The sequence below is a fragment of the Maylandia zebra genome, linkage group LG1, assembly GCF_041146795.1.
Source record: "Maylandia zebra isolate NMK-2024a linkage group LG1, Mzebra_GT3a, whole genome shotgun sequence".
NCBI lineage: Eukaryota > Metazoa > Chordata > Actinopteri > Cichliformes > Cichlidae > Maylandia > Maylandia zebra.
In genome coordinates this window covers 40135781-40205500 of record NC_135167.1, presented here as the reverse complement: position 1 = coordinate 40205500, position 69720 = coordinate 40135781, and the positions used below count along the sequence as shown (strand labels likewise).

The following is a 69720-nucleotide window of genomic DNA, read 5'->3' as shown; positions in this document are numbered from 1 at the left end:
AGCCAAATGTGACAGTCGAGGGATTTAAAACCGAGACTCACAGAGACAAGAGACTAATGAGGTAGACTTTCCATTTAAATGGATCAGTGAAAATATTGCAGTATTGCTTAAGTATTGATGCAGTGCTGCTATGTTCAAACTGTTTGGGTATACTTGTCTTAACCCAACTACTCCTGGTTACAAAAGAGGAACAAGAAGATTACGAGGTGACAGCTCACAGCAACACTCCTCCCAGAGAGGCAAATAAAGACGCTGCGGCAGAGAAACAAACAGTTCAGGAAGTGAAGCAGAGGAGCGTGAGGGAGCAGCGCTCAGTGTACGGGACGTCCTCCAGCAACCTGAACCTGCAGCATAATAATTAAAAGATGACTCAGGGTCACAGTCAAAAGAAGGAAAGTTTAAAGGCCAAACAGCACGCGGTTCCACAGGAGAGCTGATAGCTCAGCCCAACTCTCTCATTCTGAACCTCAAAGAGCCACAAATAAGTCTGCCGTCTGAGAGCGAAGTGCTCTGATAGGACAACACGAAGTCACGAAGATGTGTTGAGGCCTGTATATTCAGGAAAAACATTTAGGTGAGCATAAGTTTACTGGGAACCATTAAAGAGAGATCTGAGAAACACAGGAAAAATCCAAAAATCAAACGGTTTAAAACGGATCGTCCAATCAAAACCTCTGTTGCTCATGAAGGTTTCCTCCTGTGTGAAGTGACCCCGAAGCAGCTGCATGGCGGTCATGATGAGAGCTTAGGAAAGGAGCTTGGATGCTTCCTTTATTCCCTCCTTTAGCAGCGAGAGTAAATAATGCTGTCGCACAGCTGATTACAGCAGCTCTCATAAAGTTCTCCCATTTGTGAATGTTGATCTAAATAAACTCAATCAGACAGTTTTGTGTTTGTAAATAAAGCGAGAAACATGGGTAAATATTCTAATCACAGTACAGCACATCTACATGGATCCTGGTATCTGACACAGCAGACAAACAGCGTGCCAAGAATATTTGTGCTCGTGCTTCTTTATGTTCGCATCATATACAGTCGCAGCATTTTGTGTCTACAGGTATGTGCGACAGTAATGCTTTGACCTAAGGTGATTGTTGAAGTATATGAACTGGGGATGTGATCATGCACTGCTCATCACTGTTTGACTTGACTGGTAACTGAAGTATTGCACTGGAAATAAACTGGTTTATTTTTCCTTATCAAAGGTGTCAAACAGTGTGGCAGCAGCCTGCATATATTTGAGCCCAAGGGCCTGCAAACACAGAATAGAGACAACGTCTCTGTCATGGTCACACATGTGAAACATGACTCGTCCATAGGAATGGGTATCGTTTAGGTTTTATCCGATACCGGTGCCAAACCGGTACTTTTGAAACGGTGCCGGTGCTTAAACGGTGCTCGAACCGGTGCTTAAAGAATGGAGAACACAAACTTTGTCCAAAAACCTCTCATGTTCAGCTGTTTTTTTTTGTAAAAAGATAACAATGTTAGCCTTTTCTGCAGCTATGGGGCATATATGGCATCACTCTTGGCTGGGAGCTTAAACAATGGAAAAATCACAAACTTTGTCCAAAAACCTCTCATGTTTAACTGTTTTCCACTTTTTCTTTGGTCATTTTAGCCTTTTTGTCCAGGGTGAAGGGAGCATCTGCCATCAACCAAGAAGACAGCCGCATGTAGCTACGATGATGTTTGCTAGTTCACCTTACATGCATTAATGTAATAACGTGGTTAGCCTACTCAACGTAAATTACACACGAACAACATTAAGCTACTCACGCAGAGAAGAACGGCTGCTGCATCATCATCCTCATCATTTCTGCTACACTGGCAGGGCTAGGGGCCAGGACTCTCCTCTTCGGGTTTTTGGGGGATGTTGCTAACTCCGGGTCCGATAACAGGCAACCCACCCACAGTAGACGTGCTCGGTGTGAGGTCTCGCAGCAAGCTATCAAATATGACGCATTTCTCGACTTTTTTAAAAACCGCTATGCGTCGCCAGGTGTTTCATCGGATTCTTGGTGTTACCTCCTTTGACAGTATCACAGTATCAGCTTAAAGCTCTTGTTGCTGCTGAGTTTGCATCTTTTGCTGTGAAGTACAGCCAGACTTTTGACCGCTTCGCTTTGGGCATTTTTAATCTGTAGCTCTGCTCTAAAAGAACGTACGTACCTGGACCCGCCTACTATCCTCGGAAACATAAAATGATTGGCTAGAATCTAAAGTGTATCACAGCTCAGGAAAATAAAGCACCGAAATGTGCGCTGCTTTTCGGTCTGGTTACTACCGTTTATGACAGATCATGGCACCGGATACTGGTACCCATCCCTACTCGTCTGTTTGAGTTTATCTGAACACTGAGACCAATATGGAGCCTTTCATTCAGCCCGACACAGGAGAGCACATGACCTTTGGGTCGTTCACTGATCACACCAGACAGGTTCTACTTAGACCATCAGGAAGCACGCTGCACAGTGCCGTGGAGGTCGAGTGAGTGGAGCTACTTGAGGGGCACAGTCAGGGCTCTGACCCACTGTGTGTGTGTTAGTCTCCCATAGGGATATGACTCCTCTGCATTGAGCCCATTCACCCAGTGAAGCAGTGGGCAGCCACCAATGCAGCGCCCGGGGAGCAGCGTGTAGGGACGGCACCTTGCTCAGGGGTACCTCAGGGTAGCCGTTCAGTGGAGTCGAACCCCGACCTTCCGATCATGAGGTAACCACTCCACCTACTGACCTGCGCTATCCCCACTCTGATGAGCGATAAGTTTATCTTCCAGTCACCAGAAAGATGAAACAGTTTACCCAAACATGCGTCACACTCAGTTTGTCTGTCCGCCACGCTAATCTCTGCGGTCGGCTCGACTGTCACCACAAATCAAGGTTTCTGCTACAACCTTACTGACAGTCGTCAAAACAGGCGTAAACTTTATACTCTGTTTTCCTGAAATACTGGGGTTACTGCGCCCTGTCGTGACTTCTCTCCAAACCAGATGTGAACACACGGAGACAGCATCGCCCCAGGCCGTAACTATTTCACCTCTTCCAAAAATTAAGGAGATCCTATGGATGCAGTCTGTGAGATGAACAATAGTCTCGTCTCTCATCTCAAAGTAGAAGCTGCAGGATTATAAGTCACGGTCATGTCAGACTCCAGAACCAATATAGATGTAATAAACTAAGCTTCTTTCAGCTGCATCAGTGCATCAAAAACAAATTGTTAGCATTGTTAGTAGTTTTTTTCCCTCCTTTATGAGACAAAGCTGCTGAGAAGAGGCTGTGAGAGCGTTTCACTCATCCGTCACGCAGCAATTTTACAGCCTCAGAAGAGCAACGCTTCTCCTGTTTGATCAATTTATTGATTGTAATGTGTCTCTTTTCTTTCCTTTTTCTTGTAGGGAAGCTTTTTGTCCACAACATGCCAGCATGCTGCCTGATCATTTAAGGACCGCTATCACGGCGCTGCGAACACAAACGTGATGCTGGAGCATCCCAAACTTTAACAAAACACATGATTAAAAAACAATCAGAAGAAAAATGTTATTCCCATAAAATGTTTATATTTGGTCTCCAGGCCTTTAAATGAGAAACCGGAGAGATGGAAGTCTGTTTTTGTTTTTCTGTGTTTACATGTTTAGTCTGAAGTCTTTTGACTCTTTCGTGCATTTATCATTTTACTTTGATGTCACACAAAGTCAGTCACAGCACTGAAGTGGACACAAATCAATCCATGACACACACACACACACACACACACACACACACACACACACACACACACAGTAGTGTATTACATGGAGTGTTGGATCAATCCATCAGACCTGAGGACGGGCGACGTGTCATCAGACATCGGGAAACTTTTATTTGTATTTATTGATTTATTTTGGACGTAACGTGTTGCAGGTATCAAATTCAACATGAGCAAATATTTCTGATGTCACTTCTTCTTCTTTTTCATTCAGTAAAATGTCAGGTTGATTTCATCGTTGGAGTGAAACTTTGCTTTTTACACAGAAAACCATGTTTGCATAAAACGCATGCAAAGCAAATGATGAATGAAAATTTTATATCTGCAGTTTTCGAATACAACACGAGGAGATGCAGCAACACTAAAATGTTGGAAAACAAATGACTGCTCCAACATCAATGAATGAAGTGAGTGAGCCATTAGGATGTTTTTATGACTAGGAAATGTCTCAGGTTGTGTCTCCATCCTGCTCATCACAGATTTGTTTAGATGATGCGTAAAGCCTTCAAGGGAATTATCTTAATTACAACATTACTCAAATAACCCTGAAGTTATCAGCCAGAAAGTCTCTAACATCTATGCAAACACAAAAGGCAAACACACAAAATGCTGCTTCCAATTCAAATGAAGACACCAATGTTTCAAGCGTGTCCGTCTTTAAAGACAAACAATGCAGAAGAAACACGGAAAATGTGACGTTTGGATAAAGGTTTGGTAAAGGGACGAGTCTGAGACTTAAAACTGAAGGAAAACTGAGGGAAACTGAGGGAAACTGAGGGAAAACTGAAGGAAAACTGAGGGAAAACAGGGAAACTGAGGGAAAACTGAGGGAAACTGAGGGAAACTGAGGGAAACTGAGGGAAACCCCTCGACATCCTGCTTGTTGTGCACGAGCTCCGTCTTTGTTTCACGGATGGACACTTATGACCTCATTTAGCTGTAATTAACAACCCGTTTGCAGCTGCAGCAAGTTTGAATATGTCATCTTCTAAACAAATGGACTCTAATGAACGATTACTCACACTTCATCTGGTTTTACATACTTCATGTTGATGTGGGAGGAGGCAGAAACATCAGATTTATATCAGATGGAGAATTTTGAGCGGTCAGTCCATCAGCCCGCCTGCAGCTCCTCGTCTCAGGTACGTCATTGCTCTCATGAACAAACCTCAACAGAAGCTCACTGGACAGAGATGATACCTTTACATGTTTATTATTGTTTTATCATGTAGCTAATCTGGCAGAGCGTCATTGACTTTTCTGTTGTGTATTATTATGATTATTTTTGTTTAACTGGTTATTTCTGACTTCACTCTTACTACGTCTCTCAGCTTACTTATGACCAGTTCTCTGTTATTAGGCTCCGCTTGTGATTTTGTCCTTTGTGTCCCTCTCTGTGTGTCTCTGTTTATGTGTGTGTCCTTGTGTCTTCTTCCCCACTTTGTCATGTCCCCTGTGTTTAAGTCTCCCTTTGTGTGTCTCAGTGCTGTCTTTGTCTCCCTCTGGGTCTCGTCTCATCTTGGCTACACGTCTCCCGTCGTGTCCTTCTGTCTGTCATGTGTGTCTCCCTGCTGTCATGTTCTCTGTATTTGTTTCTTAGGCTACGTTCACATTGCAGGCGAAAGCGCATCAAATCCGATTTTTCTGACCCTCTGCGACCCATATCGGATCATGGTATGACAGTGTGAACGGCACAAATCCGATCTGGGTCACTTTCGTATGTGGTCCTGAATCCGATACATATCCGATGTTTTAGAAAGCGGGGCACGTTAACGGCGTCCAGTGGACGGTTGGTGTACTCAAACCTACCTCTGGCGCCGGTGCCCACCTCTCAATTTTAAATCCATGTAGACATTGAGGGTTCTCGGGAGGGGCCGTGCTAACACCTGCTGCTCTCTGGCAGCAGCACCATGCTCTCCCTTGTTTTAAATGCACTTGAGAACAACACGCAGCAACACTACACATGAGTGGGAGGAGGGAGGTGTGTGGTCTTCACACACCCCCGTTCTCTGCTAGCCATCGGGGCAGGGGGGCTGGGAGGAGATGTTGGCTGTCCGATTGGCCTCCCTGCTGCTGCGGAGCCTGGGACGGTCTGCTTGCCTCCACCCCGGGGGGAAGGGTAACATCTCTTGGGTCTGGGTTCTGTTTCCCCCTCTGGGGGCGAGGGTACCTGGACCTGGGGTATAGAGTATGTTTGGGGAGTGTGATTGTGTGTACATGTCCATTTATGTCAATCCTTACGTTGGGTGAGTGCTGAGTGTTTGTATATGTGTGCATGAGGGTGGGAACGCATGTTTGTGTCTGTGTCTATATGTCAGGTCGGGTCTTAGACTCCACCTCTCTGGGAACTCCCAGGCCCTCCAAGGCCTGTCTCCCCTCACCACACTCCCTGCCGGTGACTGATGCCCTCAGGGGTCGGTGCATTGGTGGTTCTTGGTGTCCGGGGCTGGGCACTCAGGTATGTACCGGCTCACTCCCGGTGGCTACCTGGCGGGGCCTGGCGCCTGTTGCTCGGTCAGGCCTCCTCCGGGGTGCGGGGGGCCCTCGGGCCTCCGGCCTCTGGGCCTGCGGCTCAATTCACTCTGGCACGCTGGTGCAGCCCCCTCTAGCTTCTGCTCGGTGGCTACTGGGTGACGCCTCGTCTGAGGAACCTCAGCCCTTCCCATGAGGGTGGCACGGATGCCCTTCCGGTGGTCCTCCTTGGGCTCTCGCACTCTGAGGCCTCTGGATGTCTGGAACCTGGATCTCCTCCATGCCTGCTTCATGCCCTGGGGGACGGGGCTATGGCTCGCTACATCCTCTTGCAGACCATTACATGTGGAAACCATTTGAATACAAGCGCGCTGATCCACACAGGTGTGCACACGGGTGTTCACTGCTCGTAGACTTAAATTACACATTTCTTGGCTGCTACTTCAAAGCACATTGTGCGCTGTCTGTCCTGCGTGCTGCACAACAACATTGAATATTTAGTATTTACTGCTGTTTACACTTAGCTAGATTAATGCGATGGTGTTGTGTTTAGTATGTTGCTTTGGTTTTGTTTTGTTTTTGCTTGTTTTCTATTCTTCTTCTCTCAACAGGTGATCCAGGAGATTTTTTTTTCTCCCCCCCTTTCTTGCTGTCCCTCTCCCCTTCTGTTTTTCTTTTCCTTCCTCTTTCTCTCTCCCTTTCCTATCCCTCACTCATGTCTGTCCCGTCTGTAACATCTGAAAATAAAATATAATAAATAATAAAAACAAAGGTCGATCAAATGGACCAATACGGCAATGCCACGATGATCCATTTGGCAAAGTAAATCCATTGGGTCTCCTTGTTGGTCTTCAGACAACAATTCTGACGGCTAAAGAATCAAATGGGACAGGCAAAAAAAAAGAAAGAAAGAAAGAAAGAAAGAAAGCGACTGCTGTTTGATGGTCATGTCGCATTAAATCTGTCTTTTATGTCACCGACACAAGACAGACGCCAATTATCAGCTCCAGAGAAGACATCGCGAACGCTTCCTGTCCATCCAGTGAAGACAACGTTGGAGAAACGTGAACATTTTCTTTGTACTGTATAAGCTATCCTTTGAAGCAGCGCTCCTCTAAAACAGCAATAAGGATCATTATTAGGTTATTTACATTATTATGTAAATAACAAAATAACTTAAAGCAAAAATTGGGAAACGTGAAGTCCGAAGTCTTTATATTAACGGCCATCAGTCAAACATACTGTTTGCTCTGGGTCTAAACAGAGCACGTTGTGTGTGACGTCTTCTTTTGCGCATGCGGCCGCTTTGAGCGTTCACACTGGAGCGCGTTTGCTGTCGCATTTTATTTGTAGTGTGAACGAGCAGACAAAAAAAATCGGATTTGATCAAAAAATCGGAATTGAGCATCAAGACCTGCAGTGTGAACGTAGCTAAAGTTATGTCCGTGCTCGATCTCCCGTTTCTATTTCCCTGAGGTTATGTCAAGCCTGTGTGTCTCGGGTCTGCTTCTCTGCACTTCCTGTTTTATTTTGACAGTCTCGTATCCCATGTTCAGCGTGTTCAGCTCGCTTCCTCCTGTCTTGCCGTTATGTTCATTCGTCCCAGCTGTGCTCCCCGTGTGTTTCCTTTCCTTTGGTTTAGCTGTCATTCAGTCTTTGTCGGATTGCCTGTTAATCTTCCCATATCTGTAGTGATGGGCAGATGAAGCCCCATGAAGCCCTGAAGCTTTTCATCCAATTGGTTCACCCCAACGCGAAGCTTCATGAAGCTTCATTTGCTCTAGCAGGACACCTGCTGGACGTAAAAATAATAGCTGGCATGAATTTGAAGACTGTGGCCTTTTGCACACAGCCTGTAAATGTCAACAACAAAAGGAGTGTGTAAAACATGTATATTGTAGTGATGCAGTATACTGTGTATATTTATAGTGGCAGTATGGGAAATGATTATTTGGAAATGCTTGAAATGGAAATGATCATTTACTGTGAGGTGAGGTGTGGACAGTGGTTGTGCTTTTGTAACATTGAGGCAAGGACAGTGATTAGTGTTTAGGGGACACATCATTGGTTTTTATTTAAAAACAACAGTTTCTCCACTGTGGCAGGTCGTAGGCGATTTCTTTTTTTTCTAAACTGTCTCTAACTCTCACTAACCGCAACTCTCCATCAAACACCCACATTTTGAATGAAGTCTGAGGGTTTATATCGCTGTCATATCTCGCGGCAAAGTTCGAACCGCTTCCTGAACCAGTCACGTGGTACAGCCGGGCAGCGAGGCTTCGGACGTCATCATTTTCAGCTCCTCCCATAAATGAAGCAAGCCTCGATACGCGCTTCGCGGAAACGCCCCCTCCATTACTCGACACACGCTCCGAAGCCTCGATACAGAACGTCCCATCACTACATATCTGTCTGTGTTCCACGTTCCTCGTGTCCAGGTTTTCATGTCCGTTTGCTTTACCTTAGCTCTGCCAGCTTAGATTATTGTTTAGTTTCATGTTGTTTCACCTTTGCCCCTTTGTTTTGTTTCATCAGCCTTATTAAACGGCTCGCATTTCGTTAGTATCCAGTTCTGTCTTCACGTTTAATTTGTCTGCATTTGGGTCCACTCCTCACTGTGCCCGTGCACAACATGTCCCTGATAAGAATATTGCCCACTTACATCACGTTTCTGTTCCTGTCTGAGCTCTGTGGATGTTTGAAAACTTTGTGCTAATGATGAAAAGAAAGGTTTTTTTGTATCCATCCTTCTTTTTGTGATACTGACGTCTGTGCAGTTTACTCTGAACCTGCAGTTACATTACTTTGCATCTCAGGTGAGGCTGCTGACTGCGCTGACTGTAGTAACTTGTCTAAAAATGTACCTCCTACATGGGCTAAGTAAACATTTTAATAAAAAGTAATATATTTTAAGTAGAGCTCTGTGTAATTATATTTTGGAGTCTGAGTCTGCTCTGATGCTGCTGCTTTCGTGATCTGCTGCAAATGATATTAATGACGACATCTTCACGGTCTTTCAGCTCTCAGTCATGATTGGACGTGGAGTGATCCTCCTGCTGCTCTCAGGTCAGTGAAATTATTCCATCAAAGAACTGTTGAAGTCACAATGTTGTACCATGACTGTAGAATCTGCCTCCTGTCACCTACCAACTAAACCCTGGGACAAAGTAAAGTTGCAAACTGCTCTTTCAAGGGCTTCAAAAGCACACGCTGCTAGGACATGATAATAAATAAAGCGGACCACACCCATAGCTTGTTCTGCCAAGTTCAAATTCACAGGAACATAATTATATGAAATTCATCTTGACGCGTCTTCAGTGGGAAAAATGTTTCGTCACTCATCCAACTGACTTCTTCAGTCAAGGAGGCCATTTGTGTAAAGACCATCTCTGAGTCGAGGAGGGGGCCCAAGGGTGCATCTGTCATGCTGTGACATACACGCTGTGATTGCAGCCATTCTCCAACTCTCTGTGAATGGTACTCGTGGTTATTGATCAAAGAATTAATCATTGATCAATGGTGTTACGTGCGTGTGTTGGTGGGTTCTCTGTTTCTTAACGTGTGTATGCAGATTCACCTGTGCAGGGCCACGGCCTGATGTAACTGGTTCCTGCTGTGGACGTGGACTATAAAAGGGCGACCGAAGAGCTGCGGTGCGGGGGGGTGTGGCAGACTTCCCGTGCACTTGCCTCAGGTCCGGACGGAGCAGCCGCAGCCATAGCTATTTAGATAAAAGGTCGGGCATGTGTGTGAAGTGCGGAGCAAGTAGGGGTGAGCTGCCGATTATTTTGGGAAGCCTTCTTTTCTCCTGTGTTTTTAGACCAGGGAGGTCAGACTGTGTTATTTCTTTCTTTTCCGTAAACAGGTCAGAGGGGAACCGAAGCCTAGGTTGAGTTTTGTTTGTTGTGTTGGCCTTAGCTCACCCCGAAATTATACACTCCCACTACCGTGAGTGCCATTGTTGTGAATAAACCGTTGTTAAAAGTCCGATGCTGTGGCTGTGTCTGTTTGGGCGTGGGAATGTTATGTGACGGCTGTGTGCAGACAGGAAAAGGACCCAAGGTGCAGACTCCAGAGACAGATGTGAACTCAAAACCGCTTTGATGTTACACTCAAATATAACATAACTGGAAACAATCAAAATAAACTAACACCGGAGGACTGACAGAACACACCATTTGGTAAACGGTAGATCACAACACGGACACAGAGAAACACAGGGCTTAAATACACAGAGGGAGCAATCAGGGAATGAATAACAGGAGGGAAACACAGCTGGGGCAAATCAGAACTGACGAGACAAAGGAAGCGTAAACTGAACATACTGAGATAAGACAGAGACCTTCAAAGTAAAACAGGAAACACATAACACAGACTGAACAAAGACACAGACTCACATGCAGGCACTACAGTGGGACCAGGGCAGACACTGACACTGACTGGACACGGGGATATAGGAACTAAGGATACACAGAGACGTGAACTGGAGACAGAGCAACTAGAGAAGACAGACATAAACCATAAGACAGAACTCAAAGAAACCAAAGACTAGAATCAGGGCGATCGTGGCTCAAGAGTTGGGAGTTCGCCTTGTAATCGGAAGGTTGCCGGTTCGAGCCCCGGCTTGGACAGTCTCGGTTGTTGTGTCCTTGGTCAAGACACTTCACCCGTTGCCTACTGGTGGTGGTCAGAGGGCCCGGTGGCGCCAGTGTCTGGCAGCCCCGCCTCTGTCAGTGCGCCCCAGGGTGGCTGTGGCTACAATGTAGCTGCCATCACGAATGGGTGGATGACTGGATGTGTAAAGTGCTTTGGGGTCCTTAGGGACTAGTAAAGCGCTGTATAAATACAGGCCATTTACCATTTAGAAAGTATAAATAATATAATAAACTCAAAAACATCCTAACAGGGAAGTCATGGGACACCCCGCTCTTGTTACGGTCATTTCGAGCCGGGTCATAACAAATGGTCATGACTATTTGGATATTAATGATCAGGGAGCTGACGTCCCAGCCCATTGTTCCCTCAGTTGGCTGGTTTCAGTCATTATGTAAATGTTCTGGTTACAAGGTTGGAGACCTGCAGTCAGCTGATGACGATGAAACGTTTCTCCCGCTGAAAACATCCAGATGAACAGAATCAACTTTCTGGGACTTTTTTCAGATGCTGCTGTGATGGGACCATCGTCCTCTTGCATGACTCAAGTTTCACTCTAGAATACTTTGTTATACGGAGAAGTTCAATGTCAAATTAGCGATTCTGTCCTCAAATCATTAGGCCTCAATCACAGAGTTGGTACTCGAGGTGGTCCATATGATTAAATGATGCACAGATGATATTTCATGTAGAAGGCACCGAATCACAACAGTCACCTCAAGTCGAGACTGAGAGTCCTGTTTGTAACTTTGCATTTCATGTGACTTTATAATGACAAACAAACAAACAAACAACATTTTAAAGGGTTCGAGCACCGTTTTGATTTTTTAATCTACAGAGAATCTTTTGACTGTTTCCCGTGTCGTCGCTCAGGTTGTGTGGTGGTCTGTGATCTTCAGCCTGTTCAGTTCCACTACGTCAGTCAATCACTGAACTGGTATGAAGCTGTCCAAAACTGCAGACAGACGTACACCGACCTCGCTAACATCCAGGGACCGGCCAATAACTCGGAAGCCCAGCAGGCAGCATCAGGAGGACACATTTGGATCGGACTCTTCAGGAACATGTGGAAATGGTCTCAAACAGGCCTGGTTCAGTCATCCTGGTTCAGGAAATGGGCCGGGAATGAGCCAGGGACGGGACAGTGTGTCATAATATCTCAGTTTGGGTTCTGGTCTACCAGAGATTGTACAGTTCAGAATCATTTCATCTGTTACAGTGGTGAGTTATTTTTAAATTCACCAACATCAGCATCAAACAAAGTCTATACTCATGCAAGATGCTGCACTTAAAAACATCACAAGTGAAAGTACTGCAAACAGAAAAGAACATAAGCATCAGACTGTCTCTAAAGAACAGTCACTGGTGTGAATCTGTCTATTTTTTCCTTGTTCAGGTGCAACACATGATCAAATCCTGGTTCAGACACCAATGAATTGGTCTGCTGCTCAGTCTTACTGCAGGGAGAAGTACACAGACCTGATAAGCATCAACACAGAGCAGGACAACATCAAGATCACTGCTCTGATGCTGTCAAACATTATAAACACCCAAACTGCTTGGATTGGTTTGTACAAAACATCGTGGGGGTGGTTAGATGGAAGCAATGCCACGTACACAAACTGGAAATCTGGAGAGCCTAAGGATGGTAAGGACTGTGCCTTGATGGAAACGTCATCAGCTTTCTGGTCCGGTGAAGACTGTAACAAGAATCATGAGTTCCTCTGTTACCAAGGTGGGTCCTTCATCACTGCTTCCTCAGAGTATGATCTTCCTGGTCTGGTGACTTCTTATTTCACTGCAGATGTCAAGCCCGCAGAGAAGAACATGACATACAACGTGACGCACAACGTGAAGTACAACGTGAAGGTTCAGCTGAGGGTGGGATCTGCAGACCTGAACGACCCGACAGTGCAAGAATCCATCCTGCAGCAGGTCAGAGGACACGCGATGCCCTGACTCAGTGAGCGCACAGCTATAATAACTGTAATAATAAATGCAGGTACAGGAAGTCGCATTCCTGCAACTATAATCCAATTAAAAAAATAAAATATCAAATGAATGGAGCTCCAGAGAGCACACGAAGACCAGTCCATGGATTCAAACCCACGATCTTATGCTGCAAAGTGAAACTGCAAGCGCTGCACCACCATGCTGCTTGCTTTAGTTACCGGGTAAATTTAAAAGTATCTCACAATACAGCCGACTAAGAAGCTGCTGAGACCTGGAAAAAGGGAATGGAAGCCCGTTTCTGCCACTAAAAACAATCCTTAACTCGAAATTTCTAGAACAGTAACTTGAAATTTTGACTTACTTTTCTCAAAATTTTGAGTTAGCGCTGCCAATCAGTAATCACTCAAAACCGGATCGCAACAAATTAGCGCATTCGAGAGTTTGCTGATAGTAACGCCATGTGATTCAGCTAATAGCACAGGGATTTCATCATTTGTGAAGCCACGGTGAAAATGATCAGCAATGTTTGCATTCATGACTGGCTGCAGCTGAGGGCTTCAGCTTCCGGCTGACAAGGAAATGACGTCATTCACGTAGATTACTGATCGGCAGCGCTAACTCGAAAATTTCGATTTATTAACTCAAAGTTTTGAAGTAAGTCGAAATTTCAAGTTATTGATACTTTTTTTTGTAGTGGCGGAGACGGGCTTCCGTAGTTTTGATATCTCTGAGTCTAAACTTATTATTTTTTCCATTTATTCTCCGTGTGCTCGCTATGAATATTTTCACTGGACCCTGATAAAGTCCTTGACCCTTCTTTTCTTTGCAGTTACAGATCAATCTCAACATTGCACACTTTCATATTGCCCTCATTTTAGAATTTGATACTGCTGACCATCGTGTTATCCTTGAAAGGCTGAGATCAGGGTCTGTTCTGGAGCGCTTCTCTGCCTGAATGATGTTTGGCTCTGTGCGCAGGTCCTTCTCCTTCCTGCGGTGTACCGCCAGGTTTTCTTTTGGAGCCTTTATTGCTGCCGGTTGTGATATTTATCATGGGAGGTGTTATATAAACAAAATCTTACTTTTTAACTTTATTTTTGTAAATTATCAAGGAGCATGTGGTGGACATCAAAGAACTGCAGCCAGACCTGTCATCGTGAATCAGTCGCACTTTATAGCGATAAAAACTTCATTCACCTCGACCAGTCAGTGAGGAGCTTCTGTTGATATATGAAAACTGTGTTTCAGCTGAAGGTGAAGCTGGGCGAGGAAGGGATCACGGAGGAGGTGAAGCTGACGTGGAAGACGCAGCCTGATGGGAAGATTTTCCACAGAGTGGGTCCAACGGAGCCTCCTGGATACTCTGGGGAGGAAGACTGTGACACGGTCTAAACGTTTCCTAATTCTTATTGGCTGACGTTCATAGGCTGAATGAATTCATCCCTTAATCTTAAAATAGAGCTTGTCCCCTTGTTCTTTGTCCCCACTTGTGCTGAATGTAGCCTGACAAGGTTTCGGTTTGATTTATTCTCATGTTGATGAATTTTATTGACTGATGTTCTTCTAGCTGTCTTCACTATCATTACATGATCTGTGGATTAAACTTTCTTTAATTCCACAACAGGAACAGGTAATTATTTTATGGCTCCAATATATTCTGCATCATTAATGATATAATCTATAGTATTGATACTGCATTAAGATGTTTATTAAAACCTGCTGGCTTTACATTAACTTTTTATTACAGCTACAGCTAAGACCATTTTATACACATGGCATTTTGTGCTCATTAAAGAAGTGTATTCTGCTCAGTCAATCGAAGGTCTCAAGCTTTGTTTGGGCAGTCTATTGTAGGTGACTTAGAGCAACAGAAGGTTAAAACTGCATACACGCTTACAAAACACATATAGTACATATAATCTAGAAACAGGCTTGAGTGAAGGCCTGAATGTATTCAGCTTCTTGTTGTAGCCTTTGGCATTTGAGTTTGCTTAGTAACAGGTGACAGAAGATGGGTCAAAAGGAAGAAAAGTCCACGGGAACCTCCAGGGCCTGAAATCATCGCCATATTTGGGAAAAGATGTTAGAAAGAGGAACTTCTGTGTCTGACCTTAGCTCTCAAAATTGCTCATTGTCTGTACAAAATGCAAATGATGTTCTTAGAAATACAAAATATGTTATCAGAATGCGTGAAGGGGCGTTTAACGCTGACGTTATATAAACCATTCTCTGTGTATTTGTGGCAGAAGAAGTCCGCAGATGTGATGCTGTGTACTTCTTCCCACACGTGTGTTCTTAATAAACTCTTCATCTGATTGCACTCTACTGGGCCTCCATTGCTTTGTTTTTGTGCCACTTGTCGAATCCGGGACACTGTACTTGTACAACGTCACACCTGCTCGAAAGCATGAAAATGTTCTGAACGTTTTGCTGGAAATAAACTGTCAAACACATGTGCATTACCATGTCCGGGTCTGTTCTTACCTTACCAGACAGCATAGCTTTAGTTACCCGAGCTGAGCACATGTTGTAAGTAGAAAGAGAGCATATTTCTCCTATACTGGCTTCCCTTCAGGTTTTTTCAGGTTTTGACAGGCCCGACTGTGGGAGAATTACAGCAGATCCACAGTTTCTGAAATACCTGCCAACAAAAACTGTTTTGCTGGGTTTGAACTTGGCTTGAGTTGCTTGTAACATGTGAGTCACAGATGATTTACATGAGTAACAAACTGGCAGGCGATTGTGATGTGTTGTGACTTGAAGATCAGCAAAATAAATGACAAAGTATGACATTTGGATTCAAATTAGCAGAGTAAAAGTCAAAAGTAGCACAAATACTTCAACAAAGTACGAGTAGGCTGTGTAAACCTGCTCTTCACTAAAGTAAGTAAAGTAAATTCATGTCTGTAACATCGGTGTCCACGTTTTAAAAAGAGTTGGAACTCGTAACTATTTCATAAATTACAATGAAACCAAGCAGGATGAGAAGTTACAGTCTCACATCTGTAGGGGACTGAATGTCTGACAGATGTGAAGAGAGCAATCAGTCAGGTCAGAGAAAATCTGATTGTGTTTAACTGTAACAAAGTATCTGAAGAGAGCAATCATTTAGTGATCATCACCTGAAGGAAACACATATCAGAAGAACAGACAAATGATTAGTTCGTTTTCAGTGTCACCTCATTGTTCATCTGTTAGAAGCCGCTCACTCTTATCCTCATCGAGTTTAAAGGAGCTGCCATGTTTGGTCTTTTTTACATTACACCATGAGAGGCAGAGAGACTCAGGAATCCATTTCATTTATGCTTCGTATTCTTTCAGATGTGAAGTCACAGCAGCCCAAACCCTGGAATGTGCATGTGTTCAGAAAATAAATGGTTTTATGTTTTTATGAGTGATGTCATCCCTTTAAACAGCTTGGACTGCAGCCTCAGACTCGGAGAATCGTTCGTTTTTATCGATCACTGTAATTAATAAAAACCCACAGCTATCAACCGTCGTCATACTTTACCTTAAACATTTATTTTTCTCCTGCAGTCAGCTAAAACCAACGCAGCCTGTCTGTGTCGAAGATACTTGTGGTGCATACCTGCCCGGCGGGCACAGTCAGGTTAGTCGGGTCTCTACGTGTCAGTGAGTCCGCTGCACTCTCTCCAGGTCTGAGCTCAGCTCCTCATCATGTCGGGCTCCAGAAGAACTGTGGACGATATGAGGGTCATGTTTCAGTCCTGCGAAGGCTTCGATCCGCAGCAGACTACGGATTTTTTCAACAGCTGGGCTGAGACGTACGAACAGGTGAGGAGAAAGAAAGGCCTCCTGGGCTGACTGTGTGAACCAATAAATAAATATCAAACGCGCTTTAACTGGTCTTTGGACTCCGTCTGGCAGTGAAGACCAGTTCTTACCGTTTCTTCTTTGTTTCTTCTCAAATAATCAGAATGTTTCCGCCCTGACCTCAAGCAAAAACCCCCGAAAACTTTCAGATTGGACCTGAGATTTTCTCCCGCTAACCCTAAACTCACAGGTGTGGAGCTGACGGAGTGAGCTGCTGTTCTTGTTCTTCGATAAACCAGATGAAATGTTCACAGTTTATTCGTTTGACATTGAGTTGTAAGAGCAGATTATTTAATCTAAGAAAGTTTTAAATACAAAATGAGCGCTCAGAGCTGGCATCGTCATCTATCGAGCCCAGATTAGGTCGCAGTGCGCTCTGTTCTCTGCTGCCAGAGTTCACCAAAGAGACGCAGCTGTATGACTGAAAGCAGTGGAGCAAATCAGCTAATGATTCATTTATAAAAATGCCAGTTTATATAAAAAGATGCAGTCGGGTGGTTTCATGAGGCAGAAACTCCTGAACGAAATAATAAAGTGTAAGCGCATCTTATTTCTCTCTGAAATGCGTTACAAAGCCCCGACGACGGAGGATCGATCCAGAGGAGAGTTTCATTATTACAGAAGATTGAGCCGTTGAAACCTAAACTCTGTGTGGCACAGCTGACCCGATGAACACCGAACATTCACCATCAGATCTGATTTAGTGGAGACACTCTGAGTGCCAAATGTAAACGCTTCAGAGGATACGTGAGGGAGAGCGACATCTGTCCCACAGGAAAGAGAGCAGGACAGGACACACTCAGGGAGGAGAGCAGCGCGGGAAAACTGATGAAGATGGTTATGATGTCACAGGAGGTCACAAGAAAAAAGCAAGCAGAGCATTGCCGTAAAGAGGCTGCTCATGCTGGAAAACAACTGGAAATTCAAATAATTCTGTAAAGAAGAGTAAGCAGAGCTCCTCCGCAGACACGTGAAAGACTCGTGGCAGGATAACACAAACACTTGACTTCAGGTCTTGTCGCCAAGTGTGGCACAACTAGTTATTATTTATGGGACAATTATTGCAGGGAGATTTGGGAAGTTTTTCCCCTAATAAATGAAATCATCAATAAAAATTTTCAGTTTACTCGGTTTGTCTAATGTTCACATTTGTTTGATGATCTGAAACATGTGGGTGTGACAAAAACAGCACTGGACAGCCTAAATCCCAACAGCCAATAAGAATACTTTGTTTTTTCCGCTGCTTTATGTTGACAGGATTCAGAGACAATGAAGTACAGAGCACCACAGCTGGCCGTAGATTTTCTGAACGATCACTTCTGTGGAAGTCGTGGAGACGCTCAGGTTCTCGATGTGGCCTGCGGATCTGGACTGGCTGCAAAACTGGTGAACCAATAACTGGAAAACTCTGGAAGGTGGCACCTTCCAATAGCTGGAAGGAGCCGTCACTCCGAGCTGATTTGAGACCTGTAGATGTTTAAAATGCTGATGTCACAAATGGGATTCAGGAAGTTTTACTGTGGTCAGCATTTTTATGAATCACACGTGAGGACATGTTCAGATTGATCTAATTATGGAAAAACAATAACATTTTAATGAATCCCAAATCAGTTTTGTAAAATAGTAAATGCAAACATGAACTCACCGTCTTACGTGTGATTCTTTTTGAAAGTGGGAAATTTCAGCACTTATTCAAAATCTGTGAAATTCATCCTCAGACGAACATCCAGAGTTCATGGAGCAGGCTCAGAACTGATCGTCTTTTCTCTGTATTTAGATGTTTGACCTCGGCTTCAAACACTTTGTGGGAGTGGATGGTAGTAAGGGCATGCTGGAACAAGCTGCTAAGAGTGGCCTTTATCGGGAGCTCAAACTGGCCTTACTGGGAACAGACCCGTTGCCTGCACAGACTGGTACATCACACTCACACTCTGAGCTAACAAAGCAGATAACCCGACAGACACATTAGCACCACAGACAAGAAGACAGCACCGCCAGCTGATAGTAAAACAGCACAATTGAGAATAACAACACCTGAGGTTTTATAGAATATGGGGGACTGAAAGTGCCAAAATAAAAAAACTAAATAAATACATAAGTAATGAAATTGGTCATTAATAACTTAAAAATGTTTTTTTTTTTACTTTAAAAGATAGTTAATTACTTAACTATTAACTATTTGATCATTCATTTGCTACAGTCAGGGGGCGGTGCTAATGCTGATGTAGTCAAAACTTTTGCTACCTATTTAATTTTATAAATATAAAAAATACTTTTATTGAGGATATCGATTAGTTAGATGCTCAAAATATATTTATGTCAATAATGGTCTGAAACTGCAGCGCATCACGGATCAGAAACAGAAGAAAGAGGGGGGGAAGACAAACAGTAAAAGCAAAAACAAGACATGAAAAAACCTCACAGAGTAAAACAGGAAACTATCCATGAGATGAAGATTAAAACTAAAAACACTTACAGAGGAACACAGGAGGCTTTACTGCAAAGACACGATAGAGGAAGGAACACGAGAACATTACACGAGAAAGAAGTGCAAAACAAAAGAGGAACCAAAACGTAGAAAAACCCACAACGTGACAATGCCAACTTTTCACCCCAAAACAACTAACTCCTCTAACTCCTCTGTAACTAACTTCTCTCTAACTAATAACTCTAAATAACTCATTTTACTAACTCCTCTCCCTCCTGGTCTGCTTCTGGTTTCAGGTGGGTTTGATGTGGTGATCATTACTGGTGCTTTACGTGATGATTACGTGCCGGTCAGCGTTATCAGGGAGCTCTGCAAAGCTACTAAACCAGGTAACCAACCAACTTTCAAACAAACAAACTGATGTTAATCTGAGTGAGATATTTTTTTTCCATTTAATCTAAAACCATTTATCTGATGTGATGAACTCAGACTCTTCTTTAGCTTTCAATAATAACATAATCAATGCTGTGATGTGATTTTTAGAAGACGTTGTTATGACCCAGGTCATTGTTGCCGTGTGGTGCTGTTACTCGCCACACCATGCGGGGGCATTGTTTGTACTCTGTGATGTCTGTTATGTAAGTTTCCAGGTGGAGGCTGACCATTGGTGGAAGAGGGAATGAGGCCAGCTACAAATTGGGACCTGACTGGGCCGGCAGCGTCTCCTACTACTTCCTGTTTCCAGTGAGCTGCGCGTTTGGGGCCCTTTGTGACGTGTGACAGAGCTGGGCTGCAGTAAAAACAGTTATTATTTTTAATTATGTTACAGCCTGGGGGGGCTGGAGTGCAACACAAGAAAAATAATAAAAAGAAGTAAATCACACAGCCACAGCTTTACAATGACTAGTCGTTTTATTAACTTGACAGGTAGCGAGCGTCAGGGTGGGCATGGCCAAAACAACAAACAAAACACACTGGAAATGAATCAGAACTAACTTACCTATAGTGAATCAACCCCAAAAGAAAATACAAACCTCTAACCCGTCTCCCTACCTGGAACAGGAGAAAAAGGTTGTAAAAGAAACGGCTTCCCACCCCTACAGTTACCATGTCCAGATACGACTCTCTAAACTGTTTTTACTGCAGCCCAGCTCTGTCATACGCAACGAAGGGCCCCAAACACGCAGCTCACTGGAAACAGGAAGTAGTAGGAGACGCTGCCGGCCCAGTCAGGTCCCAATTTGTAGCTGGCACTCTCTCCAGGAGGAACAGTGGGCTTCAGTCGGGGGACCGACACAAACAGAGTCGAGTGTCCAGCAAACCTGAGCAAACTTTCTGTTTTTCAAAAAAACAAAAAAGGTCATAAATTGTTGTGGTTTTGTTGGGTTTTTTTTTCTCCTTCAGGGGGCTACGTCTGCATGTCCAGAGTGGACCCAAAGTCCGAGTCTGGAAACAAATACAAAACATCTATGGAGCGTGAACTGCAGCTGATGGTGGAGGAGGGCCTGTGGAGCCCTGTCGATACCAAAGAGATGCACAGATACATGATGGATGTTTATAATGATAAAAGCAAGGATGAGAAAAGGGAGGAATTCCTCCAGGGAACCATGTACCTGTACAGGAAGTCTCTTAATAAGCTGTAAAATTAGGAGTGGAGCCAAAAATGTGAGCTTACATATTCGTCGAGCATGTGCTGGTGTTAGCGTTAGAGTACAGGGTGCCTTGAATGGTTATTGCTGTTTATTGGCGATGTATATAAATTAAACTGAATTGAATCAGAAGTCCAAGTCAAGTCCTTCTAAAATCAAACCTCACCATCATGACAGTGTTATCTATGTAAACCTGTCAGCACATAAACAACAAAGCTCAAAGTTTTCTGAGTTTTTATTTCTTCCACTGGATGTTTTGCTTATGTTTCAGAATTCTTCAGTAGATTTCAGCTCACGAGTTTTTAATGTCTCTCTCTTACATCGTCTCTGGTCAACACTCAGCATTAGCACACTGTCACAATTGTTACCTTTAACAGGGCCCTTAAACATATCTGCTTCAAGAGCACAGCATCAAGTAGCAAAACCAGTATAAACCAGAAGTAGCAGGAATTCGATTCAACTAAGTTTTATTTATACAGCACCAAATCACAATAACAGTTGTGTCAAGGTGTTGTATACTGTAAGGTAAATATTCCACAGAGGAAACGGAGAAACCCTATGAGCACTTTGGCGACAGTGGGAAGGAAAAACTCCCTTTTAACAGGAAGAAACCTCCGACAGAACCAGGCTCATGGAGGGGCGGGGCCATCTGCTGTGATTGGTTGGGGTGAGAGAAGGAAGACGGGATAAAGACATGCTGTGGAAGAGAGACAGAGATTAATAACAGGGATGATTTAATGCAGAGAGGTCTGTTAGTGTTAACTATTAACAACTATTAAAGTTGATATCACTGAAAACAGGTACATACGAAAACCAAATAAGATTTTGTAACCATTAATAACCTGTTTTAAGCAGGAATAAATAACAAGTTAATGTTTCAACTCATTGTAGGATGTCATCAGAATACTTTAATAATCCCTAAGGAAACTATGTGGGTTACATTTGCTACAAGACACTAACAGCAACTGTCACGGACCCGGCTCTGGAGGACTCGGGGGTCTGTGAGCAGTTTGGACTGTTGTTGTTGTTGTTATTAGTATTATTATTATTTGGTGATGTGTGTGTTTTTCTGCACAATGCTGTGTTAGTCTGTGTCCCACTCGTATGTATAGGCAGGGTGTGTGTGTGTGTGTGTGTGTGTGTGTGTGTGGGTGTGTGTGTGTGTGTGTGTATGTGTGTGTGTGTGTGTGTGTGTGTGTGTGTATGTGTGTATGTGTGTGTGTGTGTGTGTGTGTGTGTGTGTGTGTGTGTGTGTGTCAGTGCTGTTTGAATGTACCTGCCGAGGGTTAGTGTTGACGGCTGCTTCTATGGTTTCCCTGCAGGAGGAAGAGTGGTCCAGAAAGGCAGCACGCACGGGGTGTGCGGAAACACAACAGCGGGGAGCACGAGCACAGACGTCGGAGGGAAGCATGCACACGGGGTTCAAGGGAGCAACGGGGAGTTATTGTGTTTACAGCTTTTCACTGTGAATAAAGAGCACTGTTTGCATCGCAGAGTCTGCGTTTTGGGTCCTCCTTTCCCCACATCCCCACGGTCTGCCAGCCAGACCGTGACAGTAACAGGCTAAACTTATTTAAATAATACAATATGTTACACACAGGTTACAATATGTGTTCCTCTCCTGTGCTCAGGTTTACCAACCTACAACAGGCTTGCCCCAGACTCCCATCTCACCTCTAACAAAAGGATCCAACTTTATCAAGGTTTGTGTGCTTCACCTACTATTTATACCTTTTACCTTTACCTAAGTCCTAAAGTGTATATTTATTTCTTACTCTTCTTATATTTATTGTTGTCTTTTGCACTGAATGGAACTGGAGCCTCGCCGTCTCGTCTCTGCTATGTACTGTACTGTACAAAGATGACAATAAAGTTTACTTTGACTATGACTATTCCTCAAAGCTCGGTCAGATTCCAGTAATTTCTGCACTGAAATTCAAAGGCCGTGAAATGTTTGAACGTTTTTGAATATTTGATCGAATCAGCCGTCTGGTGGCCAGATCCACACAAACTAGGACAAAGTGTTTCCATCAGTGGGGGCAACGCCAACATAACCTGGTCACTGATCAATCAATCAATCAATCAATCAAAGCTTTATTTGTCACAAGCAGGTTGCCCTGCAGTGAAATGGGACCTCCCCCCCCCAGACCTTACACACATAACACAGACATCACATGGGGTTACAAGTCGGAGATCGGTAGCGTTGCAGAAAAACACTGAAATGTCCACAACAACGGGAAGGTACAAGAGGAAAAAAAGAGACCTCCACTCATGCTGTGCTTCCATGGTAGGACAGCACAAGAACAGCAAACAAAAAAAACTCCTCTGCACAAAAAAGCACATGAATGTCACAGCACAACATTGTGAAGACATGACAAGCCACAGGGTTGGGAAGGGGATGAGGAGTAATCCCAGGCAACACAGCGGCCATCCTGCAACGGCGCCGTCTCCAGCGCGGGCCCAGACCCGCCTCGTGTTCCCAGAGGGCAACAAGCATCGAAGGCGTTGGAAAGGGAGGGGGGATGAGTGAGTGCTTATCAGTGTAAGTGTGTGTGTGTGCGTGTCCAGAGATCAGCTGAGACAGTGTCCTTCATCCTATCAGGCTAAGTAAACAGTCCTCCAGCCAATCCAGGTGGCCGTGCATGGAATGGGAAGAATAGTCATCACACAGTCGTTATCAGGGAGTGATTGTTGATGTTTCTCCAACCACCACCACAGGTTCAACAGTGGAAAGAAACACCTCTTACTGCTGCATGATGGGAGTTGCTTCACACTGTCACTGTTTCTGGAAATTACGTTAAAAACAGTGACAGCGTTTTGTAAGAAAGGAAGTTACTTTAACAGAGGGAGTTAGCAACTTTACAAAACAGAGTCAAAGAGAAAAGAGTTGCTGAAATAAAAGGAAGTTTGTCTGTCCCAATGTCACTTTCAGTCACAAACACCACCAGACAATTGCTTGTTAGCCATCGCTCTCTCTCTCGCTCCAGCAGAAGCAGCAGAAGGTTAAACTGAAGGACGTCAGCAGAGGACTGAGAATGGCAGTTTGCACTGAAAAGACTCTGTGGAGCTTCATGTTCCTCCTGACAGGTGAGACTGAAGTGATGCTTTTATTAGTTTTTAACCTCCAGAGAAAGCCGACACTGTCACAGGAACAGGAAAGAAGAAAGCAGAAGGGCGTCTGAGCAGATTTATTAGTGTAAAAGAATTTATGACCTCATTGTTTTTCTCTTTTTGCTGAAATGATGACCCTGGCTGCACTGCTATGAAACATATTTGCTTTTTTTAACATTTCATTCATTAATGAAAAAACAAAACAAAAAACAGTTTAAACTTACTGTGACAAATGTGACAAAGTAACTGCTGCCTGAGCCTAATAAGTGTTGTGTGGTGTGTGTGACAGCTGTCAGTGAGTCTTACTTCACTCTGCAGGAATTCAGAAAACTCGCAGAAATGTTTACATTCAGTCACACTGGAGATATGTACTAATAATAAAGTAACAAAAGTACATTTTTAAAGTAATATCTATAAATGAATCTCAGTCAAAAGAGGTTGAAGAAAGTTTACTTTAACACAATATTACACAATATCATAAACTCTTCGTGGCACAATCCTAATGTAACACACGAATGATTAAAGCTTTCAGGTAAATGTAGCTGAGTAACTGCTTCAATATTTAATTTTGCAATATAAGTACAGATAGACGTATAATTTCATTTCACAGGCTGTACATCCTCAACTCATCTGCTCGTATGTCAGGCCGGAGATGTGAGGGAGAACAAACACTGGTGTGTGAGGAAATCGATAGACAGAGAGAAAAACACTTTATTTCTTATACATGTTTTTTGTTGCTATACAATAATAAGTCCATGGTTTGAACATCCTTCTAGCTCAGCGCCCTCCATACTCGATAAACTACATGGCCTGATGTCCTCATGTAGGCCTTTCAGTGTCATAGCGACCACTAGATGGCGCTATCAGTGGCCCGCTACCTTAACAGTGAACCATGCAAAGCACACGTGAGCTTTATTCGTTGGAGATTATGTATCAGAATTTCAGGAGCAGGACCACGCCTCTAAACACGCTCCTTCCTGTTGTCATCTATATAGGTTTCTGCAAGCTGTTCATTCTCGTTTACGTGCCCCACTCCATCCTTGGAGGCCTTCCCCAAACCGCAGCTCAATTCATGTCCAAGCATCACCTTTACCTACTCAAACACTGTCAAACCTAAAACGAGGACGTGGGCCCAGCTAGTGAAATGATGGTTTGCATGTTTAATACGTGTTGTGTTCCTTGGAACACTTGCAGGATGTTACGGTGGGCTTCAGCATGTGTTATTGCATCAGTAGTTATAGTGACGAGATGATGAGCTAGCCTTTATTTGTCAGTTGCAGGTCTTTTGCCCACAACCGAGATGACAGACCTTGCCGACCGTACATACAATACAGAAACATCACATTGGGGAGACAGGTCAGGCCAGGTAGCAGGAAAAAAACATCAAAATGTCTAACACAGAAGGATAATACAGGAATGCACAGATATCAACACACCATAGCACAACAAACACAGACAGCAACATGGGGAAGAGTTCCAGTGTGTACATCTGATCTGGGACCGCTGCAATCTTCGACTGCGCCTCCAGCTGAACCGATGTCCACATCAGAGGGGAGGTAAGCGTTGGAGGTGGCGTTGGATCCGGGATAGGGAGGGTGATGCGTCAGTGAGTGCTTATCAGTATCAGTATATGTATGTGTGTGCGTGTCCATAGTTCAGCTGAGACAGTGTCCTTCGCCCTGCCAGGCTAAGTAAACAGTCTTCCAGCCAACCCAGGTGGCCTTGCATGGAATGGGAAGGAACAGACTCAACACAGTCGTCATCAGGGTGTTTTGTTCAGCTCCGGCCTTGCAGCTGGTGCCGAGAGGGTCTCCGCATGAAGTGATGGTATTTTTTACTTTAGTGCGAACAGCTCATATGAATTTCAAAGCAGTTCTACAGTCCAACACCGGTCTCTCAATCTCCCGTCGGAGAGCCGCGAGCTTCGCCATACTTGCGTTCTGTGATGTTGTCATTTCTTGTGCTCAAGGAGCCGATTCTGAGAACTCACGGCAGTGTGCCTCCCCGAGATGTCATCCAATTTGCGCCCAGAGATGTTATTCCGAGCGAGCCCTTCCGAGATGTATCCAGTCTGCAGTCAGAGATCTTATTCTGAGTGTTCACAGCAGCCGTAGCCTCTCCAAGATCTTATCCGTGCTGCACTCAATGAGCCCATTTTGAGAAACTCACGCCTGTGAACATATACATATAATTACTTCTATACCATCTGTTTCCAGGTGCTGTGGGTCAAACTGTGGTCTATCCTTTCACGTCTACCTGTGCTGTCAGAGGGTCCACTGTCACCCTCCCCTGCACCTTCACACCTCTGAAGTCTTTCAGTGATGGTCAGAGAGAAGTTCCTCTAAAGATCGTCAGAGTCCGCTGGTGTAAGAACCATGTACTCTGTCAGGGCAGCACTCCATCTGTGTATGACAGTGACTCAGCAAACATCGATCCTCGTTATCAATATCTGGGAGACAAGAAGATAAACTGCACTTTACAGATCAGAGATGTTCAGCAGAGAGACAACGCAAGCTTTCGCTTCAGGATGGAAGCTGATCGTCCTGAAGGACATTTTACTAACAAGACAGGAGTGACTGTCACGGTTGTTGGTGAGAGAAAAATATCCTGACATTAATAAAAAAAACATAAATGAGCGTTCAATGAAACTAATGATCACTTTGATTTTAGATGGGTCTAAAATGAGAATAATCAGCTCCAGTGATGATAAAAAGGTGAGCAGAGGTGAAACCGTCACACTGCTCTGCGCTTCAGTCTGCACTTTCCACCAACTGGAGGTCACCTGGTTCAAAGATGGCCACGCCCTCTCAGACACTGGCTCCTCTCTTGAGCTCGACAATGTGACTGCAGAGGATTCTGGGAACTACACCTGTGCTCTGAAGAGCATCATGGAGACTCTCTCTGAGCCGTACAGCCTGCAGGTGGAGGCGGAGGAACGACAGCCTGGTATCTTTTTCAGATATTACACAAACTGTAAATACACTGCAGGCGTTTCTCTAATACACAGCAGAGGGGGCTGATGTCAGTCAGTAGAGCACTTTATAGAACAGAGAGATTCAAGCATACTTCTATTCGTTCATGGATATTCGGTGTAAAGTAGCCAGAGTGTGAAAGATAAAGGAGAAGTGAGCCTCTAAAAATGAGCTTCAGCTGCTGTTTAAAACAAACCACTAATTCAGCCGTTCTGATGAAGACTGTTTCAGAGGTGCCACAGCTGCAAGCCTGGTCACCTCTGGATTTAAACGCAGAGTATTGAACAGTTAAAACGCAGAGAGGCCACGAGGCTGGAATAAGGTCTCAGCAGGTCTGTTATGTGGGGAGGAGTCGGGCTTTGCAGGGATTTAAATGCAATTAAAATATTTAAAAACATTTGAATTTCCACAGTAAGCCGATGAAGGGAAACCAGACTGGTGTGTGAGGATTTCTAGATATCTTCATGATAAATTATATGGAAAACCACAAACATCGTAACCATAAATGATGCAAAAATAAATAAAAGTTTACAGTTTTTTGGAGAACAAGGGGATTTTTGTCTAGTCTGTTTCTTTATTTGTAAATTTCTTTATGAATTATTTCTGATTTTTACAGTTGATGGTAACCTGCCTCTGATAGTCGGCGTGGTGTCGGGTGTCCTGCTGGCTGTCATCGCATTCATACTCTTCATCTTCATCATCAGAAGGTACAAATCACACTTTATGTTTCTTCTACATTTAAAATTTTTAACATTTTGGTGGTTTTTAATGTGTAAAGAATCTTAAAGGACACACACACACACACACACACACACACACACACACACACACACACACACTGTAAATTATATTTTTTGTTTTATTTTATGAGTGCTATTTTAATGATAATGATCCCAAAAAGTCACAGGAAACACAGACGTGTGTGACATGTTTTGTGTGCAGAAAGTTTTGAACATGAGCGGAAACATATCAGAACTATAAACACGAAGTATTGATGAATACTTGCCTGCATTTTTATATAAGTCATTTCCCCAAATGTAAGTGGGAGAAGCAGCAGCGAGAACTGTCAACTCTGCGTTTATTTTTACACAAGCATTGCAGCTCTGAACTGCTCTAGGATTATGATAGTAATGTATAAAATGAAAGATGTTTAAAGCACACTTTTACACAGAAATCATACAAATCGGTGCATAAACTTTCACCACAGTGCAGAAAAGATATTTTGGGTTCAAAATGTTCTAAACCTCGATCTGAGAAGATGAATTTAGTCTGTTCATTATTAAACTTTTGCATAATGAAAGAATCTGTTGTGCGTAACAGTCAAAAGACAAACAAGTATCCAAGAAAGAATTACATTAAATTATTGTTATGTGCTGATGACCACAACGGAGGAGAAGGGGAAGCGAAGCTGGTCTCTGGCACATAATTGTGATACAATAAGACAAAATAATGTCGAGGCAGCAAGTCAAGGTCAGTTTATGTTTTCTGTGAGTTACATGTGAGAAATGTGGTAAAAACTCTGGTTCAGCACGGCCTCCTGCTCACTCCGTCCGAGCAGCTACTTCTCCTAATTCACACTATTTCCACTGGTGTACACAAAGCAGATAAGCTCCTGCTGTGTTTGTGTGAAAGGACAACCGTGGAAGCTGCCTGAGTTTGTGGGAAATCAGCTGCAGACACACAGAAACAACAAAACACATAAATGTTTTGGTTTTTTTTGCATGATAATGCAATTTCTCTTTGCCCCTGATTTTCTACATTCATGATTTTTGATAGATCTTCTGGTTCCTGTTGACATGACAGTCATATTGTTACAGGAAGCTGGCAGCAGCAGAGCATCAGAGAGCTGATGGAGGTGAGATGGAGCCAAAGGTGAGTTATGATTTCAAAGATAATTTCGGACTCTCGTAGAATATTTCATCTTAAATGAGCACAGAGGGGAGATTATGATCTGTCTACGACTACGTGAAATCTAAATGGTTCTCAGTGACTGTAATCCTAAACGTTGTTTTCCTTTAATGGTTCTCCAAAGTCTTTGCAATTAATGGTCAAAAACATAATAATAGTTGATCGTAAGATATTGGTTCATACGGTTAGGGATCGGGCCGGGGAGCTCGGCAGTGATGGCTTTACACGCGTCTGTATTTCTGGCTGTTTTCAGCATCCTCATGACATCTACAGCAGCATCCAAGAAGAAAGTCACCGACAGGAAACCAGCCGAGCTGTGGAGGACGTCAGCTACGCCTCGGTGCAGTTCAGACACAGCCATGAGAGGAGCAGGTAGGACCGACAGCTGTTCAGCTGTGAGGATGGAAAGACTTTGCTTGATGCTTGTAGTGTTTTAGATTTTCAGGTGAGAAACAGACACGTAAGAAGAAAATCAGAGGAACTAAATTAAAATGAATAAAAGTTACAAACATCATTATTACTTGTTACTTGTTTTTACTTGTTCGTTTACCCTACAAACATAAAACACAGCTAACAGCTAACAGTAGCTACAAACAGCAGTTAATTCTAACTCTTGGACTTCGTGGCTCTTTATTTTTTCACATATGGAATTTTCCAATCATCACAATCAGAATCTTTATTGTCATTGTAGCAACAAAGCATTGAACAACAAAATAGAGACACAAATCTGCAAAAGAAGAATAAAAGAACGCAGTAGACTGACTCACCCCCCCCCAAGAAATGAGTCCCCCCACCGTGGTATCGTCTGCAAACATTACAGTGGTGTAACTGTGGTGCGGGGGGCTCAGCCCTGTTGGGAGCCAGATGTGGGCGCTCACTCTAACCCCAGATGTTTTTATGGCGCTCATGTGGAGTTTTCTCTTGGTTTTCACAGGCACGTGGAGGAAGTCGATAATGCCGTCGTCTACTCTTCACTAGCCAGTCGAGGCTGAAGTCACAATCTCACCCACAAACTGAAAGGAGCCACACTGACCACAGGAGAAGCTGCAGGAAGCTCTGCAGCACTTTGTGTTGATCTGCTGCAGTCTGACTTTCATGCTCTGTGGTGCAGGCAGTTGGATAAATTCATAAATCTCCTTCACAGCCTCCATCAGTACTACAATGGTATTGTTCTAGTGTGATGACCCCGTCCACCCTGCCTGGGGGGCTACGTGTTGGTTTGGCAGCTGCTTCTTGCAGGCCCTGCAGAGGAATCGTGCTTTGTTCAAGATCAGCATCACTGGCAGCGTCAAGGCTCGACGCGTCTCTACTGAAAGCTCAGTTGTTGGGCGTGTCTGCCTTCTGGGTTTTGGTTGCTGTCTGGTTTGTTTTCTCACACTATGAGACATCACATTCACGTACAGTACTGAGTGTACCGAGCTCTGTTGTCAGTCTGTGACGCAGCAAGTTTATTTTGTATATTTGATTTCTTATGATGTATCAGAGTAATGGTAAGTTCGTGTGTTGTTATTAGTGTGTCTTAGTTAGGTTTGTTTAGATACAATTTCATCCATGCTCCCCTGTGTGTGTGTTGTTTTCTGTTTCCTGTGAAAGCCTGTCTTGTCCTCCTGCATGATTTTTAGTTATATCTTCATTCCCCTTATCTGTTTCCATGTTCCTCTCCTTGTGTATCATTCAATCTTCCCAGTGTGCTTTATGCTTCATGTCTGTGTTTCCCACGTCCAGTTGTCAATCAGTCTTGTGTTTCCATGTTCAGTGTGTTTAGTTTTGCTTCCCCTGTGGCATCATGTTCATTTGTGTCAGCTGTGTTTCCAGGTGTTTCCACTTCCCTCATTACTCTTCTGTGTAAGATAAGATAAGATAAGATAAGATAAGATAAGATAAGATAAGATAAGATAAGATAAGATCCATACCTTGGATGTTCGGTGGTGGCAGTGGAGGATGTTTGTGCCTGTGGAGGTCTACCACCAGCTCCGTGGTTTTACTGGTGTTTATCTGGAGGTAGTTCTGCCGGCACCAGTCCACAAAACCATGGGTCAGTTCTTGGTACTCTTTGTCGTCCCCATCAGTGATAAGGCCGACTATTAGGCTACGTTCACACTGCAGGCGAAAGCGCATCAAATCCGATTTTTTGACCCTATGCGACCCATATCCGATCATGCTATGACAGTGTGAACGGCGCAAATCCGATATTTTCAAATCCGATCTGGGTCACTTTCGTATGTGGTCCTGAATCCGATACATATCTGATGTTTTAGAAAGCGACTGCTGTTTGAACGGTCAAGTCGCATTAAATCCGCCTTTTACGTCACCGACACAAGACTGAAGCCAATTATCAGCGCCAGAGAAGCGCCCGAGAAGACATCGCGAACGCTTCCTGGCCATCCAGTGTAGATGTCAGTGAAACTGTTGGGAAGACAACGTAAACATTTTATTTGTACTGTATAATCTGCAGATTCTGACAGAAATCTGCAGCTATCCTTTGAAGCACCGCTCCTCTCTTAAACGGCAATAAGGATCATTATTAGGTTATTTACATTATTATGTAAATAACAAAATAACTTAAAGCAAAAATTGGGAAATGTGAAGACCGAAGTCTTTATATTAAGGGCCATCAGTCAAACAATACTGTTGCTCTGGGTCTAAACAGAGCATGTTGTGTGTGACGTCTTCTTTTGCGCATGCGGCCGCTTTGAGCGTTCACACTAGAGCGCGTTTGCTGTCGCATTTTATTTGTAGTGTGAACGAAAATCGGAATTGAGCATTAAGACCTGCAGTGTGAACGTAGCCTTATAGAGACGTCAAATAATTTCTGCAGGAAGCACTGGGTGGAGTTGTGGGAGAAGTCTGCAGTGTAGATGGTGAAGAGGAACGGAGCCAGAAGCGTTCCCTGTGGGGCCCCCGTACTGTCCGACACACAGCCCTGAGTCCTCACATACCGTAGTCGGTCAGTGAGGTAGTCTAGGATCCATGTAGTGAGGTGACGGTCCACTCCTGAGTCTCCAGCTTGTCCTTCAGGACTGTGGGAAGAATGGTGTTGAAGGCACTGGAGAAATCAAAGAACATGAACACAGTGCTCCCAGCGGTCTCCAGGTGAAGTGGTTCCAGTGATGAGCTCACCAGGGGTTGAACCAGGACCGGTGTCCAGGGTCTTGATCGGGTGGGATGTCAGAGCCACCGGCCTGTAGCTGTTGAGGTCATTGGGATGTGGAGTCCTTGGCACTGGTAGCACACAGGAGGTTTTCCAGACCTGTGGGACTCTTCTCAGCCTCAGGTGATCTGTGCAGGACCTGACGACCTTCAGCTGATGCTAACTGGACCTGCTGCATTTAGGTCCTCTGTCTTCCTCTGTTCAGTGTCACGTCGTCTGTTGTCTTGTGCGTCAAGTCTCCATGTTCCAGGTATCTATGTATGCCAAGTTTCACATTTAGAGTTTTTCATGTTGAGTTTTTCCAGTTTTTGTTGTAGTTGTTTTCTCGGTTCTCCTTGTATTTCTCCATCAGCCATAATAAACGTCTCGCTTTCACGTAATACTGAGTTTGTTTCTGCGCTTTTTGTCTACATTCGGGTGCTGGAGCCTCCTCTCAGCACCGTCTGCGACTGTGACGACTGGAAGTGTGAGTTTGTCTCTTATGTTTGTGTAATTTAAATAATTTCTTCACTGACACTGGTCTGCAAAACATGTCTGACTGAACCCTCTGGAGACCCTCTGTACTCTACTCTGTACTCTGTACTCTACTCTGTACTCTGTACTCTGTACTCTACTCTGTACTCTGTACTCTACTCTGCACTCTGTACTCTGTACTCTGTACTCTACTCTGTACTCTGTACTCTACTCTGTACTCTGTACTCTGTACTGTGTTCTGTACTCTATACTGTACTCTACTTTGTACTCTACTCTGTACTCTGTACTCTGTACACTGTATTCTGCACTGTACTCTGCACTCTTGTTCACATTCTCGCTCAGAGGGAGAAGGATAAATACTGAAAAGCTTCCCTGAGCAGCACTTTTGTTCTTGTTGCATCATTTCGTAAATATGGAATTTTTTAGCAGGAAACATCCGTGCCGATGAAACTGCACCAGCAGGATGCAGCTCAGAAAAAACGGTTTCTTTTTTTAATTTCTCACCTTGAGGACGTGGGCTGATTCGAGCGTGAAAGGCTGTTTTCAGAGGAAGTACCAAAAAAAGAAACGTTTCTGGGCAATTTTGGAGAAGCAGGTCAGCGAGAAAGCAGTTCCTGTAAGATGACTTCACACAATCAAACCCACAAAATAAATAAGTGTATTCTTAGCATCGTTTAGATGTAACGATGAGGCACAACAATGATACAAATACAGGATATAAGAATTTAAGAATCTTGAGGCTTCTGGAGGAGTTTGTTGTCCTAATGATGAACAGGAAGAGCAAAAATGTGAATTTTGTGTTCACTAAAAATGAGCAAAATTCAGGATGCAGAACAACCCTGCAAAGAGTTAACTCCTGAAGAGCGTTCTGTGTTTTTATTTCTGTCTGCGGTCTTCAGCAACGCCCAACACGAAGGTGGCCAACGTGAAAGCAGCCGAGCTGTGGGGGACATCAGCATCTGGACATCATCTCCACCGTCCATGCCAAACAAACGACACAGGAGGACGGGGAGGATGGACAGATGTTTCAGCTGTGCAGATGGAAACTCCACATCTGTGTACGTTAACATTTTGTGCTTGTGTGTGTGTGATCTATTCTGACTGAGTGTTGAGTGGATGTCCTCTGATGCATTCATTTGCAGTTTTAGTCCCTTTTATAACTTTGTCCTTTCTTCTGTGGAGGAAGCTGACGTTGCTGTGGTCCGCTCTTCAGTAGCCAGTCGAAGCTGAAGCCACTTCTTAGTCACACTCACAGAAGCCGAAGTAAACGCAGCGACCACAGGAGAAGCTGCAGATCGAGCTGATCCGTTTGGCGCTTTGTTGAAGTTGCAGCTTTTTGTGACGTTAGTTTTAGCTGAACTACTGATAAACCTCAGAGAGCTGAACCACAGATGCATCTGATGTGGACCATATCCATAACAAGGGGGATAGGTTCATAAATATAGCTTCATTTTTATGTTTCAGCCTCCATCCAGACTGAAATGCTGTTTCTCTGTCCTGAAAGTCATGTCTGGATTAACCCTCTGGGGTCCCACTGGGTTAAAACCCGTTCTTTGCCTCTTCCTGATCCCCTCTCCTCGTTATGCTGTCTGTCCTTTACTCTGCACTTGTGTCGGTCTGAAACCTTTTTAGATCTATATTTGCTCTGCAGAGCTCATGATTGTGAAAACTCTCTGTCCTCTGTTGCAATATCTCCTTGTGCTTCTGAAATAGAAAAGAGGAAGAAAAAACCTTGCAGAATTTTTCATTTTCAAAGCAGTGCTTCATTTATTTCCAGACTGACAACTCTCTTGTGTTTCTGTGATAAAAACAAACTTCATCTTGTTGAGAATCTTTCAGTCTGTTTGCAATAAACTGATTTTCTTTTCTCGTTTTTTCTTTTTCTTTGCACGAATGATTTCAGGCCTGATCGCATATAAAATGTGAAAGGAAGTAACTCCAAAAGGAGCGGGGCTGGTCAGACTAACAGAGCCAAGTCAGAGAGGAGAGTTCCTCAAAACAAAAACGAGACATCATCATTTCTCAGCTTCGCTCTCTGCCCTCTCCTCTGATTACAGACGAAACCCGGAGAAGCTCAACAGAAACCCGAACATGTCAGTTTGTGGTGAGATGATTCTGTGGAGCTTCGTGTTCCTGCTGGCAGGTAAAACTGAAAAGATGTTTTTATTCTTGTTAATGACGGATCTGTGAAGTTGTGCTTTCGCTCACTCACTGCTGCTCTGCCTGCAAACTGTTTCCAAATCTACAAACGTATTAAATCTGAGAAATGATTCGAATCACGTAGACTTAATAACGATGTGAAACAAGCTGATATTATCACACGGAGGGTTAACGATCGTTTCGAAGAGCTCAAAGCTGCTGGAGGGGAAAGGAGAAGGCTTTCTAAATGAGTTTTTATTCAAACTCGAGTATTTTATAACAGACGGATTATTTCTGTCTGTTAGTGACGGAAACTTTAAACCCACGTTTACTTTAACAGCGTACTTTTACTGCAGTATTATTGGAGCAGTCATATAAAAACTCGTCTGTTCTCATTACTTCTCTTTTCCTTCTTCCCTGTTGTGCTGTCAGTTGTGTAGATAAGCTCTGTAAATAAAAGCTTGTTGCTGTTGGTGCTCTGAAAGCTGGTGCAGCTCTTACACAGGTGAGCTGGGCCTGTTTAATGCCACTTTGCTGCCCGGTGCTTCACCTGTGTTTTCCGGACGACTGATAAATCACCGTTGATCAATAGTCATGCATATCAATGAGCATGAAACTGACCTCTCGGCCCATAGTTTGGTGCCAGTGTCAGTCATTATGTGTAAGGTTGGAAACCTGCAGTCAGCTGAGACTGAAGAAGTCACTTGGATGATGATGATGAAACGTTTCTCCCGCTGAAAACGTCCAGATGAACAGAATCCATGTTTTGGGATTTCCTTGCCTGGAATATTGAGCATGCATCAAGACCAGAGATGGGCAGTAACGCGTTACCTTGTTACAAGGTAACGAGGTAACGCGTAAAGTAAAGTTACAGGTAACGAGTAAAGTAAGGGATTACTATTGCAAAAACGGTAATTAGATTACCGTTACTTTCCCGTAGGAACGCTGCGTTACTGCGTTACTAAAACCGTGATTTTTTGCGAGAATGTCTCACGACAGTGACGTAAGCGAGTGCGACGTTTGTGACAACAGCTGTGTGCAGATCAACAATGGATCACATATCGAGTGCAGAGAGAGTATGAGCGTGCAGTGTTTAAAGCGTGGAAGTACTGACCTTACTTTGAGTTTGATTCCATAAAAAGTGACAAAAACATTAGTGTCCGCTGTGCGTGGGAAGAAAACTTCTTTTTACAGCGAAAAAACCCCTAAACTTCCAAACAAGCACCGAGTAGCTACGACGTAATGGGAAACTCACAGAGAAACTCGCGGATTCTTCCACTGACCGCTGCGGCACACCTGCACCAGGGTAAACCTCCGCCTACCCCACTCCTGCTTTACAGGTGAAAATAGAGCAACAGGACCGCTGAGTCTTTGACTTTATTTATTTTCTGCTGTGTTTTACTTGCATCTATTTGAAAGAGTGAGTGTAAACACACAAATATTTTATTTTATGAGCTGGAATGTGCAGAAAATAGGTTTAAATGTTAAACTAATTTATTCCAGTCAGAGAATGTTGCAGATAATTAAATGTTTGCTTGATGCATAAAGTTAAAAGATTAAAACTAATAAAACAAGTTTTAAAAAGAGACTTTTCCATCTGATTACATTTTGTATGATAGATTATGTAGAAAAAGTAGAATTGGGCTGAAAGATATATCGCTTTATCACTGTCACGGCTGGCGGAGGGAGCTGTGTGGTGTGGAGGAAAAGGAGGACCCAAGATGCAGCAAACTGATGATACGAGTGACGTTTATTCACAGAGGTGGTGGTGGCAAAAACAATCAACGCACCATGAGCAATTACAAACCTAAACTGGGAGAAACTAAAGACAAACCTGAGACCATACAAAAGGGGTGCGGGGCAGAGCGACGCAGAGACAGGAACGAAACACCATAGAACGCAGAGGAATGCAGATTAAAGCAGAGACACACAGACGAATGCAGACAAGCCGACGAGGAGCACAGGCAGACACCAACTATAAATACACACACCAGGTAATGAGGAAATTCTTGAAGCTTCATTTGCTCTAGCAGGACACCTACTGGACGTAAAAATAATAGCTGGCATGAATTTGAAGAGTGTGGCATTTTGCACACAGCCTGTAAATGTCAACAACAAAAGGAGTGTGTAAAACATGTATATTGTAGTGATGGCAGTATACTGTGTATATTTATAGTGGCAGTATGGGAAATGATTATTTGGAAATGCTTGAAATGGAAATGATCATTTACTGTGAGGTGAGGTGTGGTTGGGGTGTGGACAGTAGTTGTGCTTTTGTAACGTTGAGGTATGGACAGCTACACACTGAGGCTTTGAGCCTCAGTCCTGCCCATATTTTATTCAGTAAAAACTAAATTTTCACCTCTTTTATAACCTTTAGTGGGGAGAACATAGCTGGGATTTAATGATTTAACAAATCTTTTAACTCCTTTGTCCTCCACAATGCTAAATGGCTGTGAGTCCTCAATCACCATGGTAACCAGGTCTTCATCTATTTGAGATTGTTCTCCTGAGGAAAGACAATAAAGACAAAGCACAGATATAAATATCACGCACGTAACTTATAACAGCTGTATAATATTGTTATATCATTTAGTAACATTACAGCATGAAAGGCAGCAGGCCCAGACAAGGTGTGTCCTAGGATGCTAAAGGCGTGTGCTGCTGAACTTGGGGAGCCGCTACAACGAGTCTTCAACCTCAGTCTGCGACTGGGGAGAGTGCCCGCCCTATGGAAGACATCCTGCATCGTCCCGGTCCCCAAAAAGAACCGGCCCAATGAGCTGAATGACTTCCGACCGGTGGCACTGACGTCACATCTTATGAAGACTCTAGAGCGGCTCTTCCTCAACCTCCTCCGACCACAGGTACAACATGCCCAGGACCCACTACAGTTTGCATACAAGGCGGGTGTCGGAGTGGAGGATGCCATCCTGTACCTCCTACACAGAGCCCACTCACACCTGGATGGGGGAAAAGGCACGGTCAGGATCCTGTTTCTTGACTTTTCCAGTGCCTTTAATACCATCCGGCCCTGTATGCTTCAGGAAAAACTGAACAGGATGGAGGTGGACCCCTGCCTGGTGGCTTGGATCTCCGACTACCTCACCGACAGACCACAGTACGTCAGGCTGAAGGACATCACGTCTGACACAGTGGTCAGCAGCACAGGAGCACCACAGGGAACTGTGCTGTCCCCTCTTCTCTTCACCCTGTACACCTCTGACTTCTGCTACAACTCTGAATTATGCCACATTCAGAAGTTTGCAGACGACACAGCCATCATGGGGTGTATCTGGGATGATCAGGAAGAGGAGTACAGAAGTCTGGTGAGGAACTTTGTCGCATGGAGTCACACAAACCACCTGCAACTCAACACCTCAAAGACTAAGGAACTGGTTGTGGACTTCGGGAGGTCCAGAGAAGGTCCACTGCCGGTTCAGATAGAGGGGGAGGAGGTGGAGGTGGTCAACAAGTACAAGTACCTCGGGCTGTGGGTGGACAATAAACTGGACTGGTCATGCAACACAGAGCACCTGTATAAAAAAGCCCAAAGCCGACTGTACTTCCTCAGGAGGCTGAGGTCTTTTAACATCTGCAGGAAGCTCCTGAGGATGTTTTACCAGTCGGTGGTTGCTGGAGTACTTTTCTATGCTGTGGTGTGCTGGGGGAGCAGCACAGCAAAGAAGGACTCATCCAGGCTGGAGAAACTGATCAGGAAGGCTAGCTCTGTGGTCGGCATGAAGCTGGACACTCTGGTGACAGTGGCAGAGAAAAGGACATTAAAGAAACTGATGGACATTATGGACAATGCTGGGCATCCTCTGCACACGGCCATAAACAACCAGAAGAGTCTGTTCAGTGACAGGTTGCTTCTCCCCAAGACAAGAACTAACAGACTTAAAAACTCCTTTGTCCCACACGCCATCAGACTGTTTAACTCCTCTCTGGAGGGGAGAGGGAGGGGAAACAGGAGGACAAAGGAGGGAACAACTAAGCTGTAGTGCCTCTTCACCTCACTGTACAATACCTTTGTTAATAGTCAACGGTGCAATAGACTCCATACTTGAAATGTGCAATTCACTTGTATTTTTATTCCTATTTATTCTATTTATCCCCTTTGTATATTTTATTTATATTTGTCTCTGTATTTATTTATATGTGTGTGTGTGTGTGTGTGTGTGTGTGTGTGTGTGTGTGTGTGTGTGTGTGTGTGTGTGTGTGTGTATATATATATATATAACAATTCTGTAACTGTAACTTCGGTCGGTGCTGTGCTTTTTGGAAGTCGAATTTCCCAGAGGAACCCACCCGAGGGATTAATAAAGTTCTATCTTATCTTATTATCATTGCATTTGATGGCTCACCTGGTCTTGCTCCACAATCGGTGTTCCTCTTATTCTCATGCAAAGCTCTGTAGTGCCTAAGCATGGATGAGGTGTTGTTGTTATATCCCAGCTCCCTGGCACATAGCAAACACTTCACCTTGTACAAAAGTAAAGCCGCTCAACATAAATTGTATTGCACCATCAGTATCATGAAAATACATCTTCTGTAGAAATTTACATACCTTGTTGGGAGGAATAAGATCAAGATGTTCCCACACAGGGGAGGACATCCTCCTCTTCTTAGCTGGCTCCATTCTCTCCTGACTTTCTCTCCTCACTCTCATAAACCTCCAAACTGTCTCCAAACTCTCTCTAACCGCAACTCTCCATCAAACACCCACATTTTGAATGAAGTCTGAGGGGTTTATATCGCTGTCATATCTCGCGGCAAAGTTCGAACCACTTCATGAACCAGTCACGTGGTACAGCCGGGCAGCGAGGCTTCGGACGTCATCATTTTCAGCTCCTCCCATAAATGAAGCAAGCCTCGATACGCGCATTACTCGACACACGCTCCGAAGCCTCGATACAGAACGTCCCATCACTAAGTTCAACCCTAAACTAATACAAATCAGAATAAACACAAAACGCTGGGTCAACGACCCAGGACCATGACAATCACCTCTTCAGGTTGTAAATCGTGTTTTTAAAAAGTAACTAAGTGATTAATTACTTTTGAAAATAAGCAATCAGTAAAGTAACGGGATTACTTTTTTGGGGAAGTAATCAGTAATTAGTTACTGATTACTTTTTTCAAGTAACTTGACCAACACTGATCAAGACTTTCCAGGATTTATTTGGAATAGCAGGGAGCACGGTCATAAAGAAACACAGAAAACACTGATTGTGATTTTCAGCTGATGTGCATCCCCACGCCCTCGTGCTGATGTGTTACATGAAGAGTTTAAATACAGGTGTGCACTGAAGTTTTATGAAACTGGGCATGAATCCTGGGCTGTTAATGGTTCCTTTGACACGTCCCCAGGCTGAAGGATTTTGCAGCAAACATGTTTAATAACTTCCAAAAACACAAACTGTGCACAGAAGTTGACCATAAGAGTGACCGCCATGTTGAAAGCTGGTAACCAGCCCCACAGCTAACTCGGCAGGTCGGTAAGTCGGGACCATCTCGGTTAAATAAACTTCTGCTTTCCTCCGCGTCGGGCTCAGTCCTGAGCTGCTTTAGCAGAGACTCTGCAGACTTCCTGTTTTTCTTACTTGCATCACTTCTTCTGCTGAATATACAGTAATATTACAGAGTAAGAGCACAGTTTTACTAGTACTGCTGTTGTGGAGATACAGAAATTCTTTTATTGCTGCCATATAATCTGCATCGTTGTAACTGCATTAATAACATTCTTTACAGCATTATTTCATCTAATAATGTTTCTCACAGTATTGATACTGCATTACAGCTGTTTATTGAAGATGTCCATTTGAGGATCCTTCCATTATGTTAACTTTTATTACAGGTACGGTTAGAAGTATTTTATACACATTGCCTATCTGTGCTTATTTTGAGTTGATGTTCGGTTCATTGAGGGTCTTAAGCTTCACTGGCGTGACTGTCCAGGTGATCCATGCTGAGGGAAACTAGAACATAGAAGGATAACTGCAATGCATGCTCACAGTACATATAATACATATAATCTAGGAATGTGTCCGGCCTGAGGCCTCAACTCATTTGGTGTCTTAATATATTTTATTCTACTTGGTAACAGATGATCAGAGTCAATAATTAGCCTCAGAGACCCTGAGGGCTTGAAGTTTACTACCTTGTATGGAAGGTGTTATAGAAAAGAGAAGTTCTATGTCTGTTATAGCTATTAAAGATGTACGATTAACTGTGACTAATGTCTGGAACCTATTTTAATCTGTCATTGACGCCATGGGGGGCGTGTACCCCACTGCTTTATAAGTGTCCACAACATGTATGTTGGTCAGAAGACATATGTTGATGTTTTCTCCGGGCTGTTAATAAACTCATCGTTTGATTGCACTTTTCTGGGGCTTCCATGGTTTGTGACACTGCTCTACATGGATTGATTTCGCGACACTGTCTTAAAATAACTTTTTTAATGATGTATAACCAGTGCTGATGCAGCACTACTGATGAATTTGACATTTTCCTGAAAGACTTTTTTGAATTAGTATATGAGTATTAAATAAAACATGTTTCTGCACTAAGGTGGTGTTAGTACAGTTCAATACACACGGTCTGAATGAACTGGTATTAAGAATTAAACAAATTGGACTCATGCTGCTTGTTTCCAGCTCGAAACTTTATCTTTAGACTCAACTATTCACTTATCTCATGTTGCCCTTTGCTGCAGCCACTCTGTCCATCCATGAAACAAGCTGGTTTAGCTTCTCCTTAGTCTGTGCTCTGGATGCACTGACAGACTGAGAAATCCTTCAGCATGGTGTACTGAGGTTAGCAGCAGCAGCATTATAGGCAGAGAGACAGAGGAGACAAGCAGGCGGAGACAAGAAAGATGAAGGAAGCCTTAAAAAGTCCAGACAGACACTTTAAAATGTGATTTAAGGAGTAAAAGTCTTTTTTAAAAAACAAACAAAAGAACTTAAAATATTTGCTGTGTTAAACTGTCGCCATCTTTGCTGTTGCAGAACGCTCTCACTCATTATTTTACTTTTACTTTGAATGTCGTATTTCTTTCTGAGGATGAGGGTGCAGCGTGGGCGGATGCTCTGCCGGTTTCCAAACATAGACCGCTGTTTGTTGGTTCAGGTTTGGTTTGCCTCAGGGAAACATTGTGGTGTGGTTTAAAACAGGATGAGGTTAGAGGAGCTTCCTGCTCATCATAAACAGCCAGATGAGGTTATCCAGCTGTGATCCTGCTATATTCTCAGCATATATTCCCCATCCTTGTTGCTGCTCTGTCTGTACGGAATAAACATAATCCTTCAGTGTCCAGAGTTTTTGTAATTTAAAAAAAGAACTTAATCATCAACATAAGCAATAATGACCTATAGAAAGTTTGCAGCCGTTTGTTTATAGCAGGTCACTCTGTGTTTCAGAGTCTGCAGGGCTGCAGTGAACTGCTGCACGTAGCATCATATCACAGCATGAGTGACTGTTTGAAGGTTGAACTGCAGGGTCAGTGTGTAAAAACTGAATTTTGATGCAAACCAATCATAAAAAAGTTGTGTTGATAGTTTGTGTGCAACCATAACAACTACCCAGAATACCCTGCCATGATTCTTTGTTTAATCTGACCAGCTTTGTATATTTCACACACAGGTGCTGTGGCTCAAACTGTGGTCTATCCTTTCACGTCTACCTGTGCTGTCAGAGGGTCCACTGTCACCCTCCCCTGCACCTTCACACCTCTGAAGTCTTTCAGTGATGGTTGGAGAGAAGTTCCTCTAAAGATCGTCAGAGTCCGCTGGTGTAAGAACCATGTACTCTGTCTGGGCAGCACTCCATCTGTGTATGACAGTAACCCAGCAAACATCGATCCTCGTTATCAATATCTGGGAGACAAGAAGACAAACTGCACTTTACAGATCAGAGATGTTCAGCAGAGAGACAACGCAAGCTTTCGCTTCAGGATGGAAGCTGATCGTCCTCGAGGACATTTTACTAACCAGACAGGAGTGACTGTGACGGTTGTTGGTGAGAACAAAAAATCTTAATTCTGCAAATAATCATTCATCATTAAGAATTAATAAGTGTGAAGTAATATGAACACTTTGATTTTAGATTCGACTAAAATGAGAATAATCAGCTCCAGTGATGATAAAAAGTTGAGCAGAGGTGAAAACGTCACACTGCTCTGTGCTTCAGTCTGCACTTTCCACCAACTGGAAGTCACGTGGTTCAAAGATGGCCACGCCCTCTCAGACACTGGCCCCTCCCTCCATCTCAGCCCTCTGACTGCAGAGGATTCTGGGAGCTACACCTGTGCTCTGAAGAAGAGCATGAAGACTCTCTCTGAGCCGTACAGCCTGCAGGTGGAGGCTGGAGGTTTGTTCAGTTTTCTGAAACTTCTAAAAATGTCATCAAACTGCAAACACACAATGATGCTCAGCCTGACACCAAATCATCTCCAGATCAGCAGCAGAATAAAACTGGGACATTTGTATCTGGAAAAACTCCTTCATGCACTCACTGTTTTTATACTCAGCTAATGAAAGAACCACATGTAAAACACGTGAAGAGCTTTGTTCACTTTCATGAATCTGTAAATCCCAAATCGCAGCACCCAGTGATGTCACTCATGATCTGTTGTTTGTTCTAACAGCTGATGGTGTCCTTCGTCTGGTACTTGGTGTGGTGTTTGGTCTCCTGCTGGCTGTGATCCTGCTCGTACTCTTCACCTTCATCATCAAAAGGTGCAGAAACAGAGTGTTTGAAGTATTTCATGTTTTTGTGGTTTTACTTTAGCAAAGAAGCAAATTATGTGAAGTTGGTGTGGATTTCAAACTTCATCCTCAGTAAACACGAAGCACACATTCACCTTAAATATATAAAGGTTTATTTTTTTAAATAATTAATAATAAAATAAAACGTGTTTGCTATATATTTATGTCAATCTGGAAAATATCATCTGATCAAATCCCTTTAAATAAATGAGAAAAATGCAGAAGCACAGCGTGATAACGTTTAGAAATTATTATGCTTCCTGATGTTAATATTTTCCTTTACATGAATGAAGACATTTCCACCACAGGCTCATGCAGGAAAGGTACAAACTGCAGCCCAAGAATGAAAGAGCTGATTAAGAGACAGTTGGAAAAAGTTCTGTTAAATACTTAATAATCTGAGTAGTTTTTCATATTAATAAGAGACAATACAACCAATACAATATCAGCTGATCAAGTCTGACGTCACAGCATGTTTCCTAACTCCTAACCTACTAATGTGTGTGATTTATAATCACATTGTGTCTGTTTTCTACAGTCCTGTTGTGTGATTCTCATAAATACTGATACTGTTGCAGGAAGCTGGCAGCAGCAGAGGATCAGAGGGCTGTGGGAGGTGATCCAGAGCAGAAGGTGAGTGGGTGATGGGAGGACTTTACTATGAATGAATCTTATAGGATGTGACATTCTGTATAGGTTATTATTTTAGCAAGCTCGAGTTCAAAACATGTGCATTGATTGAAAGTGTGCTGCTTTGATTCTGGACCTTCAGTCGTCTGATCTCTTTGTTTCCCTGCTGTGGTTCTCAGCATCCTGATAGCATCTACAGCAACATGGTGAAGTCTGCACAAACTGAGGCGGCTCAGCAGCAGGAACCCGGCCGAGCTGCGGAGGACGTCAGCTATGCCTCCGTCCAGTTCAAACAGAAGAAACAGGGGGCCAGGTAGGACCCGGAAACGTTTAAACACTCACGTTTGTGTCGTCACACAAACAACAGACAGCTCAGATTTGTGGCTGTGACACTGAAGCCGCTGCGACAAACAGACAGCGATGAAAGATTAAACTTTATTTCGGCACAACGTATCACAATAACACCACAGAAGTGTCTGTCTATGCTGCATGCATGAGCTGTCATCAGATCATTTTCTTTTATTTTTGCTTCGTAGGCGCCTGCAGGCGGCCAGCGATGACGTTGTCTATTCCTCAGTGTCCAGTCGAGGATGAATCGCAGCTCTCTCACTCCCTCCATCCACCAATCAGCTGCAGGAAGCTGTGAGCTGTGGCAGTTTGTGTAAATCTGTTTGATGAAGCTGCGGCTCGACTCTGACTTTATACAGAACTATTAAAAAACTTCAGAGAGATGAACCGAAGGTGTATCTGCAGCTCTGTGGTGCTGCATGTGTGCTGTAAGGTGGAGGAAGTCATGAATGCAGCTCAGTCCAAACTGGAACGCTGTCCATATCGGGAATAACTCACAATCGAATTATTTGTTTCTGGGCCATGATCTGCTCCACACTCTCTCTGTTATTCCACTTCATTATTTTCTCAGTCATCTGGAAGCTGGTTTGAAACTCGAGTCTGAGTGAAGGACCCAGCACACTTCTTCTTACAGCGCTCATTAAACCAGGACGAGGAAAAATGCAACAATGCAGACTTTGTACTCTTCAGAGTCTGAGCTGCTTTTCTCTGATCAGGTTGTTCTGAGAACAAAAGCTAAAACTTCACGTTGCTGAACCACAACCATCGTCGTGTCCTCCACATGCTGCCTGATCTGAGCCGAGCGATCTGCACACAATTCACTTTTATTTCACGTTGAGGGTCAGAAAGCTTCATTGGTCCCAGGCCTGTATCACTGCCACTCAATTCATTTGATCCTTCATTGTCTCTGTGACTGTCACTCATCTAAAACATTAACCATCACCTGGTTAGTGGTCACACGTCTGCAAAACCTCAATAAGAGGTGAGAAAATGAGCCGAACCTTCACTTAATCTGTGACCTCGTTAAATGTTTCCCAGTGAGTTGAAGGCTCATCTGCAGTTTGAAGCTTTGCTGAATGAAACATGAAGTTCATTTTCCAAGTGCTGATGATGGAGGAGAGTTTGCTTTGTGGGGTTCATTTCCATACTTCTTCTGCTTTACTCGAGCGCTTTAAGCACTTTACACAACACGCCTGATTCACCCTTTCATGAAAGCACTTTGTCTGCATTCACACACATTCAGCCGTCCACGCAGACGCCACATATGCAGAAAAGGAAATGAATAACCGGCTTGTCTTTACCCTGTCATGGCTGCCACAGCTGCACGAGTCCACTTTTTTATACCAGCACTGGCTCAGTGAGATTAGCAACACATTAAGACTTCCTCAGATGTTTTGCAGCTTGATCGCAGAACTTCAGAGGAGGAAGTAGTTCTCCTGTTATTTTCAGGTATCATTTAGTCTATTTTTAATTGATCCAAAAGCCGTACGAGCCTGCGGTGGTCTCGGTTTCACTGTTAGAGCCGCCTCGCTCGATCTCGAGTCAAAATACCAAAACAGAGTCTTAAAAACATGAACCTGCGGCGTCACGATGGGCCTTTGGACATCTTCTATATACAGTCTGTGTTTCAGTGTCACGACTTCTGTTTTAGTCCAAAATGTTTTGTTTGTTATGAACACATTACTTTATTAAAAATAACTTTCATTTTTCTTCTATGTTAATTGCAATAAAAATAATGATTTTTTTTTATTTGTCTGTGTTTTGTTGTTGTTTGTTGTAAAAAGGTTTTTATGAAAAATTTTAAGATTTTCTTTAAATTTCTCGAGAGTTCCTGTTTCCTCTTGATAAACAAACAAGAGAAAACATCGACTATATTAATGTTTTAATCTGCTCTGACGTCTGTTTAATCATCCCTCACAAATGCCTTTAGTGTAGGACAAAGTTGTGAAACATTAGATGATGGCACAAGCTTCTGAGGATGAGCAGACAGGACGTGATGTCAGACTCTGCCTGCAGGGACGGAAACGTGTTTGAGACTAAACCTGTCGTAAAAACAACAAAACATAAATATTTCAGAATTATGTAAAAAAAAAAAAACTAAACTAAAACTAAAATCTCGACAGTTTTTAATTCGACAAAAAGGAAGCTGAATTTACATTTTTATATCTATATTTGAGCAGCACGTCAGAAATTAATCAATCATAAAGTTTAACCACTAAAACTATCGAAATGTGAAAATTCATGCATGACAACAATAATCAGATTTTAGCTTTAAAATGTAATTTTCATTTAAGAGCTTCTAAATGCTGCTGAATTAACCTTTACAGAAATATAAAAAGAAAAAACTAAAGAAGTGAAATAAAATCATGACGGAGACGCTGAAAATAAACCTGAAGAAGTAACCGCGATGACTTCATCCATCACATCTGTTTGTTCAAACACAAAAAAGCTCCTGTGTACAGGATCCTCGGTGCAGGTTAGATGAGAGAAAATCTACTGATCATAACAATCTTTATTTGTTTTGATGCAGCCAATGCAAAAAAATAAAGAGATAAAAATAATATGTCATGTATTCACGTTAACGCATTTCACTGGATAAACGTGTTAATTACCATCGTCAGTCGTCAGCTCTGACGATTGGTGCTGACACATGAAACCAACATCTGGAGCTTCTGCACATCAGACTGGGACACTTCCTAGATTGTTAGCGATGAATTACTGAAACAATCTTCTTTCTTTGTGTCCACACTTGTTTTCAATGTTCAGCAGAGATTTCATGCAAATGATGAAACAGAGAACTTTGAATAAAACAAGAAACAAAGATTTTTACACAACATTCTTGTTCTCTTTGTTGCATGTTGCAAATCTAATGAACATGAAACCCTCCTCCTGCAGCTCAGAGTGCTTTGGTCTCTGAGTTTCTGCAAACTGTTTCTATTTTTTAAATGAATCACGTGGTTTCAGGAAGTGACCATAAAAGAAACGACAGATTCACAAAGACAACTCTTCAGCCTCATTTCATCATCCAGCTCTTTACTCTCTGCTCGCTCCTCTGACTGCAGCAGAGCCTCAGCAGAAACTAAGGATGGCAGTTTGGGACAAACAGCTTCTGTGGAGCTTCATGTTCCTGCTGGCAGGTAAGACTGAAGTCTTATTTTGATCCTGTTTTAGTGACGATCAGTGGAAACAGGGTTCAGAGTTTTCCTTTGACTCGCTCGCTGCTGCTGCTCTGCATCCAAATCCTGTTTAAAGGCACAAAAGCAGAAACCACATGTCAGAGATGTGAGTGTGAATGTAGAAGATCAATAAGTGATCGAGCAGCTGGATGTGATCATTGTAGCCACCTTAAAGCTGCTGAGGGGAAATCAAAAGGAGAAGTTATTTTACGTTACTTTGTTTTCACACAAACATTTTGTAGCAGACTCATTATTTCTGACTGACGTCACATTTACTTGATAGAAAAACTTTACAGTTAATATTGTGCAGTCATTGATTTTATTATTGGCACTTATTTATTTTTTTATTTGCTCATGGATCTTCTCGTACCTCCTTCCTGAGATCGGTGCTGCTCGGCGCTGGGAACCTGGTGAACAGTCAGGCAGTTATTTGAGGAAGTTGTTGGGACACTCGAGTTCCTTCATTCTTCTTTTTTCCGGCCAACGTTTTCCTGCTTATCAGATGTGTTTCTGTCTTCATCTCTACAGTTTGTCTTATTTACTTATTTTGCATCGTATCAAAAACTCTTGTTAGAAAGTACAGGAACTACCGTTGTTTGTGTGCTGGTGTCTAAAACTGGTTTTATGGAGTTTAAATTGTGGGTATTTTTGTTTTTCCGAAACACCCTGTTTCAGTTTAATCAGTGTTTTCAATAAATTGCATGTTCAAAAAATGTTTTGTTTCACTCTCATTTCTCCTTGTTTCATGTTGAAGCTCGACCTGGAACCTTGTTAAGATCCAACCATGCAAAACATGATTTTTTGCCATTTTTCAAGTGATCTTAACCCTCTGATCTGGACTGCACGAAGCCTTTAATATCACAGTCGCCCTCTAGTGGCTTGCTGCAGTACAGGTGATGAGAAAATATAAAATACACAATTAGTAACCGCTAACTCATCAGTACCAGATGGAAGCCCGTAGTGTCAAAAACCAGAAATTTTGAGAAAAGTAACTCGAAATTTGGAGTTATGTTCATAAAAAAAAGTTGTGTTGATAGTTTGTGTGCAACCATAACAACTACCCAGAATACCCTGCCATGATTCTTTGTTTAATCTGACCAGCTTTGTATATTTCACACACAGGTGCTGTGGCTCAAACTGTGGTCTATCCTTTCACGTCTACCTGTGCTGTCAGAGGGTCCACTGTCACCCTCCCCTGCACCTTCACACCTCGGAAGTCTTTCAGTGATGGTCAGAGAGAAGTTCCTCTAAAGATCGTCAGAGTCCGCTGGTGTAAGAACCATGTACTCTGTCTGGGCAGCACTCCATCTGTGTATGACAGTAACCCAGCAAACATCGATCCTCGTTATCAATATCTGGGAGACAAGAAGACAAACTGCACTTTACAGATCAGAGATGTTCAGCAGGGAGACAACGCAAGCTTTCGCTTCAGGATGGAAGCTGATCGTCCTGAAGGACATTTTACTAACCAGACAGGAGTGAATGTCACGGTTGTTGGTGAGAACAAAAAATCTTAATTCTGCAAATAATCATTCATCATTAAGAATTAATAAGTGTGAAGTAATATGAACACTTTGATTTTAGATTCGTCTAAAATGAGAATAATCAGCTCCAGTGATGATAAAAAGTTGAGCAGAGGTGAAAACGTCACACTGCTCTGTGCTTCAGTCTGCACTTTCCACCAACTGGAAGTCACGTGGTTCAAAGATGGCCACGCCCTCTCAGACACTGGCCCCTCCCTTCCTCTCAGCCCTCTGACTGCAGAGGATTCTGGGAACTACACCTGTGCTCTGAATAACATCATGGAGACTCTCTCTGAGCCGTACAGCCTGCAGGTGGAGGCTGGAGGTTTGTTCAGTTTTCTGAAACTTTTTTTAAATTTTAAGACGTCATCAAACTGAGAACACAAACTCTACAGAGATGTGGGAGCGATCTCCGGCCACAATTTCAAACTGAAAAAAGAAGCTTTGAAAAGTTAGAAGATGCTTAAAATTAAGTTGTTAAATGAAACAAAGACTGGTAAAGTGTTTTGATAGGATGAACCTCAAATTTGATTCTTTTAGGTTTCAAGTAACTTTAAATGATAAACTTTGCCTTTAGTAAACGATGTTCTAAAAAATGATTACACACATTGGGAAATTATTTAAATACTGACACTTCTTCCACAGAGTCGCCTCACAGCTGTGACTTTATGAGCTACGTGGTGTTTGGCAGGAAGGAACCTCAAATAATAATAATAATAATAATAATAATTTTTGCAAAGATTCAAGTTTTGTTTTAACATATCAAAGGATTTTATGAGCCTCCAAAACTTATTGTGACTTTTGCAAACCCTTAAAAAAATAAAATCACTTTTTCCCCCAAACACAGACTTTCAGACACAAAAAGTGAAACATCTGAAGAACTCAAATGACTTGAATACAAATGAAAATGTATTTGTTGAGTCCTGCCGTGGTTTGTATGTTTCAGCAATGTTAGCCTGTTTTAAACATCACAGGTGGACTCACCTGTGCATCCTCTGTCCTCAGATCCATGATCTAATGAGATCTGCAGCAGAATTAAAAAGCATGGCTACTGGATGGACTCAAGCACAGACAGAGTTCTTTGCACACAAACGAAGGCAGTTTATTTACAATATGGAACACCTCAGTGAGATATGTACAGTGAGATGGGAGGGGCTCCAGGGAGAAGGGGGTAATCCACGCACACTCACTCCTCTTCAGCCGCAATCGCTCCAAAACTCCACTCACACCGCCACACACACGATAGGTCCGTAATCTGGTCCAGGAGGGGGATATCTACATACAGGAAACAGTAGTTAGTACCACAGGTAAATACACACAGGGACTTCTTTAAAGAAGCTTAGAGCATGAACTCAGGAGACTCTGCGTTCCAGCAGAGAGCTGCTCTGTGCAACTGCCTTCAATAGTAGCTGGGGAATCAGCCAGAACAGCAGCAGGTGGTGACAATCACACAGGTGCGTGGGCCAAGAGCAAGAGCCTGTAACAAGCTCCGCCCAGGCAGAGAGGAGTGAGGGAGAGGGAAAGAAAGAAAAGAAAACCTCGTGCGAGCCAGCCAGAGACACGGGGACCATGTCCCCTCTATTTATGTCCGAGTGGATGGATTCTTTTATCACTAGTTTTTCTATTTAGTCAATAAAGTTACAACATGTGAGTAAAACGTTTTTCTTTTTTCTTTTTTTTAGCAAAACACCACCTCGACAGCACCCAGTGACATTCTGTGAAAACTAAAGTTAGTAGAAACATGATCGGACGCTCAGGTCACTTCACTGACAGCACAAACTCATCACTCAGGATAAATTACATGCAGGATGAAAACTGACTTAAACATATATAAATACATAAAAACAGGTTGTTTCAAAGCTATATTTCTATCAGAGCTTTCTCACTTCCAACCCGTAACATACCGACAGTTTGTGCTGATTTCTACATATGTTTCTGTTTTCACAGCTGGTGGAAACCTTCCTCCGATACCTGGTGTGGTGTTTGTTGTCCTGCTGGTTGTGATCGCGCTCGTGCTCTTCATCGTCGAAAGGTACAAATCAGTCTGAGTTCCTCTTCAGCAGCAGCTGAAGGTGGCTGTGCTGAACCTGAGTTATATTACGTTTTAGTGATTTTACTTGTGTTCATGTAAAGTACACGTATGTAACATTACATCACCTGTGTGATTAACAGTATAACAGTAAAGCTTTCTCTGCCAACACTTCCACACAAAGAGCTGAAGAGACGGACAGCTGAGCTTTGGTTCAGCAGCCTGTGTAAGTGTTAGCATCAAGCCCACAGCACAGGTGGAGGTCTGATGTCAGGAAACAGAAATGATCTGAAGTACAAATGTGAAATCAGCCTCCGTCTCTCACGCCTCGTGTATATATGTGCGTTGACTCGTCTGCCCTGAACCTCCCACAGCTCCCTCACCTAAACAGAGCATTTCCTGCTGTTTCTTACATGATAAAACACATGAAAACAATTTTACATCAAATCATTTTTCATACTCACATCTCACAAATACACAGTAACACCCAACACTTTCTCAGTTTGTGGGTTTGTTTAACTGCTGATTCTTACTGTTTATTCTTTTAAACACATAATGACTTTGTTAAATACGTTCACAGCATCCATCCATCCATTCGCATATCCTGTTCAGGGTCGCGGAGGGCGCTGGAGCCTATCCCAGCTGTCATAGGGCAAGAGGCGGGGTACACCCTGGACAGGTCGCCAGTCTGTCGCAGGGCCAACACACAGGGACAGACAACCATTCACACTCACACTCACATTCACACCTAGTGACAATTTGGATTATCCAATTAACCTATCCCCACAAGCTGCATGTCTTTGGACGGTGGGAGGAAGCCGGAGTACCCGGAGAGAACCCACGCAAACACGGGGAGAACATGCAAACTCCACACAGAAAGACCCCGGCCTGATGTTGGAATTGAACTCAGGACCTTCTTGCTGTGCGGCAACAGTGCTAACCACTGTGCCACCGTGCTGCCTCGTTCACAGCATATTATGAATAATTATAATCTTAACCCTAACTTGCATGTTCTCCTTTTTTATCCACGTTTGTTTTCTTTGTAGTTTTTGATATTTGATTGTAAAATCAGTCATATTGTTACAGGAGGCTGAGAGCAGCAGAGGGTCAGAGAGCTGCTGAAGGTGAGTTACTGATGGGAGGAACTGTTTAACACACTTTACCCCTTTTATTGAGGATAATGGGATGGATTAAGATATATTTATAATGTGATGACTTGTTAAGAATAATAAGCAGACGATGCAGTAGGCTAAGTGGGGTGAGATGACGTCTAATGGGAGAAAGAAGAAGAGATCAGTGATTCGTTTACGGAGCAAACTAACAGCCATCTTCCTGTGTTTCTGTCCTCTTCACTGTTTTCACGTCTGTCTGTGGTTTCAGCTTCCTAATAACGTCTACAGCAGCGTTCAAGAACAACACGACCAACAGGAAACTACAGTCGGCTACACCTGTGTCCAGCTCACACAGGAGAAATAGAATAGAATAGAATAGAATAGAATAGGTCTTTATTGTCATTGTACATGTACAATGAAACGATATGTGGCTGAGTGTGCAAGAGTAAAAAATAAATATCTAAATAGTAAAGACAGCAGGAATTGGGGGTCTTTCCCCGTCTCCCTTGCTATCTACAGTGGAAAAAGAGACAAAAGACTCCCCCCCCCACTCCTTTGTGTGTGGATGCTTCTCTCCAACTTCCTGAGATACCATCTGTCAACAGTAAGTGTGAGAGACATGCTAAGGCTACGTCCACACGAGCCCGGATAAATTTGAAAACGTCGTTTTAGTCTGAAAACGCTCTGCGTCCACACCATCGTTTTCAGCCGTTTCCACAGAGTTAGCACAGAGGCTACGTCCACACGTACGCGGGTATTTTTGAAAATGCAGATTTTTCTACGCGTTTGCACCTTTCGTCCACGTGTAAACAGCTTTTTCGGCCAATGAAAACAGAGATTTTTAAAAACGCAGTTTTTGCATTTACGTGTGGACGAGGAAAACGGAGAAAATGCAGCGTCAAAGGTGTGCGCCTTTTTTGACGTCACGCTGTGCGCCATCATTTCTACAATGATGGACTTAGACAAAATACTGTTGCTGTTCATTTTACTCTCTGCATTGTTTAAATGCTTACAAACACACACAGTTACTGTCGCTCTACACAGAGGACTCAGTCCTGCTTTTATGCGCCATCTTTAGAGAAAAAGAAGAAGAAAAAAGGAATAAACAGCAAACAGAGGAGATGTTTACAGTCTAGAGGAATATAGACATAAATAAGAGAAAGGCAGCCAATGGAGACACACGTGTTTGAGAGCAGTGCAAAGACAGGGCTGAGTATAGAGTCTGTGAGAGTGTCCTGTGACCATGGCTCAGATTGGTGAGGTGGGTGGGCAGGATGGGGTGTGGGGGGAAGGAGCTGTTAGTGAGTCTGGAGGTGTCAAACAGTTGGTGGGCGGGGTTTGAGGGTTCAGCTGTGATGGCCCTGGTTTACCTGAGACAGGAGGATCTGACGATGACCTCTGGGGGGACAAAGATGATTGGACAGATTGAGGCCAGTTGGTGAGGAAGTGTCTGATCCAGGAGCTGGGGGGTCTAAAGGCGTTCCAGTTTGGTGGTGAGGCTGTCTGAGACGATGGCGTTGAACGCTGAGCCGTAGTCACCTCTCACAGAGACCAGAGGAGGAGCTGCAGGAAGCTCCAGTCTGACTTTCATAACGCAGCTCGTTGATCATTGTGGCCGAACTACTGAAAGCATTTACAAAACTAAAGATTTGCCTCCAAATAAAAGAAAATATCTTTGTGGACTCTCTCAGCACAGATCGTGTTTATATTAACGTGAATAATTCAGACATGATCATGTTAGAAATATTAACTGGTTAGAAAGCCTGAGTGTGTTTTTGTGGCCTCACACTCTTTATAAGGGAAATAAGTATTGCATTATTTGTCATTAGTTACTTTGTTGCTGTGTTAAATGTGGTGTTGTGTAATGAAATGAATGAATAATTCCGTTATGGGTTCCTATCTCGAGTTAAGAAACATCCATATCTACCACCTGACTTCTCATTTTAATCTGCTCCGAGTTCTGATTGAGGAAGATTTAGTTGTGCAACATTTGAGCTTTAGAGTGGAAGCTGCTGAAAACCAACAACGCCACAGTTTCCCCACTCGAGACGCAGCAGAGGACGTTTCCTTCATCCTGTTGTTTCACACAGCACACGATGAAAGACGGCAGCTTGTGTTTACAGTGAGAGACTGATTGTTGAACTGTCGATCGGTAAAAAATCAAACGCATGAACACGTCTACTTTCATTTCTACATCGTAAAATTAATCCAAAATAAAATAAGATGGGATTGTGTCACTAAATTAATGACATAAAGATTAAAATAAAGGCCAGGGTTGCCAAGGCTGTATCACTTTCACTCATCACTGCTTTAAATAAAGGTTGGTTCTACACTGGATCAGTTGAAAGGTCACTCTGCTCTCCCGTGATTGGCTGGTTTCTGTCCGGTAACTGTTGATGCTCTGGACTTTCTTAAAGGTGGTTCAGGAGTGAAACAGCTGAGTTGTGGACTCTGTCTGAGTGTCCTGCTTCATGTTTTCTAAGAATAAATAAATAACTGTATTTATCTGACCTCCTGCTGTGAACGCCTGCTGAGTTTTCCATGGTGCTAACATGACCTCACCCGCACTCTAAAATTTCTCCTGCACTGAGGCAGCTCTGCATAGCTGGAGTTGAATTTGGTGACAGCAGGTTTACAAACAAAGTGATCAGGAATATTTTGATAAACGAAATTTGCCCTAATCCGGTTAAAAGAAATTATATCCTTAAAGAATTTGAGACCATGGAGGTTAAGGCGATAAGAAAAAAGTATATTTCACTTCCTCTTTCCCCTAAAGTAAAAGAGGTTCACTTTAAAATCATTAATGAGGTTTATCCAACCAATGAATTCTTAAGACGGAAATTTAATTTAGATGTGAACGCCTGCACATTTTGTGAAAATGATACTGAAAGTCTGGATCACTTGTTTTTCAACTGTGAATCAGTGCACTCCTTCTGGACTGACATGTGGAGCTGGCTACAGTCCAGGAGAATTCAGTTACCACATTTGACGGTGACAGTAATAAAATTTGGAATACTTGCTGAGAATGCAGATTTTGACCTGTTGATTAGGACGTTTTTGTTAATGGGAAAATTTTTATTCACAAATGCAGATACTTTAAAGCTAAACCTTGTATAAACAGATGGCTGAATGACTTTAGACTCTGGGCTAAATCGCTGAAACTTGTGAATAACAAGAAAGCCCATAAACTTGTTGTTTTATTTAAAGAGTTTAACCTATGTTAAAAAAAAAAAAAAAACTCCCTATTTTATAATCACGACTGCCCTTTTTTTGCACGTTAGTTTTTGCCTTTGGTTCGAATCCTTCAATGACTGTTCTTTCTTTTTGTGCTAACTGTTTTAACTTTGTGCTTATTGTTGTTGTTTTTGGTTTTTTTGTTCGTTTTGTTTGTTTGTTTGTTTTGCTATAATGCTCAACCGAGGATGTAACATAATCGGATTAATGATGGTGCCTTGTATGTTATACTGTTGTTTGTAAATAAAGTTTAATTAAAAAAAACAAAAAAAAACATGACCTCACCCTGAGTTTTGCTAGTGGTGCTGATGATAAGTACTTGTTCTTCTCTACGGATTACTTCTCTGGATCGAAAAATAAAACATTTTATTAATCCTTTTACTTTGAAATGCGTTTTTACAAAAGACTTCATTTGATAGCTACTTCCGGTGTGAGAGGTCACCATCCGGGGTGAAGATGGCGGCGCCCGATGAGTTGTTTTGCTGGGAAGGAGACTGGGGTTTGCCGTCGATCAGTACCGACTGCCTGGTGGTTCTGGTGAGTGTCCGCTAACACCGGGCCCGGTCCCGGCTCTGTGCACGGGCGCGTTCACGCTCAGGGGCGTGGGCCGGCTCTGTGCTAACGGCTGCTAATGCTAACGCCTCAGTAAGCGTGCGTTAGCGAGGTTTCATCATAAAACTGCCGGCTGCACGGAGCGTGATCGATTACTCACGTAAACGGTAAAGTGATGACTCCACAACCAGACTGCAATAAACCGACTTTAGGCGGAAACGGAGTTTTTCTTTCATTTGTTCTCAAAATAAGTAAGCTTGATGTCCATGTGGCTCAGCTGGAGGTGAAACGGGAAGTTTTCTGACCGATCAGCGGTAACATAATAACAATATTCAACAATGATTGACATGGTTCCTCTCGGCTCCTGTAGAGGTGGACGGATCGATCCAAGTATCGATAGTGTCGATACTAAAGCTGGTATTGGTATCGGCTCGATAGTAGTGCGATAGGATCGATACTTTGTTTCTATCTGCTAAGTTTAATGTAAGTAGATCTCATAAATCATAGCACACTGCTCTCTTGTACATCATCTGCGTTCATGAGTTAAAAGTATTGGTATCAGCAGTACTGGCTCTTTATCTACTCGGCATCTACATTTGCAGTATCACACAGCACTAGCTCGCCGTGGAGCTTTGGAAGGTGGAAATGCTCCACGTTCAGTCTGGAGCTGATCTGATTAAAACATGAATTTAATGGTTCGTGAAGCAGTGCTTCTGGTTGATGTGCAGGCAAGTCTGACTCCATGGAGGACTTTGGATTTTGTGTGTTGGGTCTTTTCCTTCTGTGGTGTTTTGAATGACAGCAGGGTCTGTTTTTGTTGTGTGACAGTGAGTTTTAGAGCGCAGTGATGAGCAGAAAAAACGGCCGATCGTTCTATCGTTCCGTTTGGAGTTGTGCCTGTGTGCTGACTGAAGCCAGATCTCTGGCTCGCATCCTCATGAAGAAGGATGATGGTGGAAACCAGCTCTTTCAGTGCCGGCTGTAGTGACTCCAGCTCACCTGTAGGAAGTGAAGTACAGCTCAGATGAAAAAAGCTTCTGATGATTAATACAGTAAAAATCTTTCTCATTCATACCCTCAAAATTAGATTATGATGTTTCATTTGCAGTAATTATATTTCTGATGCTATGGACAAAAATGATGTTTATTCATATGTGGGTCACATCACCAGCTCCTCATTTCTCACAGTTGCTCCCTTTTTTGATGCTAAATCACCATCAGAGGCCGACGTGGCTTTTGTCCCAGGATCGTCTCGCTGTTGCGTGTCCTAGAGAACTTGAGCACAAGGCGTTGCTACAGCAGTAACAGATATTTTGATATCACATAAAAATTAATTGTGGACGATCTGACATGACACAGCTGTACAAGTCCCTAAATGTTCTATTTCTTCAGTCAGCAGAGCAGTGTTGTTACAGGCCTAACAGGACCTGCTGTGATTTTGCTCCAGTGGGCATGTCTCACCCTCCTGCTTTGGTCCTGAGCCCAGAGAGAGAGGGCAGAGCTGCAGTGCTGCGTGCCATGGTTCCTGCAGTGTGACTGTTTACTCGTCCTCAGTGGACGGGAGGAAGAACTGCCTGTTATTTTAAGCTTTCTACTGTTATCTAATCTATTTTTTATTACACACTGTATTCAGAGTCCAGATGTAATAATCCATCCATCTGTTTTCTTTGCCTTTAATTAATAATATAATATTAATAAATTAATTCTAAATCTGTCTCTTACCAAATAGTCATTGACCTGTAGTTCCTTATATGACCACCAGATGGCACCAGAGGTTCTTTTATCGACACGTTCGTCAGACATCAGCCTCAGTTTCAGTTTTACATCAGTCTAGTGGTTCAAATGTGTTTTTAAAAGTGCTTTAAGTCGCTGTGTGTATTAAGCTGCACTTTGTGCTGCTGGTGTAAGGGCGAGGACAGCTGGTGATGTAACGGGGAAGCATTGGCTGTTTCATGACTGTGTCCCTGAAAAGTTTTATCTTCTGAATTGAGAAACACCCAAACGTCTCCATAATTCCATCTGGACACGCCTCAGTGCCTCACAAAGGAGGCGCTCAGGAGGAGTCCTGGTCAGAAGCTGGAACCGTCCCCCTCTGAGCTCCTCCCACCTGACCAGCTCCTTACCCTGTGTCCTGATGGTGCAGGCATTCACCAGCAGACGCAAACAGTCACACTGCTGAGTGAAAAACTAAACTTATGGACAGTGCAAAAATGTCTTCTTGCCTTTTTGTAGACATATTTTCTTTTCTTATGTTTTATAATCAGCAGCAGCAGCCCTGTGTGCGCAGCCCTGTGTGCGCAGCAGTGTGTGCGCAGCAGTGTGTGTGTGCAGCAGTGTGCTGCTGCTAATGCACTTGCACTTGTCTTAATTTTAAACAGCAGAACTGCGTCATCCACAAAGGCAAAGAAACGAGTCTGTTCTGTAGGAGCAGAGCTGTGACTTTCTACCGTCCTATAAAAGCAGCTTCCCTCATCATTCATTCAGTTCATGCTTAAAAACGGGGACTTGTCCTTTAAGTGGAGGCATTAGGTGTAGTTAAAGACTCGCGACCACCCAGAATGCTTTGTGGCTGCAGAGTTTCCATTACTGCCGTGGTCCAGAGACTCTGGTGACAGTGTGGGTACGATGATCCCCGCCTGCAGACCGCGCTGAGGGCCTCAGAGCTCTGCTGAGTGATTAAAGCTGATTGAAACATGTTTGTGTTGGACTGAAATCACACAGCAGAGCAGCAGTGCATGCTGGGTAATGACGGGCTCCTCAGCAGCGGTTGGAAAACACTAATGTGTCACTGCTGCTGTTTTTCCAAACCACCGGAGAAATGTGAATCCACCACTGCACTTTACACTCAATCAGAGCTTTCTTGGTTTTCTTATTGTGGTCTCAGCAGATAGGAGGCGGAGCTTCAGCCGTCCACACAGGTGAAGTGAAAGACTTTCAGCACTTCATCGTGACAAATGATGTCTTCCTGTTGTGTGTTTTCTTTTAAGCGTCTCTCAGTCCGAGTTGTTATCTCAGCGTCCAGCTGTGACCCCGGCGCTCGCAGCCTGTTCTTAACCGAGGTCACGAACAGGCTGCATTTATTCAGATTAAACACATTTATCACCATTTTGCTCACATTCAGCTTCTATCATTTGTGAGATGCAGTGTTATGAAGCGTTTGGTTTTACTGGGAGTCATGAGGACTCTTTCCCTTTGTTTCTGCATGTAACTGTTTAGCAGAGGAGTGGACGACACTCTTCTGTTTTCAGCACATCCAGCGCGTCCATCGCGCCTGGAGAGTGACTGTGCAGCCTGTGTTACTGAGATCAGCTCACGCTCTGCCACAGCTGCGTGGAACAAACAGCTCCACTTTCATCGTCCTCTGACTTCAGTGCTGCACATTTATGGGGAAATTCTTCCTCATTTTTTCTGGTTGTAAAAGCAGAACGAGGCTCTCGACTCTGAGCGAAGCTTTTATTCTTTCTTTCCAGAAGAATTGAGTCACCTCCAGCTTTTACTGTAAGAGCAGTCGGTCCCAATCCCCCGCTGCTCATTACTAATTATCCTCTGACCGTTACAGTAGTTTTTTTTTTAAATTGCAGGCAATTGACAAAAGACAGAGAACATAAAAAACCATTGTGTGATGTTACATTTTGGTTATTTTCAATCATAACTGCATATTTTTGAGGCAAAACACTCCAGGAAAACATGAAGTTCTATGAACACAAATGCACTAATAACGATCACCAATATACTCGGGGAAATATCGGTCCGTTTCTTGTATCCAGCATTACGCGCCTCTTGTTTTTCACAGCTTCCCAACTTTTTATAAACCTTTTAATATTCAGGGAATCCAGCTTCCAAGTTTGGCCACGCCCACCTTTAGAGGAATGTGTGGGCATAGTAATTCAAAAACTCTTCGTGTGAGCGGGACCTTGTTATAAGGTTGTTTTTGTTTCTGTCTGGCAGAAATAATTGGGTCAGTGATTTTCTGACTGAAGAGAGGAACAGAGAGGCTTCAGGAAGCTTTCAGGTGTTTGTCTTACAGCAGCTCTTTGAGCCTCGGGTCAGCAGGTCTCCGGATAATGAGCGTCCTCGTCCTCGGTGACTGACGGTTCTCTCGGTCTGCAGCTTTGTTTTCAGAGGTTTTCTGGTCCCAACTCTGGAAAGTCTGATCTGATCGTAACATCGGGGCTGTAGTTTCTGCTGAACGAGTCCTTGAACTCGTCTGAGTTTCCCGTGAAGACATCATGTCAGTGTGGTCTGAGTGGGTTTGCTCAGGCTGCCTGCTTGGCTCCACACATGGAAATGTTGCTCAGTCCAACACTGCGGTTCAGACTGAAATGTCTCAACGACCGTCGGATGGATTGTGATGAAATCAGGTCCAGACGGTCTGTTTCCTGGATGCTTTTCTTCTGACAGGTCCATCAGCAGGTCAGCGCTCCCACAGGCACAAAGAAGGAAGCAAAACTAAACACCAGGGTAAACAATAAATAACGTTTGTTTAGAGTGTGGAGCGTAAAATGCAGATTCTGGACTCCTGAAAGTTCACTTTCATTCATCTGGGGTCATTTTTGCCGCGGTCATAGGGGTCGTCCTTTGTTGCGGGCCTTCACAATACAGAGCAGCTTGACTGTTGCTGTGAGTTGGTGCTGTATAAAAAAAAAAGTTTGAATTGTGTTTCTCATGTGTTGTCGTGTTTTCTTCTTTTTTTTCAGGCCTACGCCCAGTTCGCTGGAGCTCCTCTCAAACTTCGAAAGATCTCCAACCCCTGGAGGAGTCCCAGCGGTGAGGCGGCTGCGCTGCAGACACACGAAGAAGAAACTCTGACTTGTTGAAAGCGCTTATTGATTTTTGTTTTTCCTGTCTTCAGGTTCTCTTCCTGCTCTGAGGACCAATCAGAAAGAAACTCTGTCCCGACCCTCTGACATCATCATCCACCTCAGAAAACAGGTAAAACCTCGTTCCCAGGGTTACGGTCCGACAGAAGAAACAAACGTCTTTAACATTCAAATGTTCTGTTGGACATTGGAGAATGAAATCATCACTCTCAGGACTGATGGAAAACAAAAGCAGAGCTGCGAGGAATAAAACTCTGATTGCCACTTGTTGTTTCTGCAGTCAAAACTTTTCCCTTTGCTGTGTGCGTGTGTGTGCGTGTGTGCGTGCGTGCGTGCGTGCGTGCGTGCGTGCGTGTGTGTGTGCGCGCGCGCGCGTGTGTGTGTGTGTGTGTGTGTGTGTGTGTGTGTGTGTGTGTGTGTGTGCGCGCACGCGCCAGTTGGAAAAACTCATTAAACAACAGGAAGCTGCAGCCAGAGACACATTCCAGCTGTTAAACCTCAGCAGGAGAAAGAAGGTAGAAAGAAAGGTGGACCTCCACCTTTGTACAGTGTGGATGCTGAAGGAGCTTTTTCAGGCACTTTCACGCCGACCTGGACACGTTGTCATAAATATTTCACAGTCGTGCACGTGAAGAGTGGCGTGCATTACTCAGACTTGTTCAGCCTGCAGGGGTTTGATATGCTTTCTGATCACATGTTGTCATGATTGTTAGTGTGGGTGTGTCTCTGCACCTGCTCACTGGAATAAAATGAGCTAAAGCTGCTGTCGAGCTTCCAGGTTTGCTTCAGCGTCGTGCGGCCTGCTGTTAAAGCAGCATCGTAAGCCCAAACTGGAAGCGCGTCTTTGACATTTGCTCCTGAATATCTTTGAGGAAGCAACTCTCAAACCCAGTGATAACAGCAGTTTCTGGCCCACACCCCCCTCGCTGAGGAGCTCGGCCTTCGTTCAGCAGCTGGAACACATTACCCAGCATGCTCGGTGCCTTCTCCATGTGGTGGGTTGTTCAGAAACCACAGCGACAGGAAAGCTGTTGAAGAAGCTCGGAGGAGAAAACTGCTGGAAGGAAAAACCGTCAGCCCTTCAGCTCCTCTCTTTCTTTACAGAACTTGTTGCCGTTTTGCATCTTCTTGTGGTGTTCTTGCCCCTCGGGGCCCCGCTCGTGTACGAGGAGGACCTGTTAAGTGTTCTCTTAATGCTGCGTGCACTCAGCTGTTGATCAGAGCGGCTCATTGAGCGTGAATTCAGCAGCAGCTCGTTCTGGTTTCCCTGCTGCTGCCACTGTATGCAGCTGCTTGTGCTAATGAGGAAACATGGAAGCGGTTCAAACCGCAGAGACGGCAGCAGCCTGTAAACCCTCCAACACACACTAAAACAAACACCTTCAGCTCCTCTCGAGCCGTTCCTGCAGACGACCGAAGCTTCAGAAACTGAACTTGACTCTAAGAGCAGCTGAAACTCTCACATTTTGTTTGCTGTTATTCAAATAAAGCTGGAACTGTAATCCGTTTACAGCTTGTTGTAAAACTGACGCATAATGCAAATGAATTTTGCACTGACATTCCTGCTAACATGGAGCACGCTCCCGTTCCCAGCTCTCATTCCTTCAAACAGCATCTTAACTGCAGTATTGTGCGTGTCCTAAAACCTGCTGCTACCCCAGTCCTTCCAGTACTCCCAGTGACTCGATAGCTTGTAGAACCACCTTCAGCAGGAATCATCTTGTGCATGGCTTCATCAGTGTCTCACATTGTTGTGGAGCAACTCTTCTTCATGCCGTAGCTTCAGTTCATGGAGGTTCAGGGAGGCAGTAGATAATATGAGACAACGAGGACGCTAAGATGTGATGTGGTAAATAAACTCAGACTGTGCAGCCAGTTCTTGTTTTTTAAAGTCGTTGAACATTCAGGCACAAATCACTGACAAAAACAGATTCTAAGTGTTTAGAAGCGACTGCAGTGAGCTCCTTTTCCTTTCATTGGAGCATCATTAACTTGCTCCACTCTTTGTTCCTGTTTTATCGACGTTTAATCCTGATGTACTTTTTTTTTCTTCCCAGAAGTTCAATGCAGACTACGACCTGTCGGCCAAGGAAGGCGCCGACAGCCTGGCCTTCATCTCTCTGATGGAGGAAAAACTCATGCCGGCTCTGGTGAGACGAGTTTCTCTGCTAACGAACCGAGAGTGCGTTTCTCCTGAGCTCTCCCTGAATCTCTGGATCAATCCTCTGCAGATTTACGCTTTCTGGATCGAGCCAAAGAACTACGTGGACGTGACTCGGCGCTGGTACGCCGAGCACATGCCGTTCCCCCTGAACTTCTTCCTGCCGGGACGAATGCAGCGGCAACAGCTGGAGAAACTGCGACTGCTGCGAGGAGACGAGAGGCTGGAGGCCGGAGAGGAGCTGGAGAAGGAGGTGAGCGCTCGGAGGGGGAGGAGGTCAGAAGAGATCGAGCCTCCTCTGATTTACCAGCTTCAGAATAAAACAGCTGATCGAGATCAAGATGATCCAGATGCCATACTGTGAAGTCATTCTTTAACATTTTATAGGCAGTAAATTCATCTTCGATACATACGTAAAGCCTGTTATCTAATCTAACTTGTGCATTTCTTTCTTCCCTTCCTCCTCGCTCTCTTTTTCCCAACTTCCTTCCTTTCTCAATAAATCCCAGCCTTCTCTTTGTCCTTGTGTTTATAAAAGAAGTGAACGAATTTCCCCTGAATTGAAACTCCAGCATGAGAATAAAAAGTGAGGTCACCGTGTCTGTGGAGCGTCCACCAGACCCCCCGCTTTTGTGAAGGAAACACTGACTTTCAGCCGACTGCAGTGACAGCAGAACATGCAGAAGCTCCGCGGTTTTCCACTTCAGACGCAGATATCGTTTCCATGTGTTCGGGCTGCTGAAGTGGTTGGAACGAATCTAGACTGAAAGGAAAACTTTTTGTCAGCGGAGCTTTCTGTTGGAAAAGTGCACATGCAGAACAACCAGTCCGCTTTGGACAAAGGTCAGAGGGCACGCTGCGTTCAGGGGAAGGTAGTTAAAAAGCAATTTGTTCCTGTCAGTGCGGAAACCTTCAGAGTCGACTTTTCAGGAATGAACGATCGCCGAAGTCGCCTATTTTCCAGGGTTGTTTCCTCTGAGTTTGACTCCCCTTCAGGTCGTAACCAAGATAAAGACGTCACGGTGGATGGTTCATAGAGACGTAGTCTGGCTTGTCAAGCAGAAACCAGTGAGGCTGGAATTTTGAGTATGTACAGAAAGGGGAATAGAGATGCCAGGAAGCAGAGTGAACTAGAGGGAAAAAGTCAGTCATGGAGCCTGAGGGTGATAGCATCAGTTGGTCTGATGGTTCATCCAAGAAGAGGATCTGGACAACATCTGAATCACAGTTTGGATATTTGTGATCCCAGGAGAAACTCTGGTGGCGTTTCAAGCCTGTAACTGATTTTTAAACCACAGTACCGCTTCACGATGATCGTTGTGGGTGTAGACTATCAGATGGTAACTGAAAGCCTCGAGGGCTTCTCTCTTTGCTTCACACATGCACTCATGCAGACACGAATTGAAATTCGGTGCCCGTTTCGCCCGCTGTGTTCAAGGCGGCAGAGCAGCGTGGCGGCTGTATTTATAATGGATTCAATCAAAGTTTGAGAAAGTCTCATTTTATTGGAAGTTACGCATTACGTCGACATGGTCATCTGGATGAACCGGCCCTTTAAATGTCCATAGTACCCGATGCAAATGGAAACTCTGGGCCAAAAACACGCCTCCAGTCCAACAGCATAATATTAACATCCAGATAATTCAGTTATTAATTTGATGTCACGCTCTTTAAAATACTGACTGGGTAAAATATGAATGTACTGCCGAGTGTTTCCGTCATCTGGAGGGAAACCGTAGAAGAACTGCCTGAAATGTTGCACAGAGTCGACATTTTTTGTGGTCGGCACTGATGAAGTCTGAGGTGTGTTTGGATGCTCCAGAAAAGTGAGTTCGTCAGACACTTTTCCCCTGGAGATTATAAACACGTCACACAAATAAATCCTGATGACTTTGGTGAACATTTGGCTGTGCTTGAGGCTATAACGCTCATGTTTGAGAAGCCCTTTCTAAGTGACCGTACCAAAGACGTTTGGTATAACCCGACCTCAGCAGTCAGTCGCAGGAGTTTCTAAGGCATGAAGAAACGAATTGATGTGCTCTCTTCGGAGGTGTCCAGTGGAGATATTAACAGCTCTCAGTGGTCGTAAAAGGCATCACACCGTGCAGACTTTCAGCACAGGAGTTGGACACGGACCTTTGGCCTTGGCCATGTTAGTTCCTTGCTTTAGCTTTCACAGTTAAATTTATGGTGGCCCTTGGCTTTTTAATGCTTGGTTTCAATAGCACTAAGTCAGAGGAGCTGGTAATGGAACAGCTGTGTACACAGTGAGAGGAGGAACAATGAACTGCAGGAAATTTACTCCAGACAAGGAGGACCAAGGTCACAAGCATGACATCCAGGCAGCTCGAGACTCCATTGTAGCCTTGGCAGATTTAAGGTTAAAGGTTGGGAATCGGGGGCAAGTAATCGAGACTTTAGAACTGAAGAAGCTTCTCGGATGAGAGGTGAAACATCTTCAAGCAACTTAAAGAAGTCCAGACGCTTTTCTTTCCAAGCTCCTTAGACTACTCGAGACTTTCCATCTTGTGAAGTCTGGTGGGACAAAGGGCCACATATGAACACACCTCTGGGTATCCTAAGGCCTCTCTTCTACCGTCCCCAGTACCAGGAACAGAAAAAGCCCCAAAAGCTCCAGCACGAGACGACAAAACTGGCCCGGAGTTTTTTTGTTTTCAGCTTTTTAGCAGAACCAGACTTCCTGCACCTTTTGAGCCTTTTTTACAGATATTGTTGATCTATAAACTGAAGCTTCTGGCTTTGACCCAGTTTTGTCTTTCTGTGTCTGTCTTGTGGTTTTCAGTTGTACCGAGATGCTGCCGAGTGCATGAACCTGCTGTCCCAGCGACTCGGCTCTCACAAATTCTTCTTTGGAGACTCGTAAGTTCATCCACACGTTAACGTGAAAACACGAAGTTGGCTTTTCTCACAGGCAGCGCACTTGTATTACTCTGGGGAAACTTTGAAGATGGTCATTAAGTTAAAAGCTTTTCTAGAGGTGTTTCAGGCACCTCCACCCAGGAGGAGACCCGGGGCCGCTGGAGGGTTCGGGAGAAGGAGGTCAAATATACGTTAGACGATAGATTGATGGCTATCATTTTAACTGTGGTAAAAACTCTTGTAGACACCCTGTGTTCATGCACGTCTGTCCTCCTTATGTACCTTACTGCACTGCATACAGTGATGCACTCAGTAATTGTCACTGGGAGTTGCAGTGGTGACACCAGATTATTGGACTTTGACCCTAATAAGCTTTTCTCCCTGCAGGCCTTCCTCTCTCGATGCCTATGTGTTTGGTCACCTGGCGCCCATCCTGAAGTGCAAACTGCCCAATGGGAAACTACAACAGCATCTGAAGACTCTCGACAACCTGACCAACTTCTGCACCAACATCCTGCAGCTCTACTTCCCCAAAGACGGCCGAGGTGAGGCACACAACAGTCCGAGAGCAGACTTCTCGAGTCCAGGACGAGGCTGGACGCCTTCCCGCTCACTTCAGGACGTTTTAATCTTCTGACAAATTGTTCGCAGACTTTAAAGTGAAACTCTGAGAGCGAGATGTCTGAAACCATTAATAAGAGAAGTAACAACAGTTCAAGCCCGTCAGCATTTTTTGCCTCTGAGATGTTTTGGAATCGTTTATCCGTCTGAGATTGATGTGACATCGTGTAAACCGTCACTCTAAACAGATTTTCTCATTTTAGTCTGAAACGTGTTTTCTGCTGTTTGACTTCTGCCATCACTAACGAGGAACGAAGATGACATCAGGCACACATGTTGTAACACTTAGGGGGAAAAGACCCGGGACGCTTATCGGAGCGCTGTCACAAAGACGATGTTTGTTTTATTGGAGAGATTTTTGTTGTTGGTGCCTTTTAGAAAGTTTTGGTTGTGAACTTGACACCGTCTGAAACGCTCCCAGCTCGCTTTCATTTCAGCACACAGAGTATTTCCAGTAGTCGGAGTCTTGTGTGGACCGTTTCCTGCTGTGTGAGCGGGGACACCAGTGGAAAAGTTCCCAGTTCAATTCAGATTTAATTATAAAGCACCAGTTCACCACAACAGTCCTGCTTTATGCTCTAAAGTAAAGAGACTACAGCATCAACCCACAAATCTGTGACGCAGCACTTTACTACTACTTTACTTCTTTAGTTACAGTGTTTCACTTGAAAGAACAACTTTTAAAAGCCCACTCACATGTTCTAAGAGCATGGGGTCAAGGGTCAGGGTGCTTGTCATTGATGGTTCAGCTTTAAACCTAAACCATAGCCACAAACCCTGTGAAGGATCCTGGGAGCTTTTGAATTGTAGCTCGTGTTAATGCAACCTGCAGCGGTTCCTGATGGTCTACACAACTTCGTCTCATGCTTCAGTAATGTGACATTGACACGTTGTTGTGGTTGACATTTTGTTTATTGCTCCTGGAAACTCTGACATTAGTGTTCAAACTGGTGCTCGAAGCGCGCCGGGCTCTCTGGAGCTGCTGGAGGATCACAGCTCAGGAAAGAAATGAAGCGCTTCGCCTCTTCGATAGGAAGACGAGAAGCAAAGTTTTCCACAGGAATTCTCGTTTCCAACTGCTGCGGTGATTTCCTTATGTGTCCTGTGGGAATCCCTGCATTGATACGGCAGCAGACCCGGTCCGCACACTCGTATTTCCACCCCAACCGAGGCAGAAAAAGTCAGAATGTGCGCGATGAGCCAAAATGGCACCAAAGTGCACCAGCAGCTGTGATGTAGTGTTTCACGCTGCGGTTAGCGAAGCCACCGTGAGCGAGCAGAAACCGCCTAGAGTAGAAACACAGTAGAAACACGGCTGACATTCTCCCCGTTGTTGTTTTTTGGTTCAGAGAGCTTCAGTCAGAAGACTTCCCCCCACTCTGAAGGCGGAGACTTCGACCACGTTCCCAACAAGCGGAGGAAGCAGTTCCTGTCTGCTCTGGTGGCTCTGGGCGCCATGCTGAGCTACGCCCTCCTGACAGGCATGGTGTCAATCCAGCACGCCCATCACGAGGCGCTGGAGGAGCCGCCGGACCTGCAGGACATCGGCTCCCATCACGACCACGAGGACGAAGGAGACGGCTGAGGACGACGGGCCGAGGCCGCCGTGGGACTCCGCGGACAGCAGTGAAAATGTTCAGGATAAGATCCAGGTGCAGTTAGACAAAGTTTGGGTCCATCTGACCAAACAGGAAGCGTCAGTGTGAAGTTTATCAAATGAAAAAATAATTTATCGACACAAACGAGCCTCTGTGGACAGGAAGTGGAGTTTGGTGCTGGTGTATGTACAGAAATGAATTAAAGGAAAAGTGGAGTCACATGGTTTTGTTTAGTTTTCATGTGTTCTGTTTTATTTTCAACATAATATGAAGCAAAAGGAGAAGAAATGTTGACAGCGTTCACTACTGATGCATCTTTGTTCTGAACATGTTTCAGCGTAAGTTTCATGTGACGACGACACAAGAGAATAAAGCTTTAAATGCAGACGGATGGCTCCGTACTCATGGAGGATTCAAACAAAGCTTATTTGGGTTCATTTGTTGTTTTGTGGCTTAAATGATTTTTTTTCTCCATATAATCAAAGTCACCAGCAGCTGCCTTCACTTCATCTGTGGAAGTTATCAGCGAATGACAGAGGGGAGGTGCACAGAAGCAGAAGAGCGCCTAAACCAGCACATATAACGACTCGTTACCAGTTGTTATTCATGCTGGAATTCTACCGGCTTTCAACCTGGAGTTTCATTGATTTTGGTCCAAATTACCACATTTCCAGCGTGGTTCCAGTCACCAACTACTACTTTTTCTTCTGGTTGCTCGCTGTAGGGGGCGCCACAGCAGATCATCTGCCTCCATCTCCTCCTATCCCAGCATCCTCCTCTGTCATGCTTCTGCATGTCCTCCTTCATCCATGCTCTTCTCTTCCTGCCTGAAAGCTCCATCCCCGCCTCCCTCCTCTGCACGCGCTCATTTCTAATCCCGTCCATCCCGCTCAAGAACATCTTCAGTTCGGCCTCCGGCGTCTCCAAACGATACATCACAGCAGGTCTTGCCTCCATCTTTAAACTATCCTGTCACAATAAACGGCTCCCGTCTCCACCCACTCCTCTTCACCTCTCTTGTGTGCTGTCTGTTGCTTTGGAGCCCAGGTATTTAAACTGCTCTGTCTCTCCTTCCCTGCTTCTGTCTCATTCACACACATGGATTCGTTCCCAAATCCGAACCCGAGCTTCACCGTCTTGGTTCCACGACAGCACGGTGACTCTTCCGCTCATTTCCGTGACCTCTGATGGAGTTTGTTATCTCCAACAGCAATTTAAGGTCTTATTTAATACAACGTGATGTTTATTTGATCAAGTATGCTCCCTTCTCGCTTCTGTTCAAATCTTCTGAGCCAGTCAGAATAAAGTTTCCACAGTGCGCTGTAAGATAAATAAGGATTATTGTTTGAGCTGGTAATCATGCTAAGCCACTCTACTAGTTTAGGAATGAAAACATGTTGCTGAAAATGAGAAGTAAGAATCATCTGGACTCACTCTGACTGAAACGAGAGGTCACGAGAGGTGATTTTACCGTAAACTGGACAATGAAACAACAGCAGACAACATCCACATGTCAGGATAATAGAAATGAATGTTTTTGACCCACCCCTCCGCCCCGAGACTCCACCCATCCTGACCGGGTCTGGACCCCGGGGACGTGCAGCTGCACATGACGCCACCTCGCAGGAATCCTGGCCTGGCTTCTGTGCTGCGTGCTGTTAACGTGCGTGCCCCCCCCCTCCTGCTCTGCTGGGCTTAATGAGCTGATCTGGAAGCAGTTTGAGGAGCTGGATTCTTTCTCCAGACGCAGTTAAGACAGAATTACAAACTC

The 69720-nt window shown here is 43.9% G+C and overlaps 5 protein-coding genes across 7 annotated transcripts; all 5 read left to right on the top strand.

Moving 5' to 3' along the window:
• The first annotated feature begins 16416 nt into the window (after positions 1-16416).
• LOC101477445 (methyltransferase-like protein 27) lies at positions 16417-22303 on the top strand. 2 transcript variants are annotated; one of them, XM_076886252.1, is made up of 5 exons: positions 16417-16620; positions 17917-18045; positions 18437-18572; positions 19384-19476; positions 22059-22303. In XM_076886252.1, exons 1-5 carry the CDS (start codon positions 16504-16506, stop codon positions 22301-22303), a joined length of 720 nt encoding a protein of 239 aa, XP_076742367.1. In that variant the 5' UTR covers positions 16417-16503. The 2 variants fall into 2 exon arrangements, with proteins under 2 accessions (XP_076742367.1, XP_004571146.1); XM_004571089.3 differs by having other exon boundaries at positions 16430-16620; positions 20492-22231.
• A 28-nt stretch (positions 22304-22331) lies between these two features.
• LOC106675732 (uncharacterized) lies at positions 22332-32258 on the top strand. 2 transcript variants are annotated; one of them, XM_014410935.3, is made up of 8 exons: positions 22332-22439; positions 23727-23823; positions 26064-26438; positions 26518-26793; positions 27436-27526; positions 28637-28691; positions 28981-29099; positions 29662-32258. In XM_014410935.3, exons 2-8 carry the CDS (start codon positions 23772-23774, stop codon positions 29717-29719), a joined length of 1026 nt encoding a protein of 341 aa, XP_014266421.1. In that variant the 5' UTR covers positions 22332-22439; positions 23727-23771; the 3' UTR covers positions 29720-32258. The 2 variants fall into 2 exon arrangements, with proteins under 2 accessions (XP_014266421.1, XP_014266420.1); XM_014410934.3 differs by having other exon boundaries at positions 22356-22439; positions 23724-23823.
• Positions 32259-32900: 642 nt separating this feature from the next.
• LOC101477724 (uncharacterized) lies at positions 32901-45963 on the top strand. The gene is made up of 8 exons (XM_014410937.2): positions 32901-33410; positions 34410-34495; positions 42142-42516; positions 42604-42867; positions 43145-43235; positions 43844-43898; positions 44075-44208; positions 44432-45963. Exons 1-8 carry the CDS (start codon positions 33163-33165, stop codon positions 44487-44489), a joined length of 1311 nt encoding a protein of 436 aa, XP_014266423.2. The 5' UTR covers positions 32901-33162; the 3' UTR covers positions 44490-45963.
• A 1271-nt stretch (positions 45964-47234) lies between these two features.
• LOC106675733 (uncharacterized) lies at positions 47235-55547 on the top strand. Its single transcript, XM_014410938.4, has 6 exons — positions 47235-47380; positions 48542-48916; positions 49004-49267; positions 50890-50974; positions 52058-52095; positions 52352-55547. The coding sequence occupies exons 1-6, from the start codon at positions 47329-47331 to the stop codon at positions 52357-52359; spliced, it is 822 nt and encodes a 273-aa protein (XP_014266424.2). The 5' UTR covers positions 47235-47328; the 3' UTR covers positions 52360-55547.
• A 198-nt stretch (positions 55548-55745) lies between these two features.
• On the top strand, positions 55746-68170 carry mtx1a (metaxin 1a). Its single transcript, XM_004571093.5, has 8 exons — positions 55746-55854; positions 60567-60636; positions 60722-60801; positions 62747-62839; positions 62921-63103; positions 65654-65730; positions 66118-66275; positions 67701-68170. Exons 1-8 carry the CDS (start codon positions 55774-55776, stop codon positions 67934-67936), a joined length of 978 nt encoding a protein of 325 aa, XP_004571150.1. The 5' UTR covers positions 55746-55773; the 3' UTR covers positions 67937-68170.
• The last annotated feature ends 1550 nt before the right edge of the window (positions 68171-69720 follow it).

Excerpts from the sequence above, each read along its gene's own strand:
- mtx1a (XM_004571093.5), top strand. The coding sequence starts at position 55,774 with ATGGCGGCGCCCGATGAGTTGTTTTGCTGGGAAGGAGACTGGGGTTTG. Across the intron at positions 55,855-60,566 it reads CCGACTGCCTGGTGGTTCTG|GCCTACGCCCAGTTCGCTGG; the intron begins GTGAGTGTCCGC and ends CTTTTTTTTCAG. Across the intron at positions 66,276-67,700 it reads CTTCCCCAAAGACGGCCGAG|AGAGCTTCAGTCAGAAGACT; the intron begins GTGAGGCACACA and ends TTTTTGGTTCAG.
- LOC101477445 (XM_076886252.1), top strand. The coding sequence starts at position 16,504 with ATGTCGGGCTCCAGAAGAACTGTGGACGATATGAGGGTCATGTTTCAG. Across the intron at positions 18,046-18,436 it reads CTGGACTGGCTGCAAAACTG|ATGTTTGACCTCGGCTTCAA; the intron begins GTGAACCAATAA and ends CTCTGTATTTAG. Across the intron at positions 19,477-22,058 it reads CTGCAAAGCTACTAAACCAG|GAGGAAGAGTGGTCCAGAAA; the intron begins GTAACCAACCAA and ends GTTTCCCTGCAG.
- LOC101477724 (XM_014410937.2), top strand. The coding sequence starts at position 33,163 with ATGAGCAAAATTCAGGATGCAGAACAACCCTGCAAAGAGTTAACTCCT. Across the intron at positions 42,868-43,144 it reads CCTGCAGGTGGAGGCTGGAG|CTGATGGTGTCCTTCGTCTG; the intron begins GTTTGTTCAGTT and ends TTGTTCTAACAG. Across the intron at positions 43,236-43,843 it reads TTCACCTTCATCATCAAAAG|GAAGCTGGCAGCAGCAGAGG; the intron begins GTGCAGAAACAG and ends ATACTGTTGCAG.
- LOC106675733 (XM_014410938.4), top strand. The coding sequence starts at position 47,329 with ATGGCAGTTTGGGACAAACAGCTTCTGTGGAGCTTCATGTTCCTGCTG. Across the intron at positions 48,917-49,003 it reads AGTGAATGTCACGGTTGTTG|ATTCGTCTAAAATGAGAATA; the intron begins GTGAGAACAAAA and ends CTTTGATTTTAG. Across the intron at positions 50,975-52,057 it reads GTGCTCTTCATCGTCGAAAG|GAGGCTGAGAGCAGCAGAGG; the intron begins GTACAAATCAGT and ends ATATTGTTACAG.
- LOC106675732 (XM_014410935.3), top strand. The coding sequence starts at position 23,772 with ATGGCAGTTTGCACTGAAAAGACTCTGTGGAGCTTCATGTTCCTCCTG. Across the intron at positions 23,824-26,063 it reads CTTCATGTTCCTCCTGACAG|GTGCTGTGGGTCAAACTGTG; the intron begins GTGAGACTGAAG and ends ATCTGTTTCCAG. Across the intron at positions 28,692-28,980 it reads GAGGTGAGATGGAGCCAAAG|CATCCTCATGACATCTACAG; the intron begins GTGAGTTATGAT and ends GGCTGTTTTCAG.